This window comes from Urocitellus parryii, chromosome 1, assembly GCF_045843805.1.
Source record: "Urocitellus parryii isolate mUroPar1 chromosome 1, mUroPar1.hap1, whole genome shotgun sequence".
Taxonomy (NCBI): Eukaryota; Metazoa; Chordata; class Mammalia; order Rodentia; family Sciuridae; genus Urocitellus; species Urocitellus parryii.
In genome coordinates, this window is record NC_135531.1 from 159,356,489 (window position 1) to 159,425,650 (window position 69,162).

At 59.1% G+C, this 69,162-nt stretch overlaps 1 protein-coding gene and 1 long non-coding RNA gene across 2 annotated transcripts; both read left to right on the plus strand.

Annotated features, from left to right (window-relative positions):
- The first annotated feature begins 2,630 nt into the window (after positions 1-2,630).
- On the plus strand, positions 2,631-30,403 carry Neurl1b (neuralized E3 ubiquitin protein ligase 1B). The gene is made up of 5 exons (XM_026401329.2): positions 2,631-2,770; positions 17,742-18,287; positions 26,756-27,469; positions 29,440-29,562; positions 29,862-30,403. Exons 1-5 carry the CDS (start codon positions 2,740-2,742, stop codon positions 30,104-30,106), a joined length of 1,659 nt encoding a protein of 552 aa, XP_026257114.2. The 5' UTR covers positions 2,631-2,739; the 3' UTR covers positions 30,107-30,403.
- Positions 30,404-62,398: 31,995 nt separating this feature from the next.
- LOC113191552 (uncharacterized) lies at positions 62,399-64,961 on the plus strand. Its single transcript, XR_003301906.1, has 2 exons — positions 62,399-62,645; positions 62,834-64,961. It is a non-coding gene; the product is annotated as an uncharacterized LOC113191552 (long non-coding RNA).
- The last annotated feature ends 4,201 nt before the right edge of the window (positions 64,962-69,162 follow it).

Below are 69,162 nucleotides of genomic sequence, written 5' to 3' on the forward strand. Positions count from 1 at the left end.
AATCCACTCCATGGTTCCTGCACCCTGGGCACCGGGGATCATTGGACTGGGAGGAGGGTTTCCAGGAGGTGCATGCAGGAAGGTCCCACGGCAGCCACTTGGAAACCCACAGCTTCTGTTGCTTGCCTCCTGTGACGGGGACACCCCTGTCTCCCACGCCACCTGCCCCACCTTTGTGAGCAGCTGTCTTCCTTCTCAGGTGCGTAACTCAGAGCCAGAGTGAGTTCTAGAATGGTGAGTTCTAGGAGGATACCAGGCCCTCCTCTGTCCTAAAGACTATGGTGTGCTCATGCGTCACTGTACTGGGGCATCGCTCTTGATCACCCCAGAGCGCAGGCCGGGCACTGGCAGCGTGCAGGCAGGGTGCAGGGCGCAGGCAGGGCGCAGGGCGCGGGCAGGCTGCCATCCGCTCATACTCACTTCCTCGCCGTCACCCTCGTCCTCGTCCTTCCTGCTTCTCTCTCTGTTCCTTCCTTCTCTCTCCTCCCTTCTCTCTTGTCTCCTCCCAGCTCAGAGCAACGCACCTCTCCACCATCTGTTCAAATGAATGCTGGGGGTTCAGCCTGGGTGGGCCCAGGACCTCACAGGTGGGTGAGCCGTTCCCAGCACTGCCTGCCTGGCAAGGGGAGCAGAGCAGGGAAACAGCTGTGGCACCTGGGGTTAGAGAGGGACAAAGTGACGTGAGCAACCACCAGGCCTGTGCCCAAGAGGAGGCAAGCCAAAGGCGGAGGACAGTCCCAGTGGCCCCGAGAAAGTGGACAACAAACTGAATAATTTCCACTGGAAGCCGGGGAGGCCTGGCCAGAGCAGACTTGTCATGCAGAATTCACGACCTGAGCCAGACAGCCACACTCAATGGCTTTGATATAAAATGCTACCTTGGAAACATGGCTTTTGTCCAGCTTCGAGAAACAGTTTGGTTCAAGTTCTTCTCTATGTGGCTTTGACACCTGTGTCACCATCATGGAGAGACAGCTCTCTCCAGGGCTCAACTTACTCAGAGGGATCAAGAGTCTAAACACCGTCCTTTCCAATCCAAGTGCCAGGCACCCACTGGCCACCGGGTCTGCACCCGTGAGGACGGTCAGGGGCCTGGGTTGTGAGTGAGAACAGAGGCCTGCGCAGCATGGCCACTTATTGGGGTGCTCTAAAAGTGACCTTTAAAGGGCCCATGACAGCAGCCACCCACACCTCCCACCGCCAAGCTCAGGGAAATTCTTCTGAATTGCTGTCTGACTGCGGCCACCTCTGCAGCCCACACTCGCAAGGACTGCAGGTACAGGCCGCTAGTGTCCCTTCTCCAGCCAGAAATTTGGGGTTAAAAATTAAGTAACGGAGAGAGAGCACTTGTCATGCAAGAAATTAGTAACTCAAACACCGAGGCGCCCTTCAGTTCAGACCTGCGATGCGTCTGGGCGTGGCTTCCGGACGTGGAGGCTCTCAGCCCACCTGGAAAAGGGAGCGCTCTGCGACCTGTTCTGTGCTACAGGCAGAGGGCACCAGAGAAGCCAAAGCAGGGGACTCTCTCCTGCCCCGCCCCTTTATCCACACAGCCCCTGGCTGGCCGCACCTCCTACCTGCCCGACAGTCTCTCGGTCTCGCACTCCGTGTAGTGGAGGTAATAACACTTCCCAAGGTCTTCAGGGACGAGCGCGTGCAAACTAGAGTGAGGGGGGAAATTGTTCCATAATGGGGTCACCCTGGACAGGGGCCTCCGAGGCCGCAGGGTTTCCCTCTGGGAAGCGGAGCCCAGCAGCAGGGCTCCCAGGCCTCCTTCCCTCCCGTGCGCAGCACCGAGGGCCTCGCAAGGCCTGCGGGGTGAGTGGATGAGAAAGAGGAATCCTGTCGCCCCCTCTGCAGGAGCATCCCCGCCTCGTGTTCACTAGATGAAGCTTACATGTCCCCAGGCCCCCCCCCAGCACCCCAAACAACGCAGCCCCACGCTGCCTCTTGGTTTATATTCCTCCGCGCTTTGGCCACTGTATTAAGCCATCTTAATTGCTTGTCATTCCTGTCTTCACCACGGGGAGCCCTGTCCACTGTCTGTATCCATGGGCCCGCTTAGCGCCTGGCACATAGGACGTGCTCAGTAAATATTTTAATGAACGAGTGGCTTAGTCAGTTAATGAACAGGGGTTCCCTCCTCCCGATCGTTGGTCACCGCCTAGGGAGTAGGAAAGTCCCCAACCCCACTTGGCCAGCCTTCAAGCCCTTTGCACTAGCTCAGGCGACCTTCCCTGCGTGCACGTCCCCGCCGTCCCCACCCACCCAATTCCAGCACCGTGCTCCCGGGAGCCGAGCCTGGGCAGAGAAGGCCTTGGCACACAGTAGGCTCTTTCAGGCGCTGGAAAACACGGAGAAGGGCCCGCAGGCCCTAGAGCCTGGCGCCCGAGGCTCCCAGCTGCCCCGCGCGCCTTCCCGGCCTGGGCGGGCGCAGCGAGGGCGGGCGGCTCCGCGCGCCTCTCCCGCCGCCCGGTGCAAACTTTCAAAAAACGCGGCGGCTGCGGCCCCGCCTTGCGCGAGGGCGGCGGGGGTGGCGGGGGCGGGGCCGCGGGCCCGGGCCGGTGGCTCCGCCTCCTCCTCCTGCCGCCGCCGCCCTCCGGCGCCCGCCCAGCTGCCGCCACCGGCTCGCGGGTGCAGCGCGATGCCCCGGAGCTCGGCCCCGGCCCCGGCCCCCGACCCGCCGCGGGAGTAGCCCTCGCGGGAGCGCGCAGCCGCCGACCTCGCCCCGGAGCCGCGATGGGCAACACGGTGCACAGGACCTTGCCAGGTACGCCGGGAACCCGGCCCGGGAGGCGGGCGCCGGGCTTCTCCTCTCCCCTGGACACCCACTGGGTGACTCTCGGGGAGCCACCCCACGCCCCTCGGAGCCCTCGGCGCGCACCGGGCTGCGGTCTCCAGCGCCTCCCCGAGCCCGGCTCTGCGCGCGCGCCCAGAGGCTGGGCTTCGCGCTCCGGGAGAGCGGGTACAGCGTCCTGGTTACCTTGGGGACCCCCGTCCTCGTTCTCTCCGGCTTTGGCCAGATGCGCGAAAGGGCCGCCGTGGCTATGTCGCGCACCCCCTCGCCTTTGTTCCAGCCCGGAGGCGCGGATGAAGGAGCCTGGGGCGACCGGGGGTGGGGGGGTGAATCTGGAGCCGGGCTCGCCCCGGCTTCCGACGGTCAGAAGCCGCCGGTTGTGCAGAGACCGCAGCTGCCGAGAGTGGGGGAGGTGTGCGCTAGGGTCTCTCAGTTTGCAGGCTGCCAGCGCCCCCGCGCACATGCTGCCTCGCCTCGCGCTGCCTCGCCTCGGCCGCGCTCCCACGCGCACCGGGCTGCGCCCCCCTCTGGTGTCGGCTCAACTGGGGGCTCCTTAGCCCTATGGGAGTCGCTGCTGTAGAGCGCGTCGCCCCCTAATTCAAAGAGCCCTAGAATTTCCCAGACCAGAGTAAGGGGATTGGGAGGGGGCAATGGGGTGGGAGCATGGAATCAGAGGAGGCCTTACTGAAGAAAGCCTGGTGATCCTGGGGAACAGATCCGCGGCCCCACGGAAGCTCTGTGTCAGCACTTTGCATACCTTACCTGAGCACGGTATGCAAATAAACTTCACTAAAGAGAGATGTATCCTAATTTCACAAATGGGAAAAAAAATGAAGCTCAGAGGAGAGGAAATGACTCCACCAGGGTCACACAGGAGTGGGAGAATCTGGATGGAGCCCGGTTTATCCATCTGCCCTCCCCCATCCCTCTGTCTTCAGAAGTCTTGGCTGAAAGCTGGGCATTTATAGCATCCTTTGGATAAAAGGCAAGGCCTGTGTGGGCGCTGGAGGGCGCAGTTGGGTGGATTGCCTAGGCTGGCTGAGTGAAGAAGTCAGCCCTAGGTCAGATTTAGTGTGAGACTTTGCTCCCTCTACACTGACACCCCTTGTAGTCCTTTCTTTAGCGTTAGTTGCCGATATCAAAAAATAATCGTATGTCCCTTGGAGGGGACTGAAGTGGAGTTGAGCCCCCAGTCCCAGGCAAACTTATGCAGGAGGGGCTGACTCCTCCAACAGAGCAAGCCTTTGGGCAAATTTTGGGCAACTGCACTGGAACGTTCCAGTTCTTGGAGAAGTGGAGGCACCAGCTACTCAGTGGTGGAGGAAGGAACCCTGGCGGCTGGCTGGCTGTCTGGCCTGTTTCCTTTGCGCATGCTCCTCCGGGGAGGGGCGAGCCCCCACCTACACCCCATCGGCAGACAGGAGGGGTGCTCGCTGCAGGCACTGGAGGTCCTACCCACCAGCCCTGAGCAGAGGCACTGATCCCCCACCCCTTCATGCAGTTTCTTCAGAAATGTTGATGCTGTGCTAATGAATAAGCCATTTGCCACTCGTGGGTCAGTCTGGGGCAAGCAGTGGACAGACACACTGAGGGCACTACAGCTGTCCCCTGTGAAGTCAGCACCGCCCCTCCTGCCTGCACTGTGCCAGGTGTGCGAGATGGGGCAGGTGTGGTGCTCAAGCAGTGTCCAGTGTAGGAGAGTTCTGTGCTCCTGGGGGACTTAGACTTGCATCAAGTTTGAGAAGGGGACAGACCTGGAATTCCTGAGCCATGGAAGGTTGCAGGTGCCGAGAATATGAAGGGCTCTTTTTTGTTTTCGGATCCATAGCTAAACTCTTGCACACACCATGCTATTTTTGGTGCCTCTGTGCTCAGCCGGTGAGCCCTCCACACCTGGAATAGCCTTTCTTGTCACCTTCCTTGTCCTCAATCCAGCTGGGATGGGGGTGGATGGAGGTGGTCAGCTTTCCTGTCGGCCTGCAGCCCCACCCATTGCTCTTCCTCCTGGACACCTCAGGTCTCTGCAGTTCATGTGACCACACTGCACTAACTCCATGCTCTCCTGGATCCCAGGGGACAGAGCCCCTGCCTGGATCACCTCCTGGCCCTCTTGCCCATCCCAGAGCCTAGAGCCTGGCAGGGCTCGGAGGCTCGGGGGCGCTCGGCCGTTGCCGGTGTCTCCTGCTGTGGAAACGCTTGCTCAGTCTTGCCCTGGAGAAGCCTGTGCTTCGTTCTCAGGAAAAGGATACATGCGGGGGTTCCTTCTGTGGGACTTGAAATAGAGAGAGCTGGCATTGCTGAGCACCTGGACTCCATGCCAGCCTTCCTGCGTATTTGGCTTCATTCATTTGCACGCCAAGCACACGTCTCCTTAAGGCTCCTGCAGCCACCCATCTCTCTTCTGGAACATTCTCCCCGCAGACCTGAAGGCGGCTTCCATTGCTCTCTGCAGGTCTCTGTACCAACGCACATCCTGCCACCGTGCTGGCCTGCCGCTCCCCACCCCCTTTACTCAGCTTTGAGTTTCTTAGTGTGTGTCACCAAGTGACAGCTCTCTGTGTGGTGGCTGGCTGCTTATTTTCCATCTCCCCAGGTAGATTTTGGACTGTTTTGTCCACTGCTGTGTGCTGGAGGTCAGGGCCAGGACTTAGTAGGTGTTCAGTCAATAGATGTTGAATGAACAAATGACTTTCATTCTCCCAACTGCCCTGCAATGTGGGGGTCTATCATCCCCATTTCATGGGTGAGAAATCAAGGCTGAGAGAAAGTTACCTGTCCAAGCCCACACAGCTCTCCAGTTGGCAGAGCCAGAATTGAAACCCAGGTTTATTTAGCTCCAAAGTCCTGCCTTCTTCTCCAGCACACAGTCTCTTCCCAGCCCGTGGTTTAGATAACATTTATTGGGTGTCCCACCATGCACGCAGTGTTCTGCCTGCACAATAAGGAAACGCCAAAGCAAGGGAAGTCCCTTTGTGATGGATGTCAGGGAAGCCCCGTAGCAGCCTTTGCAAAGTGCATCTGCATATTCCTAAGGAGTGTGCAGGGGTCCACATGGGCCCCCCGGATCTGCTGAGCTCTTAGAGTTCCCACTATTGCAAAGTGAGGTGCCACTGTCCCCCAATCCATGGATGAGGAGTCCGAGGCACCGAGCTAGGACCACGGCCCCAGATCACAGGCAGTGGCAACGCTAGAACTGAGAAGACAGAGCTCTGTGGTCAGAACGCGGGGCCTCTCCTCCCGCCCCTGTAGCCTCCACCTGGGGTCTCCAGGGGAATCAGAGGTGTAAGCCAGTGCGGGGTGCGGGGTGGGGAGACCTTTCCCTTCCTCTCCCACCGGCACCTTCCCACTCCTTTCCCGCGCCTTGGGGTACATGGATCCTTCTGATTGGGGAAGAGCTAGATTCAAACTGTGAGTTGGGTTTAATCATTAAGTATGTCCTCCAGGCCAGGCCAGGCCAGGCCCTCCCAGCGGCAGCTCAGTGGCAGGCGCCCTGGCGGCCCGGGGTGAGGGTGTTGCTCTGCTCTGTGCTGGCCCTGCGCAGCCCGGCCCTGCCCACTGTCCATGCCATCCTCACAGCAACCCTTTGGAGGGACTATATTTGTCCCCCTTCTGCAGGGTGGCCAAGTAGGGACGGGGGTCCTCGCGGAGCAAAGTATCCCTGGCTTCTAGTCCAGACAGAGAGGGGCCGCACTGCCCCTCAGCTGGGCACACGCACCTCCCCGATGCCCCTCGCCAGCCCTTCCTCTGGGCCAGGAACCATGTGTCTTTCTATCTGAGCAGGGGTGACACTCCCAAGGCCTAGCAGCCACTTGTCCACTGGGGCTGGCCTTCCTCTTGCAGTGGCCTTGGTCACTCCTTACAGCCAAGGAGGGGGTTGCACAGACGACCAGCCCGCGGCTCCCTGTCCCTCTTTGCCCTTCTCTCTCCCAGCGCCCATCTGCAGGTCCTTGGCCTCCTGGCGCCCACCAGCTCCCTCCCCCTGTCCTCAGCAGTTACAGCTGAGCCAGCCTCTCCCAGGGACCCAGTGACCTGGTCCCTCCAACAGCCCAAAACCTACCTGGCTGTTGACACATGGTCAGGGGCCTGAACAGTTAAGGCTCCTGGTGGCCCTGGGGCCCAGGGGTGGGGGGGACATGGTGTCAGTGGGAGCAGGAGGAGGGGGTGGGGTCCATCCAATGTGACGGCCTTGCAGAGGGGCCTGGAGCCGCAGGAAGGAGCCTTCCCCACCCCCCCACCCCCGCCCACCCCGTGTGGGGTCAGGGCAGGCTCCCTGGGGAACATGTCTGGAGGGAAGTCCTGCTGTGTATCCACCTGCCCCAGCCAGGTCTTCTCCTTCTGCCTGCTCTGGGGTCCTCTGTGGTTTGTCCTCCTGTGGCTACCGATCCCTTGGGCACATGTGCCAGGCGCTGGGCTGAGGCAGGAGTGCCTGGGCGGCTGCTGGCCATCCCCTGGAAGAAGACAATGCACTCTCGGGACGGGGCACACACGTGGGCCACATCCCTGGGGACACAGGCCCTGCTCCCTGTCCAAGGGCACCCAGGGCCCCAGGCACAGCTGGGTCACCAGCACGCCTCCCACTGCGGTCGCAACCAGCTTTAGAAACGTGTCCCCCGTGACGCAGAAGAGAAGCGCTGGGGCCTCACGGGCCTTTCCCCTCCACCAGCGTGGACCGTCTCTCCTGGGTGCCCGGCGGGTGCCCAGGTTGGGGACCCGGGGACTGGACAGCAGGTCGGGCCCGAATGCGGCTGCTGGGCCAGGCTGTGCCTGGGCTCAGACCTCAGCTGTGCCCCGGCCTGGGCGGGACCCCCTGTGCCCCATATAGCGGGAAGCGAAGGTGGTCCCTGCAGTCGGTGGCCGTGAGCTTGAATAGCACAGAGCTGGAGCCTTCAGGGGACAGGCAGGACAGGGCTGTCACACCTTGTGACCCCTGGTGAAGAGAGACCTCAGTCCTTCCCGGGGGCCCTGGGCACGGCTGGCTGCAGGGGTCCTTTGGCCTTGCCCCCCCCCCACTGTAAATTTCAAACCTGGGGCTGAACTGGGAGGCTGCCCCGGCACCTGCGCTGACAGCAGCACCCATGGGTCGCTTGGGCCCCTCCTGGACACCTGGTCTCCACCCAGAAGACTCTGCCTGACGGGTGCTGACCAAACCTCCAGGCCAGCCCTGCTCCTAGTTGGAAGGACCAGCAGGGACACAGCAGCTGCAGCAGGTGGGGGCGGAGCAGGGGCTCCAGGGAGCTCTGGGAAGATCAGGGAGGGCTTCCTGGAAGAGGCGGCCCTGCCAGCCGAGCTCAGGGAGCAGAGGCGTTTGCTCGGAGGCTGGACGGGGAGGCTGCTCCCCCATGGAGGAGGTTCTGAGCAAAGGCCAGTGGGAGAAGACGGGACGTTGTGGGGTGCTGCAGACTACTGGGGTCCCAGTACACATGGGTGACGGGGCCGGGAGGCCAGCCTGCAGCCACAGTGGATTCCCGGGCCAGGGCCACACTCCCGCTCAGCCGCACGCCCTGCTTGCTGGCGGGCGTAGGATTCTCCTCCCGGCTCCACCATCTGGGCTGCTGCCCGTGGCCAGGCAGAGGCAGCGCTGTCCCTCTTTTGGACCACAGGGCTTTCTGTAGGGGCTGTGCTCTCCAAGGGCTTAAAGCAAAGCCGAGAATGGAGCATGTGGCCAGAGCTGAAGGCAGAGCGGAGGCCAGGGCCAGGCCTTGCCCGCAGGTGACGAGCGCTGCTCCCCTGGGCTGCAGGCCCACGGGCCCCACCCAGCCCTGCCTCGGGCGCCCCATTTAGTTATCAGGATGAGCCTTCCAGAGGTGATCGCAGATGAAGAGGCTCAGAGTGGCCAGGTGGCCAGGAAGGGGCAGAGCTGAACAGGATCCCAGCCCCCTGGCTCCAGCCACCTCCTGCCGTCACCAGGACTCTGCCCGCGGGGCCTCGGGCTCCTCTTGCTCCTTCTCAGCCTGGAGGGAGCCCCTTCCCTGTGCTGAAGAGGAATCCCTGCCGTCCACTGCAGCGCAGGTGCAGGTCTGTGAGGAAGAGTGATGTGGCCTCTGTGAGTCTTGCCCGGAGGACAAGAGGGGACCTGAGCTCTCTACCGTTTCCTCCTGCCAGGCTGAGACTCTCCTCTGGGAACTGGCCACCCAGCCCCTGGCAGAGGTCACCGTGGACCTGTTGTCCTGTCCCCAGCTCCAGGCAGCCCCCTGTCATCGGCCAGGCGGGGGCTGGGCCAGGTCCTCTACACCGAGGCTGCCCTGCAGTGGGTAGCGTCCTGCCTCTCGGGCATCATCACCCCCCCAGGCTGGGGTCCCCGGTTTCCTGGGCCTGTTCTCAGCCCTGCCCCTTAGTAGTCAGACAGGTGACCTGACCTCAGCTCTGCAGAACTGGGACAGTGATGGTCCCCTCTCCGCTGCTCAGTGTCTGGCAGAGAGCATGGGTTCACGGGGCACCTGTGACGAGTGTGCCCTCCTGCACCCAAGCCCAGGACCAGGCGCTTCTGGGGGACACAGACACTTGTACAGGCCTCTGTGCCAGACACAGCTCTAGGCAGGTACACACATGTCACCCTCAGGACAGGCTCTCTGAGGTGGCTGCTTATCATCAGGCCATCTAACTGGTGAAAGAGCAAAATACAGAGAGGGAAAGGAACTTACCCCGGGGCACACAGCTCAAGCAGCGCAGGGAGGGGAGCCTGCGGAGGCTGGTGTGCCCCATGGGAGGCGCGTCCCGAAGCCCTCGCGGTGTTGAGTAAAAATCTTTGGGCATGGCAAATCCTGGAGGGTTGATTTTCAGTTTGCTCCCTGGTTCTGTGCTTGGTGTATCACATGACCCCTGTGGGCACGAGTGGTGGGGACACTTCAGGTGACCCAGGGGCTCGCTGTGGGGTTCTCCCAGGTGGCTGTCCAGACCACCCACCTCTGCCCGGGCAGGCCAGGAGGACGTGATGTCCCGAGGGCTTCCTGGTCAGCAGAGGGAGGGCCGGAACGTCACCCTCAAGGGAGCCTGGGGACAGCTGGAGGCCGGGAGCTGCTCGCAGACTGGGGACAGGTGCCGCGGGCCGTGGGCAGGACCAGCGTGGGCCTCGCGTGGAGGCAGACTCCAGTTCAGCCAAAGAAGAACCGTCTGGCTGTGGGGGCTGCTGGGGTGAAAGGCGGGGCGTGCAATGGCGGGAGCGACAGGGGCCAGTGGACTGGGCTTGCAGGGGCCACGCAGAGGCCCAGGAGTGGTCAGTGCCTCCTGTGAGCTGTATGGGGAGCCCTCGCCCTGGGGTCTTGTGGGAGAATCCTCTGTCCCTGGCTTTTGCGGCCTTCCCGCCTCCCGCCTGGTGAGGGGTTGTGTCCACCTCGGATGGGGACACTGGGCACAGAATAGCGGGCCACTGGCCTCCACCAGCTCTGGCTTCTCCCGACCTCCTGGCCTCCTCAGCAGTGACTGAGTGGGGTTTGGAGTGGCCACAGGGAGGGCAGCCCAGCCCACCGCTGCCCACCCCACTCCTCCTCGCATTCCTGTTCCTGGACCTCGGTGGCCCAGTCGGTGACCCAGGGCCCACTCCCGCCTGGTCCTGGGGGTGGGGGACTCTCCAGTGAGGGGGCCACTGTGGAGCGGTGGGGAGCACCTGGTGGGACGCGCACAGTGGGTCCTCCTCGCACCCTTGGCTGTGCGCTTGTCTGGACCCAGCGACCCTCTGCCCCAGGTCTGGGTGGACACCATGGTGGGCACCCGCACGCCCCTTGTCCCCAGAGCTGGTCTGTTGGGAACTTCCCACTGCAGAGCAGGGGCCTTCCGTCCTCAGAAGAGCTTCCTGCCCTGAGGGTTCCGGCCGGTCAAGGGCAGGAGCCGCCCAGTGAGTCTCCAGGCGTCCAGATGTGGTGCCCAGTCCAGCCGCAGAGGCAGGGCACCGGGCTTCTGTGCTCAGCACCACAGTGCTCACCCCGTCCCGCCTCCCATCCGGTGGGTCAGGACGCTGAGGCCAGGGGACCAGGGCCTTGCCGGGATCACAGAGCAGTCACAGGCCAGGCCTTTGGCGGGAGTCCCAGGAGAGGCAGAGGACAGCAGTGGCCGGCGAGGCAGTGCTGGGCTCAAACCTCAGCCCCTCCATCTCCAGGCTGTGTGACCCTGGGCCAGCCACCCTCCCTCTCTGAGCCTCCGTTCTCTCATCCTGAGGATGGATGGTGGACTTCCCTGCATCACGGGACAGTCTGAGTCCAGCACAGGTGGGGACTGTATGAGTGGCTGTCACCCTTCTCCCTTAGAGGCAAGGAATCTGTCTCCCAGGATTGATGGGGACAGGGATTGGGGGCAGGCCTTAGGACCAAGTAGTCCTGCTGGCCGCCCCTCGAGCCCCTGAGGTAGGTCACTCACAGGGCTGCCTGCCGACCAGGGAAGCAGTCCTGGTGCTGCCAGGCCACGTGGCTTTGGGGTCCCCGATGTCTGCCCGCACCTTGGCCCTGGGCCAGCCCTCCTACTCTCGGGGCCTGAGGTCCCCTTGTGCAAAACGGGTCACAGGCCCCAGGGCCACCCTGAGCGGGGCCGGGAGGTCAGGCTCTCGCAGTCTGCGGCTCCAGCTCCTGTGGCTCACCTCTTGGGTGGCAGGCAGACGTCTCCGTGGGCGGCCCGCTGGCCCCCATCCACACCCACCGCTCCTTGTGGCATTTGGAGGAAGCCCAGCATGGGGGAGGGGAGGGGAGAGTCATCCGAGTCACTTCCCAGGGGACTCAGAGCCATGTGCCACAGAGGAGACCACATTAGCTGACCTACTGTGTGCCTGGCCCTCATTCTGTCCCGTCCCTACTAGGTGGCCTTTCACGCTCTCCCCTAAGTAGCCATGTCCATCCCAGCCCCAGGAGCAAGGCTGGGGACATCTCAAGTGCCAGCTCCCCTGCTTCCTGCTGTGCAGCCTCGGGCAGCTGTCAAGGCCTCTCTGATCCTCGCTTCTTCGTGGGCAGCATGTGGGGTGGCAGTCAGGAGTGCTGACTGCTGTTCTCGAGCTGCTGGACAGGCCTGGGGACAGGGGCGGGGGCGGGCCATCGCCCCGAGGTCTGCTTCCCCCGTGCTCCCTCCACTTCTTGTTCAGGCTTCAGGGACGCTGGGCACCGGGGACTCCATCCCCCATGATCAGTCACCCGCTTTCCTTTTTTAGACGCTCCGCTTATTGTTCATCCCCAGTTCCGCCAACGGTGGCCTTTGAGCTGCTCTAGACAAGCTGATGGATGACGTCCTGCGCCGCCCCCACCAGCTTCCTTCCCACCAGCCAGGCACCCGCCCTGCTGGACAGAAGGTGGCCAAGGCCACCAGGCTGGGTGGGTGGACGTGAAAGGGAGCCCGGGGACCCGCCAGCATCTTCTGCGGCCGCTGAGCTCCGGTGACTGTTTCCTTGGCTTCAGGAGAAGGCGTGGCTGTTGCAGGGCATCCCCCTCCCCCTCCCCCTCCAGCGCCACGTTCCACCCCCGGCTCTGCCCGGGCTGCAGGCTCTCACCTGGGCACAGGCCCTGAGCATTGGGGCCTGGGCACTGCGAGGCAGGGGGTCCCCAGGCACAGAGGGGACTAGCCAGCCTGGTGCAGCAGCTCATCAGAGGCAGCTGCCAGGGTCCCCTGGGGGAGAAGCGGGTGCCAAGGGCAGGACCAGGGCAGGACCGTGCCAGCTGTTGGAGATGACGTTTTAAACCTGGAACGCCCCGCTCCCCCCGTCCTGCTGGATCATCTTGACAGCGGGAAGAGAGGAACGCCCAGGGTTTGAATCTCGTCCTTCAGAGAGCTGGATCCACAGGGCTTCTTCCCAGCACTAAGCCCTCAGAGCTGAGTCCCCAGAGCTTCTTGAGGACTTTAACCTCCTCAACCTGGTCTTTAAGACCCTTTGGGATGCCGCCCCCGATTCAGCTCCCCGTCCCCTGGTCCCTCTGCTCTGTCCTCTGTGCACTCCGTCCCACGCCCGGCCCTTCTTCCTCAATCTGTGGCTCCTCTGGCCCCTGTGCAGTCCATGTATGTGTCTGTCCCCAATGCCCTCCCTCAGCTCTAGGGGTGAGGACCCCGTGCAACATGTTGGCACCTGCCCCCTGCAGCAGGCACACCCCTGCACAGGGCGCCATGAGTGTCAGAGGCAGGAACAGGGACATTCCCACGGCTGCCCACAGCACCAGGGCCCAGCCTGGGTTCCTTGACAGAGAAGAGACCTCAGCCAGGCCCCGAAGAGGGCCCAGCTGGCCTGGGAATCCCGGCCCTGGCTGAGCCTCGTTGGGGGCAGTTTGGAGGGGCGACAGGGGACCCCAGCCCCTGCCCTGCCAGGCTGCCTCTCAGGCCTGGTCCTCAGGGATCTCCTCCCGCCGGCCACGGCACGTGTGACCTCCGTTGACCTCCCGCGGGCCTCCTGTGACAGCCGTTGACAGGCCTTGTTTGCCAAGCCCGGGGAGGGACAGTGGCGGTTCCAGTGGGGCTGGCCCTCGTCCATCCAGGGTGCTGGTGACCTGGCCTCTGGGGCAGAGAACAAAGTCCCCGCGAGCTGTCTGTCCCTGTCACCGTGCCCGCTGGCGGAGGTGAGGGCGGGCTGGCCGGCTTCAAACCCACCAATGAGCAGCTCCTCCCGCTACCCAAGGCTCCCCGTTCTGGCCCTGGGGTGGCGGGAAGCCTGGCCAGTCTACAGGACGCCACGCGCCCCACTCCACACACACGCAAACTGCTGCCCACAGTGCAGTGTCACTTTGCACTTGGGCTTGGACAGGTGTCCCGGAGCCGGAGACTGTCGGCCAAGGTCGGCAGCCCAAGGATGGAAGTCCCTGGGCTCCAGGAAGCCCCTGAAGTGTGTAGTTGCTGTCTGGGGTGGGCACGATTCTGGCTTTCATGCTCCTGACGGGTCCAGCAGCCTCCAGGCCACCTTAACCCCGAGGTCACACACAGCAGGGGAGCAGGACATGGGAGCAGGGACGGTGCTGCCCGCAGGGCCTTGGAGAGCGAATGTGGGAGAAGCCCCTGCAAGACGGTCCCCCAGAGGGAGGCCTCGCCACCGCGCACAGGAGGAGCTCAGCAGAGCCCGGCAGGGACAGAGGGACCCTCTCCCAGGCGCCGGTTCCCTTTCTGGGGGATCTTCCGGGGGATCCTGCCTCACCCAGGAGCACGGCTGCCCCGTGCCAGCTCACGGGACACATCCCAGTTGTGGCCAGAGAAGCCAAGGCTGCTGCTTCTGCCATCCTGGCAGCAAATGCCACCTCCCTGGGCTCTTTTTAGATCAAAGGAAAGGCGGGCTGGAGGGACGAGGGTGGCAATTGGCCCACAATGCCATTCAGAGGCCGCTGGGATGACCTAAAATAGGCCTTACCCTTGGACAGCATCGGAGCAGCCCAGGGTTGGGAGGGGCCTCCTGGCTGAGGTCAAGGCCTCGGGGCCAAGGTCAAAAGCCCCCACTAGAGAAACCTTTCAGAATTTGTCTCCCCAGGGTCCACAGCTAGGCATCTGTGACCCAGGAACAAACCTTTCCTAGTCAGAGGGGGTTAGAGGAAGGGACCGGAGATTTAATGAGCATTTAGTAAGTGCGGCACACTTTGCATCTGACGGGTTTGCCCCGTGTCACCCTCCCAGTGATCTTGCAGGGTGGAGATGACCTTCATTAGTTTTCTAGGTCGGCTTGAGGCCCAGAGAACTTAAGCATGAACCTTGAGATCACACAGTGGGTAAACAACACCCCAAACTGCAGCCTGGGTCCGTCTGACTTCAAGTCCTCTCCAATTGAAATCCAGCAACAAAACACAAGAGAGGTGGGGGCGGGGGCTCGGCCACTGCTCGGACATTGGCCATCGATCGCCGACTGTGCGCCAGGCCTCCCGGGGTGGTCCTGTGCTCTGTCGCCCCTGCCAGCAGCCTGAGATGGGTCTGAGGTCACACTCCATTCACAGATGACGGAGAAGCAGCTTTGGGAGGGCAAGTGGCTTCTTGGGGCCCTCAGACAACTCAGCATCCCAGCCCAGAACCCCAGCAGTTCTGGTGGCCAGTCTCCAGAAGGACCTGCCAGGGCTGACCCAGTGGCCTCCTCCCTGACATCCACAGCCACGTCCCACCCACCCCACCCCTGCCACTCATCTGGAGCCAGGGGACCGTCCCTTTGACTAAGTGCAGGCACCCACCTAGGTGGCTGCAGCAGCATAGGCAACAGAGAGCTGACCTGGGGCTGTCCCCTCTGCTGACCCAAGGTGTGGCTGCAGAGGTCTCTGCTGGGCCTGGCCCAGGGGACCCTTCCCTGGCTTGTTCTCGCAGTCCCCGCTCCCGATTCCTGGCTGGAGGTGGGGCTCTTACTCTAAGGCAGGACGAGGGTGGCCCAGATGGGGACTAATGGACCTGCCAAGAGGGGCAGCATGTCTTGAAGGCAGCAGAGACTTGGAGGTTCTCGTTAGTTTTTCCAGAGAAACTAAAACCAGTGAACTTGCTCTGGACGTTCAAGGTTAGAAGATGCAACTTTCCCAGGGTCGGGACAGAGTCGGCCGAACCGTGCAGCCCTGGTCGAGTGTGGGTGAGGGAAGATGGGTTGGCAGGGTGTTCTCTCCCCTGACTTTCTATCGTGGGGTGTCCCAATGATTGTGGCAACTTAAGTGATGAAGTTCAGGCTTCCTGGGGACACCCCTGTCCCTGGGTGATCCGCTGGCCCTGAGTCCACCCCCACGATTCTCTGTTCCTTATAGGAGCCTCTTTCCCTGGACCCAGCTGAGAGCGGGAGTGGGTGAGCCCCCCAGGGGTGGCCTGTGGCTTAGGGGGTAGAGCCCCGGGTGGGGGATGGAGCACTTCCCCGTCCCCCGAGGCTGGGCCCTGGATGCCTCAAGGCTCATCCCCACAGATGGCCGGGGCTGCAGGGAACGGCCCCCCAGGACCAGGTGGGTGGTGCATCCCACCCCGCTGGGGCCGAGGTCACCTGTCTGCTGAGAGGACTCTGCAGGGGCCCCTCCAGCTGCTGGGGAGAGAGCTCTGCGGGGAGGACGAGCTGGAGAGCTGACGGAGGAGGGAGGGAGACCGCCCTGCACAGGTCACCGCTGCCCTGGGGCTGAGGGCTTTGATCTGTGCTTGTGATGGAGGTGTCCCTGGAGCACTTGGCAGCCGGAGGGGACCTTGGCCTACTGGCACCAGAGGAGGCCAAGCCCAGAAGTTGAGGCTTCTGCAAGGCCATGGGGTGTGGAGGACGCGGTTCTGGCGGTCAAGACTGCCCCTGGGGTGCCCTACGCGGGCGGTCTGCTTGCCTGGGCTTTGTACCCTGGACAGCATCTCCCGCCAGCCGCTGCGCTTCTCCTGTGGCTCTGGAAGTGGCCTGCGGCTGACTCTGGGGCTCCTCCCTGGGGCCTCTGCTCACAAGCCCCCAAGAGAGGCCTCCCGAGACCCTGGGGAACGCCACCCGGCCCGCTCCCGGGCTGCCTCTCTGTGCTGTGTCCACCAGGCAGGGCACTCTGTCCCATTGGAGTGGGGGCTGGACTTGGGCTGCAGTGTCCGGCACACACTGGCCCTTGCTTCTGTCTGTTAAATGGCTGACAATCCTGGAGCTCTTTCTAATGTGGGTCCTTGGCTTTGGCCCTTGGCCTCCTTGTCTCTGGATAGTGGCTCTGTGTGGACAGGGTCTCCAGCTTCCCACCTCAGCCCCTGGCTTCCTTCTCCCTGGGCCCATTGTCCCCATCCCTCCCTCCCACCAGCCTCAGGACTAACTGAACCCGAGGTTCCTTCAGCACAGTGCTGGCCATGGCTGGGCGTGGGAGGAGCGGTCCCCAGGGGCTTCTCCTTCTTGGGGGCTGCCACTCTCCCACTGCCTGTTTTGGGCTCCCTGCAACCTGGGAGAACTTGCCCCGACTGGTCTCCCTGCTGTAGGGGGAGGGCAGCAGAGATGGACCGCCCACCTGCCACTCCCAGGAACCACCCCTGGGAGGAGGAGCAGGGGGATGACCACACCCACTCAGTCCAGGTCACCTGGTTTCTGGAACAGTGGCCAGATGGCTTGAAAGGAGGCCACCCGGGTCTCCCTTCAAAGCAGGGTTCCTTAGAAAGAAGTCCCAGAGGCACACGTTCCAGAAACCCAACTTGCTCACTGTGCCTCCATTTTCTGTGGGTAAGGAGAGGGAAAGTCCCAGAATCCTGGCAAGGATTTACTTTGGAACTTGTGACACTGTCAGGTCATTAGTCCTAGTGCACAAAGTGTATACTTCATGCCAAGTCATATTTAGGGACTTCATCCACATCATCTTTCAACAGCGTGCGAATTAATTAATACCGCCCCCCTCCTTTTGGTACCAGGGATCGAACCCAGGGATGCCTAACTGAGCCATGTCCCCAGCTCTTTTTACATTTTATTTTGAGATAGGGTCACACTAAGTTGTTTAGGGCCTTGCTAAGCTGTGAGGCTGGCCTTGAACTTATGATCCTTCTTCCTTAGCCTCCTGAGCCCCTGGGATTACAGGCATGGATTACTGCACCAGGCAGTAATGCCCCTTTTATGGATGAGGAAACAAGCTAGAGCAGTGTTAGGGTGATCCCTGTGTCACCCAGGAAGTGCCAGAGCGCTGGGTGTCCAGGGTGTCTTAGGATTCACTACAGGACACACGCTTTCTAAGCCAGGCCTGACTTGCTTTTGAACAAAAATTGCCCAGAGAAAAGCTGCCAAATACCCTCCTCCGGGTCCTGTTGCCCTTAGAAGAGACCCTGGGAGAAAGCTTCTAGATCAGTGGAGAAGTCACTCTGCTCTGGGGACTAACTGGTGTGGCCAGGGTGCGCCAAACAGTTCTAGTGCCACATGCACACGCGCGTGCGTACACACACACGCACACACCAACCATACAGGGAGGTTTGCTCGCCTTGTGAAACCGCAAGGTGACTGCTGAGGGTGGTGGCTCTTGGGTCCAGTCTGTCACCCTCTAAAGTTCATCAACCACCTTCTAATACACAATTTTAAAGGAAACTGCCTGGGAGACAGAGCGTAACCTCCTGTCCTGTCTCTCCGCAGACCCCAGCCCTCCGGCGCGCATGCTGGCCACCCGGCCGTGCTGTGGCCCCGGCCCCGAGCGGCGCGCGGTCCTGGGCGAGGCACCGCGCTTCCACGCGCAGGCCAAGGGCAAGAACGTGCGGCTGGACGGTCACTCGCGACGGGCTACACGGCGCAACAGCTTCTGCAATGGCGTCACCTTCACGCAGCGGCCCATCCGGCTGTACGAGCAGGTGCGGCTGCGCTTGGTGGCCGTGCGCCCAGGCTGGAGCGGCGCGCTGCGCTTCGGCTTCACGGCGCACGACCCGTCGCTCATGAGCGTGCAGGACATCCCCAAGTACGCCTGCCCAGACCTGGTCACGCGGCCCGGCTACTGGGCCAAGGCGCTGCCCGAGAACCTGGCGCTGCGCGACACTGTGCTGGCCTACTGGGCCGACCGCCACGGCCGCGTCTTCTACAGCGTCAACGACGGCGAGCCGGTGCTATTCCACTGCGGTGTGGCCGTGGGCGGCCCGCTCTGGGCGCTCATCGACGTCTATGGCATCACCGACGAGGTGCAGCTGCTCGGTAGGTGGCGCCCGAGAAGGGGACGCCGGCGGGACGCGGGTTGGACGGGCGCCTCCTTTCAGCTCATTCACTCTCCCCAGCCGCATCCCACTGACCCGTGAGGCTTGGGGAGAGCTCAGTCGCGAGGGTGGGGGTTCAAGGTCCGTGCCCCGCGCCTGGCCAGGTCCCTCCCCTGCCTCCTCTCCGTGACCTGCTGGCGTACTCCTCATCTATACCCATCCATCGGTTCCCATCCCTTCAGCCCTTGGTTCCTGTTCCCTGGCGCATTCCTCACGCACCCAGCGGACGCACTTCCGCCCCAGGAGCTCTAGGTCCATCCACGCTGGCAGGCATGAGTCCTCGGATGCACCCAGGCCCACGGGTCACACTACCGGCCTGCGGGTCACATAACAGGAAAGTAACCATTTGTAAGTGTCCAATTGAGTGGCCTTCAATTAGCAAGCATTGTTTTACTTCCAAAACATCTGATTACTCCAAAGAGACAGCCATAACCAGGAGGCAGCCACTCCCTGATCCCTCTGGCAGCCCCTGACAGTCTCCCCTTGGCCCCTGAACCTGTAGGCTGCTCTGGAACCTGGCAGCCTTGATCTCTGGGGAGGTGCCAGAGAGCAGGTATGGGGGGTCTGGACTCAGCCCTCTGTTTCACTTCCCTGTGACACAGTGCAGAGACACATCTAAAGGCGGCTGGGTTTGGAAGATTTGTCCTTGAGCCCAGAAGTCCCCACCTGCCCTGAGTGAGCCCCTTCCTCCCCAGGGGCAGCCGCTGTTTCTGTCTGTCACCATGGATTAGTCTTGCCTGTTACTGAACTCGGTGTAAGTGGAACCCACAGTCTGGGGGGCACTTATCTCAGCGTAGTATTTTTAAGATCCATCCTGCAGTTGCTGTGTGTATCCGTAGTTTGTTCCTTTTCGTGGCTGCGAAGAACCCATAGTGCAGAATACGCTGTTTGCATATCTGAATGCTGGGGCTGTGTCCGGTTGTCCAGCATGTACCTTGAGGGAAAACCTCCTTGCCCGCCATCCCCACCCTTGGGCACAGAGGGAAGACCCATGCACCCAGCCTCAGACCCCCTGTTTCCCCCAAAAGAAAGAGGGCCACAGAACTTCGGAGTAGTTCAGAGCAGGCAGGGCCTGGGGAGTCTCGGAGGCCTCTGTTCTAGTCCTGGCTCCCCCCTGGGAGCTTTGTGAACTTGGCCAAGTGACTGGAGCTCTCTGTACCTTAGTTTTTTTCTTCTAACATGGGTTCATGACGATACTGCCTTGGGGATTGTTGGCAGGATTACATGAGATGACACATGAAGGGGTATAGCCCTACATCTAGCATCTTGGAAGCCCTCAAAAAATAACAGCTAAGGGAAAAAAAAAAGAGAGAGAGAGAAAAATCCGGGCCCAGTGGCCACGCCTGTAGTCCAGCAGCTGGGGAGGCTGAGGCAAGAGGATTGTAATTTCAAAGCCAGCCTTAGCAATTTAGCAAGACCCTAAGCAACTTACCAAGGCCCTGACTCTAGAAAAAAATACAAAAAGGCCTGGGAATGTGGCTCAGTGGTTAAGTGCCCTTGAGTTCAATCCCTGATTCCAAAAAGAAAAGAATTAACAGCTAAGTAAGAACTCACAGCCCTTGTATGGCTTAGCATCTCCAAAACAAACTGGATGTAGCCTTTGAGGACTTAATGAGACTGAATACACCTGGGAAGCGCATGGACTGTCCCCAAAGCCTGGGGATGTAGCTCAGTGGAAAATTGTGTGCCTAGCATGCTCAAGGCCCAGGTGCAGTGCGGCACCCCCACCCCCACTGTAAACCTTTGTAGAACCCCACAGTGTCCTGTGTCCCTTGGAAGAAAGAGAGGGGCAGAGTCCACATGTCTGTAGCGTGGCATGCATGGGCCTTGGTTTCCTTATCTGCAGGGTGTCCCTGAGCTGCCCTAATTAATGGGAAAAACCTGGCACAGGTGCTGCAGGACAATGATCCCAAAAATAAGTAATAAGGGGAGTTGAAATCAGAAGGAATTCCGTCTCTGGGTCAGGGGATCATGGGTGACTTTCACTTCCTTACATTTAACAGATACCTTTAAAAAAAGGGGGGTCATAATGCTTTTACAATCAGAAAGGGCAATAAAATTATTTTCCTCTCCAAAGATTATAAAAGATGATTTAGGGAAAGCTTCTGGCATGTGATTGAGGCTCATAAATGTTTCCTTCCCAGGGGAAAAGCAGGTCACCATGGGTCACACCTGGGTGAAGGCATGAGGCCCGCCCTTCTCATTACAGTGATTTGAAATCAGGGGAAGTTATAATAAAAATCAGAAGTGCCGGGTGCAGTGGCGCACACCTGTGATCCCAGTGGCTTGGGAGGCTGAGGCAGGAGGATCATGAGTTCAAAGCCAGCCTCAGCTAAGCAACTCGGTGAGACCCTGTCTATAAATATAATACAAAATAGGGCTGGGGACGTGGCTGAGTTGTCCAGTGCCCCTGAGTTCAATCCCCGGTACCCTCCCTCACCAAAAAAATTAACAAATGAGAAGAAAGCTAGGCGGGCACCAAGTCCCCCCTGCTGGCAGGTGCCATCAGGCACCAGATGGAGAACCTCAGAAATCGCCCACTTCCTGGGGGAACTTGGCTTCCCAGGGTGGTGTCTGGGCATCAGATGGGCCCACACAGGGCAGGCAGTGTCCAGAGTACCACGGGCTCCTGTGCTTCACAAGGAGCCAGGAGTGGTGTGTTCCTTTAGAGGGTCTCCCTGTGAAAGCCCTGGATGCTCCCCACCCCCTCTCAGCCCCTGCTGGATAAAGCCTGAAAACCAAGACCCAAAAATGGCATCTGGGTATAGTTGTCAAATTTAGCAAATAAAAATACGGAACACCCAGTTAAATTTGAATTTAACATAAACAATGAAAAATTTTTAGTACAAGTATGTCCTGTGCAGTTCTTAGAACATGCTCGAGGCCGGGGGGCGGGGGGAGGGGGTGTTTATCTGAAATTCCAGCATTCCGGGCACCACCTGGCATCCCTTCTCTGGGAACCCTTCTCATGGAGTCGGGGGGCACTTAAATTGCCCCAGAATTGAACCAAATCAAGTCTCAGAAATCCTGTGATCCCTGCTTGAGGAAGCTGCTGCCCTGCCCAGTGTCCTCCCCCCCCCAGCCCAGTGTCCTCCTGCCCAGGTCCAGCTGTGGCAGCTGCATTTTGGGCCCAGCCCTGGGCACCCTGTCGAGGTGAAAGCCCCAGGGTTCTGAAGAAGAAACTGAGCAGGGCCACCGTAGGAGCCAGGGGTGCCTGTGTTCAGTGATCTCAGCCTGCGCTGCACCTCGGGACCCCTGGGGAGCTCTGAGTGCCCTTTCCTAGGCTGCACCCAGACCAAGTAAGTCAGAACTCAGGGGGAGGCTTCCTGGCATCTGGATCTCCTGAGGCCCCTCAGGGTCCCCGAGGTACAGCCAGGATTATGACCCCAAGGAGCCCCTTGCCCGTGCACCCTCCCCTCGGCACTACCGAGTTCCTCGGACTCCTCGTCCAGGACACGGCATGGCCATCGCACCCTGCAAGCTGGCGATCCCATTGCCCAGACGTGGGACTCCTTCTATCTCCCCCATTACACAGTCACGTGGCCATCTTCCTGTGGCTTCTGTGGCCCCTGTGCCAGGCACTTCCCATCAATTAGCTCACCTCGGAACGACTTGCAGAGAAGGAACTGAGGCTCATGTTTGCTAGTCTGTGTCCCCGCAGACTCCCCCCAAAGGGCACAGGGTTGGCTGAACAGCAAGGGTGGGACCTCACCTCAGCCTTCCTATCACCGTCGGCACAGGTGACCTATGCCCACTTCTTGGGAGCTCCTGAGCCTCCTGGGCCTCTGGTTTCCTCCCACCTGCGTGCAGTCTCGCCCTGCCTGTCCTCCGTGCATGGAGAGCCCCAGGATTCTAGCCTAGGGCCACTGTCTTGCTTTTCCTTTCTCCGGTGGTCTAACACACATGCACACGGAAACAACATGCACATAGACCTGAGGCAGCTGGCATGAGGCAGGGGTGTGTCTCCTCGCCTGCCCTCTCTCCAGGCCACCTGAACTGTCGGCAGGCCTTGAGAGCCACTGAAGCCCTCAGTTCCCCGTTAGTCTGTTTTTCGTTTCCACACCCAAACACCTGAGGCTGGGTGCTTTGTAATGAAAAGAGGCTTATTTGTCTCATAGTTTGGGAGACTGAAATCTAAGATTGGGTGGCCTCCTTGATTTGGTCTGACGAGGGCCTCATGGCAGGTGACATCCACAATGATGGGAGCCTGTGCAGAAAAGATCACCTGATGAGACAGGAAGCCAGAGGTCCTCGGGGGTCAAGCTGGCTCTTTATAACAACCCACTCTCTCAGGAACTGAATCCCTCTGCAAGATCAAGGGCAGCGCCCTCCGTGATCTCCCACTAATCCCCACCCTCAGAAGTCCCACTGCCTCTTAATACTGCCACTTGGAGACCGAGTATCCAACACAGGAATCCTTGGGGGGCAAACCATGTGCAGCCTATGGCCACTTCCAAGTGCACACCCCAACCAGAGCCACAGCCCACCCTCCACCTGCCCTGCCCTTCCCAGCAGCCCTGAGCGAGCTCTGGACCCCACACCTGCCCTGTCACCAGCCAGTGGCACTGCCCACTTGATGGGCCAGTCCCAGCACCTCATGCCCACTCTGCCAGCCATTCTCACCTTTCTGCACCAGGGCATGACCTGAATGAGAGGCCGGCAAGGCACGGCCAGGTCCCCTGGTCTGCAGCTCAGCCTCCCTCTCCGTCTTCACAGAGGGGGATTCTCTGGGGACGTGAATTCTGCGGTCCTTCCAGCCCAGACACACTTGACTAAGAGGCGGGAGGGGAGGAAGAGGAGCCGGTTCATCCCAGGCCCTCGGCCAGGCCCCAGAGGATGCCCAGCAGAGTGCGTCAGGGCCTGTCCCAGCCCCTTGGCCTCCCGGCTCCTGGCCTGGGCACGGCGGCCCTGTGTGGTGCTCATGGGTGCCCATGAGAGGATGGGCCGCCTGTGAGACCCTCTCAGGGGCCTCCCCAAGGAGGCTGGTTGGCCTGAGGCTGAGCCCAGGCTCTGGGCAGCTCTAAGCTGAGGGGAGCCAGCCACATGGTAGTGCGGGGCCTGGCTTTGGAGTCCCGCAGCCTGGGGTGGCGTCCCATTTCTGTCACCCCTTGGCTGTGAGACCTTGAGTAACTCTCCACCTTTCAGAGCCTCGTTGCCCTTCTCTGTGAAGTGGAGGTGAGGATGGTGAGGGGGTCATCCGAGTGTGTGGTTGCCTGTCTTAGGAGCTGGAGAAAATGTGTGTGTGTGTCCACCTGCTCCAGAGGGCCTGGAGGGGGCCTCAGGTTGCAGGCTGGAGAGCCGCTGGACATCCCCGGGGCTGGCGGGTTCTCCATAATGAACCTTCAAAAGGCAAATCTGACGTGCCAGCCCTCGGCCAGCACTGTGTGTCTTGGGCCACGTCAACAGGGACAGTGCCTATGGGCACAGGGCTGTGTGTGTGGACATGAAATGAGGGATGCAGCCTTCTCCAAGGGCCACAGTGTACCAGGTCCTGCCTTGGCACTGTCACATAGGTGGTGACCCAGCCTCACAAACACCAGGCTCCCGGGACCTCAGGCTCTGCCTGTGCTGTTCCTGGTGTGCTTGGCCACGCTTGACCACCTCCGCCGTGGGCTCCAGGTGGCCGCCCTTCCCGCTGTCAGAGAGGCCCCCTCCCAGGCCCCACTCCTGAGCTAGTCCCCCGTGCACAGCCTCAGAGAACCCAGCCCTGTCGCTCCCTGGCTGTGGCCTTGAGTGACCCACTGCACCTCTCAAGAGTTGTTCCCCTTTGAAGTGTGCCCAACTTCCAGAGCCACGTGGGATGGTGGCTTTTGGTGACACTTCGTCAGTTTTCTGCAAGACAGACTCACTGGAGGTTGCCTTTCCTGCTGCATGGGCCCTCCATGGACACAGGAGCCCATCTGCTGGCTCACCTCTGTCCACCCAGTGGCCAGCAGCACCTGGCATGTGGCCAGTGCTTCGGTGTTTGTTGAACCAGTGGAGGAAGGACGGTCAGAACTCCCCGTGTCCTGAGCACCCGGCACCACGCCCTGTGTTAAGGAGAGTGGTCCCAACACATTGGGGTCAGGGAGGTGACCACTGCTACTCCATTATAGCTAAGGAAGCTGAGGGGGAGTGACAGACAGGAAGGGCCACGGCAGGACTCGAACCCGAGTCTGCCGGAGACATGGGCCGTGCTGAGGGAGGCTGCTCTGGAGCCCTGGCTCCTGTCGGGGTCACAGGGGCAAGAAGGGGTGTGGAGGGGGAGCAGAGGCAGAGAGGTAGCAAGAGCAGGGCCCAGGCGGAGCAGGGGACAATGTGAGGGGGCGGGAGTTCCTGGGAGAGGGCCCTAAGAGGCTCCCAGAAACAGCCCCTCTCTAAAATGGCTTTTCAAAAAGGGTGCTTTTTTTTTTTTTTTTTTTTTTTTTTTTAAAGAGAGAGTGAGAGAGGGGAGAGAGAGAGAGAGAATTTTTTAATATTTATTTTTTAGTTCTCGGTGGACACAACATCTTTGTTGGTATGTGGTGCTGAGGATCGAACCCGGGCCGCACGCATGCCAGACAAGCACGCTACGGCTTGAGCCACATCCCCAGCCCCAGGGTGCTTGTTTTAATCTTTAGTACTTTTTTTTTTTCCTGATTAGAAAATCAATATCTATCTGAGAAAACCAGAAAAGCCTAAAGAAGGAAATTTCCATGCAGAGAGGCAACCCGGGTTGGGTTTCCTTCCTGTACCGACTTCCCCTCTGCACCCTCCACAGAATCCAATCCAACCGTGCATTCAGTCTTGACCCCTTTGGTCACTTTGTGTTACGTCACAGGCGTTTTCCTACTTTGTTAATTGAAAACTTTAACAAAGTAATAATGTTAATTGAAAACTTTAACAAAATATTGGTGTTTTCTGATAAAAATCTGCCTTAGACATGTTTATGGTAGGAAAAAAATGGTTAAGATAGAAAAATCTAAAGAAAGCTCCTACGTAATCTCACCATTGCCACTGACCTCCTCTTACCCTTCTTCCCTGAACTTGGCTTCCTATGCACATTCGTTAAAATGACACGACACAGACAGACTTCAAGAGAACTAGACGGACTTCCTCCCCCAGGATTCTGGCACCCTCTAAGTCAGGGGGCACAGTGAGCCCAGGCAGGAGCCCACAGTGGGGAAAGGGCCACCCTGGGGCCCCAGGGCAGCAGGGATCTCACCAGACCACTGCCACCATGCCTGGTTAGCCACCTCCTGATTTTCTGAAAGAAGCTGTGGACCCCCGTTAAGTGGAAGGCGTGTGGGGCAACCATCAGACCCCCCCACCAGGGCCTGGGGTGTCCGGAGCTTGTCAGACCATGTTCATTGTTGAGGTTTTGTTGTATGTTGGAAAACTGAAGAGGAAGAAGTTCTTTTTCCATGATGCAAACTGCAGAATGGGATCATGGAACAAAATCTCTGCTGGAGGGGTGGGTGTCAAAAGTATTAGAAAACACCTTTTATGTATCATGGTTAGCAATGTCACGAAAAGGTCTTCAAAATTTATTCAGTGTCATTTCTTTCCCAGATGCCAATGTCATTCTGTGGGACAGGCAGTGTCTTCTACAGACCTCACTCAGTAAACTATTGTTATAGGAGCTTCTCCCCAGGCAGCGGCAGCCCTGACAACTGGTAGACAGGCTGGCAGAGACCCTAGCCCAGGGACACCCATTCTATTAGGGAGTCATAAAATACAGATGCAGTTGAGCCTACTGTAGAGACCTGTATTACCTAGATGGTAATATTTTTATTTTGCTTTTCACTTAACATAACGTGTCCAGAACATTTTTTCACACCATTAAAAATTTATTCGAAAATATTTGTTTAAAAACCTTTTATGGAAGGAGTCCATCTCTTGGGAAGACCTTACTCATTCCAGTTTGGGAGACTGGCCCAGCGCCTTCGCTCAGGCAGCACGGATGGCAGAGCCTAGTCCTGGAGCCAGGCGCGGGAGAGGGGGGCCACTGCCCTCCTGGGCTGCCCAACCCTCTGCCTCAGAAGGGCTGTGAGGACTCAAGGAGATAACAAGTGAAAGGGGCTCAGACTAGCACCTGTCGCGTGTCGCATGCGAGGGTTGCAAATAAGGGGGCTGCTCTGTTCATTGGGACTGTGTTCTGGTGGAGGCAGTCAATGGAACGCCCAGATGTATGGAAAGCTCTGGGGGGAGAAGGGAGATGCGAAGGAAGGGGAGGAAAGGGAGGGAGAGAAAGGAAGAGGAGAGGGGGACATGAGGAGGGGTGACCCAGGAAAGAGGAGGGGGCAGGGGGAAGAGGAAGGAGAGATGGGAGGGAGGGAGGGAAGGGGCAGGGTGGGGAGAGGGCGGGATGCCCTGCAGAGGTGGCAGCTCCTCCCTCACCCGGGCTGCAGGACGGGAGAGGGTCCTCACCACCCTCCTGTGTCCCCGCAGAGAGCGCCTTCGCAGACACGCTGACTCCGGCGCGCCTGGGCCAAGCCCGCTTCAGCGCCTGCCTGCCGCCCAGCAGCCACGACGCGGCCAACTTCGACAACAACGAGCTGGAGAACAGCCAGGTGGTGGCCAAGCTGGGCCACCTGGCGCTGGGCCGCGCCCCGGGCCCGCCCGCCGACGCCGTGGCCGCCATCCCCTGCGGGCCCCGCGACCGCCCGCGGCCCGCATCGTCGCCGGCGCTGCTGGAGGCCGACCTGCGCTTCCACGCGACGCGCGGGCCCGACGTGAGCCTCTCGGCCGACCGCAAGGTGGCCTGCGCGCCGCGGCCCGACGGTGGCCGCACGCTGGTCTTCTCGGAGCGCCCGCTGCGGCCGGGCGAGAGCCTGCTGGTGGAGGTGGGCCGGCCAGGGCTGGCGGCGCCCGGCGCGCTGGCCTTCGGCATCACCTCATGCGACCCGGGCGCGCTGCGGCCCGCGGAGCTGCCCGCCGACCCCGACGCGCTGCTGGACCGCAAGGAGTACTGGGTGGTGGCGCGCGCCGGGCCCGTGCCCAGCGGCGGCGACGCGCTCAGCTTCACGCTGCGGCCCGGGGGCGACGTGCTGCTGGGCATCAACGGGCGACCGCGCGGCCGCCTGCTGTGCGTGGACACTACGCAGCCGCTCTGGGCCTTCTTCGCCGTGCGCGGAGGCGCTGCCGGCCAGCTGCGCCTGCTCGGTGAGTGCCCCCGCGGCGTCCCTGCGCGCCGCTGCCCTGGACCGTGTCCTGAACCAGCCAGCTGGACAGGTGACGGCCCTGCACTGAGCAGGCTGTATGCAGTCAGTAAATGGCCAGCACGGTTTTTATTGAGGCTGTCGACTTACTATTTGGGGATCTTTTAAAAACATGAAGAATTCCTTTTTTGTTTGTTTTTGGGTTTTTTTTTGGAACCAGGGATTGAACTCAGGGGCACTCGCCCACTGAGCCACATCCCCAACCCTATTTTGTATTTTATTTAGAGACAGGGTCTCACTGAGTTGCTTAGCTCCTCACTTTTGCTGAGGCTGGCTTTGAACTCAAGATCCTCCTGCCTCAGCCTCCTGAGTTGCTGGGATGACAGGCATGTGCCACCGCGCCTGGCTTACATGCAGCATATTAATGTAGGGGGGAAAGTCATTTCAATGACATGGAAAAGGGAACAAGAACGACACTGTCCACAGAGAGTGGGTGGAGGCTTGACCAATCTTGTTTCTAGGTGGGTCTTGCCTTGCTCATGCAGTGCATAGACTCGAAGAACCATCAAGCTGGGGCAGGCCCCTGGCTGCAGAAGGACACTCGCAGAACACAGGAGGCACACCACACCTGGGAGGGGCTCCCAGACACGGGGGCAGCCATCCACATTAGTGTGCTGCAGCAGGGGGCACCTGCCAGCTTGGCAGAGTGGGGTGGTGGTCAGGGAAGGCTGCCCAGAGAGCAGAGCTTCACTCTCAGGTCCAAGCTTGGCAGAAGCCGTGGACAGCTCCCGATTCTCCCAGTGACCCTGTGAAATTGGTATCACGGTCCCCATCTACAGACCAGAGAGTTGGAGTCCAGGGAAGTTAAATGACGGGCCCAGAGTCACATAGCTGATCAGCCATGAAGATGGTGGGCCAATTTCCAACTCTCATGAGCCTCCTTTCCTTCTGTGTGGGGAGCTGTGCCTGTGGCAGGGTTGCCATGCGGCGAGAGGCAGTGCCAGCAGGGGTCCACACAGACCCTTAGCTCTTGCAGTAGTAACGCTGGCGTGGGGATGAGGGTGGGGGTAGGCTGCTTGTTGGGGTGATTATTAGGTCTTTTGTTTATTTTTTGAGGAGCATCAGACATCGTCCCAGCCTGAGATGTGTTGCCCAAGTTCCTGCTTAGACTTGCAAAAGCTGAGCCTTGAACCCTCACCCATTCCAGGACCTCCCAAGCAATCAGCAGGAGCCCTGAGTGGTCAGGCAGAGAGAATAGAAGGGAAGGGACTCCCAGCAGCCAGGGACTTGTCCCTGATCCCTATCTTAGTGCAACTCTAGCACTGCATTATCTAAACTCTCCTCTTCAAGAGAGGGAAGGGGCAGCTCTCTGCATCCTAAGAAATGGCCTATTATCTAAATCAGCAGCAGGTATGGGAGGAAAACTCTTCCATGTTGACCACACTAGCAGTCAGGGATCTTGTAACTGAAGTGACAAACCCCATTACAAGTATCCTAAGCAAAAAGGGAAATTTGTGGGCACACATAGCTCAGAAGTCAGGGAGTATGTTAGGTGGATTCAGGAACAGCTGGATCTAGGTGTTGAACCGATGTCATCAGAATCCCCTCCTAGTGTCAGATCCTTGCCTCAGGGTGGGCCCTACAGTGCCCACTTACCTCTCCATGGAACGAGCTCTTCTTTCCTATCAGGTGGGCCCCAGAGCCTGCCTTGATTTCCAAGTCCTTCCCTGAAGCACCACTTGGATCAAGGGCAGAAGCTCCTTTTGCCCTGACCTGGATGTGTGCCAGGGTGTCAGTGCCCAGAGGACACCCAGGGCTGTTTCTGAAACAGAAGGCAGGGAGCCAGGTGCCCTCACACCTGTGGCCCCTGGACTGCAGCAGGGCCCTGGGAGTAGTCCTCATCCTGTGAGACAGGGCAGAGGAGAAGTGTCGGGTGTGTCCTGTGGCCCCTCATGCAGTCTCTTTGGGTCTCAGGTACCCTGCAGTCCAGCCCTGCCACCATGACGCCCTCAGGGTCCTTCAGCGGCTCCCAGGATGACAGTGATTCAGACGTGACCTTCAGTGTCAACCAGTCATCCTCATCAGAGTCGTCCCTGGGTAAGGATGTGCAGACCCCAGCAGGGCTGGGGGTGGGGGCACCTGGCTCCCTGGGCCTCCCCCACCCACTCTCACCCTGGCTGCGCTTCCCGGAGAGGGTCAGGCTGCACAGATGCAGCACCCGCGGGTGCTGCCGGCTGCACCTCCTCTTGAGGCTTGGGGGGTGGAAGGGAAGGAAAGGTGCCCAACCCCCCTGCCCACCAAGGTGGGCTTCCAGGGGCTCCCGCGGCTCTGCGGCTTGCCTGGCAGAGCCAGCCTAAGAGCCACATGGGTGACGAGTCCTCTTCTCCCCTTGGCAGTGACCGCCCCCAGCTCCCCACTGAGTCCCCCGGTGTCCCCAGGGCTCTCCCCGCCCGAGCCGGCAGGCAGCAGGAACAGCGAGTGCACTGTGTGCTTCGATGGCGAGGTGGACACGGTCATCTACACGTGCGGACACATGTGCCTGTGCCATGGCTGTGGCCTGCGGCTCAAGAGGCAGCCCCGGGCCTGCTGCCCCATCTGCCGGAGGCCCATCAAAGACGTCATCAAGATCTACAGGCCGTAGTGGCCAGCGAGCCCTGGCCAGAGCAGTCACCATCCTGCAGCCCCACTGGGCTGGGCAGCCACCTGGGCCACCGAGGAGTCTGAGGGCAGCAGCCCTCCCTCACCTGCACTCCCCAGTGGTGGGCAGGATGCGGAGTCCTGGGGTCCGAGCCCAGCTTCTAGCTCAGAAGGTCTTTGCCCCCAAAGGCCGTCCAAGAGCAAGCTCAGGAACTGCCTGGCAGGTCCCCAGTCCCCTGGACCTTTCAGCTGGGACACGCGCCCTCTGACTGTGCAGTGCTTCTTTCTGGGGGTGGATGGACGGCTGTGCGAGGGGGAGGGAGGGAGGGATGGGAGCAGGCGGTGTCCTGGGCGGGGCCGGCTGGGGTGCTTATTTAACGCTAAGGGATGTGCAATCTGGAGCTCAGATTTTAGCAAGGCTGACACCTTCCGCTCTCTGGGGATGTGACGCAGCCACCTTTGAATGTAAGAGGCCTGAACAGAGAACTGCAAGGACGTGCTGAGGAGAGAGCCGTTTGCCTGGGAGGCAAAAATAACTCATTGTTTACAGCAGAAGCCGAAGCAGCTCCCCAGCTGGTGGGTGGCGTTCCCGGGGCTCCTCTTGGAGGCACATCTGGGGGGTTGCGGCAGGGTGCTCGGGCTGTGGCATCCTCTCACGCTGGCACCTGACTCCCTGGCAAGATGTTTCGGCCTTTCGAGGGCCCTCCCTTCTCCAGGGAGACAGGGCGGCTCTGTGTGGGAGGGGAGGGGAGAGGAGGGCCTCTGAGGTGGGCCACTCACTTGGCCTTGGAAATGTCACCCTCCATATTCCCTGGGCTGACGTTTACGGGGCCGGGGGCATTCCCAGGGGGCAGGAGCAGGAGGAACCAGGGCTTTGTGGCTGGTGCTTGTCTCGATTTCCAGCTGATCTTCTCCTGCTGGTTGCCAGGTGTCGAGGGTCGTGTCCACTAATAACGGAGACATCAGCTGGAATCCCAGGCCCTGGGACGCCCCACCCTCAGGCCAGCCTGCTGGTGGTTCCTGGGGCCTTGGCCCTGCCCACCCCTCGCCCGGGCCCAGCTCTGCAGACACCCAGACCTCACTGGGGCCCAGGGCTGGCTCAGGCCACCCCTGTCTTCTTTCTTGTCCCTGGGCCACTCCACTCAGCCCCTGTTTCTGTGTCCCTAACTGGAAGTGCAGCACCGGACACTCTAGGGAAGCCTGCACAGGTTCTAGAAAGCTGAGTCCCTTGCAACGAGCAGTGTGTGTCTTCCTCTCAACTCCTGATCTGTCTGGACGTGCCAAGAGGGGAGGAGAGAACGTGCCGGGAGCTTGTGAGCTCACGAAGCCTCTGTTCCCGGGAGCCGGGTGGGCCAGCGCGGGAGGTCAGGTTCCCTGAGACCAGTCCATGGCCTGGGTCCTCGAGGTCTGGGTCAACTGCTGCCTCCGGGTGGGCGTGGCCGTGGGTTTCTGACGTGATCCCGCCCCCCTGCCGGCCAGGCCGGGCGCTGGCTCTGCCTGGTGAGTCCGGGAAGCGCCCACATCTGGATTCTGCAGCAGCATCTCTGACAGCTCTGGAAGCCCAGGGGAGCCCCGGTAAGAGTTTGAGGATCCAGGCAGCCCTGGGGCCCGGCCCATGGCGTGGCAGGCACCTTGCGCTTCCCCTGTGCTGGGAGTGGGCCGAGCCTTGCGCCGGCCCTGTGGTCTCGTCACCAGGGACAGTGCTCTGCAGGCATCGTCCCCCTGACCAGGTTTGAGACTCAGTCACATACCCCAGTGGTCTGAGAAGCTGAGGGACCAGCCCTTGCCCTTCCCCGCTGCCCCCTGGCGTCCCAGCAGGGGTCACGTACACCTGCCACCAGGAACCCAGTGACAGGGAGCCTGGGCCCCAGGATGGGCCAGGTGTTCTCCTGGTGACCTGTTACCTGGGAGGAAGTGAGAGTGGCCTGCTGAACCTGCTCTGCAGCCACTATAAATAGCCTCCGTTTCCAAGGGCAGCAGAGGGTGTTCACGCTCTGGGAGGCAGACGCTTCCGGCTGTGCGCTAGAGGGCTGGCTCTGGTGCTTCCAAGGGACACACGTGGCCCCGCCGGGGTGTCTTGGGAAGGGGGCGGGAGGAAGAAGAACCACTTTTCTTTATTCACACCCACTATGTGCCTTGGCACTGGGCCAGAGAGGCACCTGCACGTGGTCACCCTGGGAAACATGAGCCCTGTGGTGTCACATCTGAGCCCCTGGTGGGCGCGCCACTAAGAACACACTGCCAATCTTCACTCAAGGTGCTGTGAACGCACAGCCCGCTCCTGCCCATCCAGCAGGCCTGGGGAAGCGTGCAGGGGGCCATGGTCCTGCGTCCCTGCCTGGCAGGTGAGAACTGGCATCCCGGGGAAAGGGGCCCACATGACAGAGGGGGCAGGGCTGGGCTTCTGGCCCAGGAGTGTCCTGGACACCGTCTGCAGAGGCTGGGCACCGGCAGCCCCTCTGTGCCCATGCCCAGAAGGGACCCATGTCCTCTCCTCAGGCTCCTGTGCTCACAGCCTGCCCCCTCCCAGGGGGACTGAGCTACCCAGGCGGTGGCTCCAGCCCTAGATCTTGGGTTACCTGGGAGAGGCCCAGGGCGGGGCCTTGTCCCATCAGCTTCCTGGGCTGTGTGATCCCATCCTAGCCACCCCAGCCTCCTGTTCTCCAGGCTCACCGCCCCCTGTGTGCCCTTCCGGACTGCACCATCCAGGGTTCTGGGGGCAGCGGGGGAGGCCAGCAGATACCTGTTTGTTGTGACCTTGCCCCTGCCTGCTTGGAGCCCCTGCACAGCCGGGCTGCTCCTGAGCAAAGCAGCCCCCCATTCTCCAGTGCATCCTGGAGGGGGTTCCTGGGCCTCAGCCACGAGGGGTGTCTGCTCCCTGCACCAGCCACCGCCCAGCTCCCAGCATTCCACCCTGCTCCCCAGCACAGGCTGTTGTGGACGTGGGGCTAAGAACTGGGACCAGAGAGAGGCTGTAAGGAGCTCTGGAGAAGGATGGGCCAGAGCCCAGCTTGTGTTCAGTGGCTCTGGTGTTGGGTCCTCTGCTGGCCATACTAGGTGCTCACCGAAGGGTGCAGAACAGGCAGAAGCCTAGTGATGAGGGTTCCTCAGCTCGTGCTCACATAGTCACTCAGCAAACGTCTGCCGAGTGCTCACAGATGTGGGATGCAGGGTGCTGGGGGAACGGGGCAGGGGAGGTGCCCACCTGATACCGGAGTAGAGCCCAGGGCGATGAGGCCTCAGGGAACCCCTGGGCTTTCTTGGCCGTCCTGCTGCCTCAGGTCCACTTAAGGGAACCCCCAGCAATCCCCTTGGAGCAGAGCTGCCTCATTGGAAATATGGGGCACCTGTGGTCATTGAGCTGCCGCCAAAATGGCCTTAGGCAGAGCCCCAAAGGCCCCACCCGCCAATGGCCACCTTGAGGTCCTGCCGGGGAGACCTGGGAGCTGCTCACTGCTGCTTTCTGGCCCCAGAAACCGTCCCAAGGCCCCAGAGAACCCTGAGTAGGTCATTCTAGACGAGAATGGGGTTGTGCGAGGCTGCGGTGAGGGAGTGGCACTGACCCCCCACTGCCCGGCCCTGTCCCAGCTCTGGCCTGGGGTTTCTGGCTCAGGAACACGCGACCTCTCGGCATTTCTTGGAAGTTGTCTCCCTGTCTCCTCCAAGTCCCTGACAACATGACTCGTGCAACAATCTGTCTGTGCCTTATGAAAGCGTCTGTGCACTTTTGATCCTTTTCTAAAGCAACTTTTAACAGTGGACAGGGGCCCAGCAGACATGACAGGATCCAGAAACCTGGGTTTGGTCACCAAGACCCGTTTACGTGGTCTTTGATAGCAGAGGGAGAGCGCCTCCACCCGCCCACTCCCCAACCTGTGTACAGACCTTTTTAAGCGTCTCTGTCTCTTTCTGATTCAATACTGTGACCTCTCCATACGGTCTACACTTTGGGGAACTGAAATAAAGTTTTAAAACTTGGGGGAGTGGGTTGGGAAGGGTTTGCACTGGTCTTTGTGTTTTTGTGTGTTGTGTGTTCTGATTTTTGTGTGTTTTTATGTTTTATATTAACATAATTTTCTTGTTTGAAAAACAAATACAACTTTGGCTTAAGAAAAAAAAAAGTGTCTTCAGAACTCAGTTCTAAAAACTGCACTCACATGTGGTGTTGGGGGTGGGGGCGGGACCCAGATCACTACCAGCCTTAAACTGTGCAGCCTTTAACCCCTTTGCCAAGTAAATCACTTGTGCTACAATAGTGCAAGGAAATAAGTTTAATCGGGGATAAGTTCTACGTGTAAAGATGTTCATTGCAGCATTATTTATAACGTAAAAAACTAAGAAACTCATGTTCAACAAGCATGGCAAATCCCCACCCCTCCTGAAACTCTTGGTCACAAGTGACAGAAAGCCAACAGCAAGGATAAAGGTGATATCAGACATAACTTAAAAATCTAGCAGCGGAGCCCACTTCGGGTGCAGGTGGATCAAGCATTTGAAATGCTGTCTCGGGACCAGCTCTCTGCCCTCTGCTCTGGCCCCATTCCTACAGGTTCCCAAGATGGTAGCCTGCAGGCCCAGCCCACTTCCTGCCATTGATCATTGCTACGGAGACCAATGGGGATCACAGGTCCCTTCCTGAACCAATTCCTGATGCCAGGGAAATAGGCATCAGGACGTTCACTCACCCACATCCAATAGCTGTCCCAGTCCCAGTTCTGAGGCCTGAAAGGGGACAGTCCTTCTCCAGCAAAGCTGGAGCCATGCAGGGTACGCCCCATCAGGGGACACAGCCGCACATGCGCAGGAAGGTGGAGGAAAGCACAGCCACCAGGCAGCATTGCCTAGCTCAAGTGGCCTGGGCGCGACCTGAGTGGCACTCCACCTGCTGTGCCCTGGTTTCTCACCTGCAGGGGAACCCTGGCCTCGCGGTGGGCGTGAGCCTTGTTGGGGTCAGGCTGGCCACAGGCTGGACACCAGCCAGCTGGGGTCTGTCCTGGACTCGTGTTCACGTCCAGGTGGGGAATCGGAAGGCAAGCTGCCCAGAAGGTCTGATCTCACGGCCGTGGAAACCAGCAGCAGCCCCAGATCCGACTGCATTAGAAATCCCAGCCGAAAAGCAGCAGGGTGTCCCCAGGGCTGCACCTGAGGGTGGCAGGTGAGTGACATCCCTGTGCTTTGCAAATGACTTTTCCACTTGTTCCTGGCGGGGAGGGGGGTCTCCCACTCCACAAAAAAAGTGCAGGGAAGAGCCCGGGGCTGGAGTCCGTCAGCTTTCCCAGGCCCGTGGCCTGGGAGTTCAGATCCAAATTTAGCCTGGCGGAGGGAGATAAGGGCCGGCTCAGGGACAGCGCGGGGCAGGCGGGGCTGACCAGCTTGGCCCGGCCTGGAGCAAGCTGGGCTTGGGGGCCGGCTTTGGGTGGAGGCTCATGGCGGTATCAGGAGTGGGGAGGGAGGAGGAAGGTGAACGAGCCACCGGCCTGTCCTCCTGGCCTGCTAGGAGAGCCCAGCCTGGTGACAGCGAGTGTTAGGAACAGTGCACAAGGGAAAGGAGCGGGAGCCGGGTCCCCACACTCTGGGGGTGCTCAGGGATCAGGGTCCTCCAAGGTGGAACTGGGCCTGGGCCGGGGGCTGCTCTAGGGCAAAGCCCAGTCACAGGGGAAAAGCTTGCCCTCGGGCTGGGGATGTGGCTCAAGCGGTAGCCTGCTCGCCTGGCATGCGTGCGGCCCGGGTTCGATCCTCAGCACCACATACCAACAAAGATGTTGTGTCTGCCGAGAACTAAAAAATAAAATATTGAAAATTCTCTCTCTCTCTCTCTCTCTCTCTCTCTCTCTCTCTCTCTCCTCTCTCTTTAAAAAAAATGCAATATGCACACTTAATTTAAAAAAAAAAAAAAAAAAAAGCTTGCCCTCCCCCACAAGACCTCCACTAGGGTGGGGTCTGTCCTGAAGCCAGGCTCCTTTCTCCTATCCTAGGTGTTCTTCCCTCCTGTCACCTGCTTCTTAATTAGGCCAAGGGACATTCGTAATGGATGACATTTAATAATCAGGACTTTTTTTAAATAAAGAAAAAAAATGGCCATATTAATCTAGGCCTTATGATTAATAAACAACTGAAACAACTCAAGAGAGGCCCAACTTAAGGGGGAAAAAAGAGGGGGCAGAATTTACTCACACACCCTCATAGTTGCTTCAGGAATGGCTGCATCCAGGTGTTCACGTGAGGTCATCATGCATCTGCCTGGTCTCTCAGTTCTGCTTTCCTCTAGGTTGACATTGCTCTTGGGCAGACTGTCCCTTTGTGGTGACGAAGATGGCCCCAGTGACTCTGAACTTACACCATGCCAGCTTTATAACCCTTTGAAGAAGTGTTTTAGTCAACTTCGGTGTCATGTGACCAAATACTTGACAAGAACTGCTCAGAGGAGGAGAAGTCTATTGGAGGCTGACGAAACAGAGGTCCTGGTGCAGGTGGCCAGTCCCACTGCCCTGGGCCCCGCATGAGGCTGCCGTCATGGTGGAAGGGCCCAGTGGAAGGGGGGTGCTCAGCTCATGGCAGGGCCTGGCAGCGGGGGGCAAGGAAGATCCCCCTTCCAAGGAATGGCCCCAGTGGCCCTCCTCCAGCCTCGCCCCACCTGCCTACAGTGACCACCGGTCAGTCCATGCAAGCTGGGCTGGACTGCACCCAGGCGTGTCACCTCTGAACGTTGCTGTGGTAACAGGGACTTCAGGGGACACCTCGCACCCCAACCAGAACAAGAAGGTCCAGGGAAAGTCCCCGGGCTGTCTTTCCTTTGACCTCCTGGATCCAAAACCCCGTCCCTGCACCAGTGTCTGTGACCTGCCCACACAGGTAGGAGTGGCCCTGGCCCTCAGGAGCCACCGCGTCTAGAAGGGAAGGCTGACCCCGAAACAGACGAGGGGGACCAGCGCAGGGGGCTGCTGGGACACATCCGCTCCGGGCAGCGGCTCTGGCTCTTCAGTGGGGGACTCCGCAGCCACCTCTCTCCTGGCCGGAGGTGCTCCCCACGGCCCAGCTGGCCACCTGACCTGGCCTGCTTGTCCCCCAATGTCGGGCACACAGAGTCAGTGCCCTGGTCCTCGCACCCCGGCCTCTGGGGAGTGTGCTGTGGGACTTCCTGCTGCCTGGTCGGGGTCCCGCAGGACCAGCTCTCCTCCACAGGACAAGGGGCAGGTGGCCCTACTGCCCACGAAGGACAGCACCTCCTGCCCGCTCCGCGCCTCTCTGAGGCACATCCCACTGTCACTGCCGTTTGTGGGCAAGGCCGGGACTTGGACAAATCAGCTGCTTCGTCCCACTCTATGGGGCCTCCCAGACACCGAAGGGACCGTCTGTCTGTCATCGTCGCCCAGAGTCTGGACCCATGGTCCCCAGGGCGAATGGGCCGGGGACATTGACAACTGTGATCTCACTGACCCCATGTCAACCCCCCAGTGGGTGTCACCGTCCCACATCACAGGTGAGGGAAGGGGACAGGAGGGCAGCAGCTGACCCACCACTCTGCTGGTGAGCTGAGGGCCGGGGTCCGGCTCCTCTGAGCACAGCGTCCAGGGGAGGGCAGGGAGGGGCAGGGAGGGGAACCGAAGAAGGCAGAAGGCAGTCGGGGCAGAGCCAGCACCCAGAAGGGCCCAGAAGAGCCGTCACTGGGCCCCGGCCTCGGCGACAGCCTGTCCAGCTACCGCCCCTGGAAGCCGGCTTTGGCTCCCGCACAGGGACGTGGAAACCAGATGTCCCCGGCATCTGCTGTGGGAACAGAAGCTGGCCTTGGCTGGGGCATGCCCAGGGAGAAGCCCCCAGAAGCCTGTAGGAGGCCGGTCACCACCGGGTGCCTTGGGGCCTGCCCTCAGCCCCCCCAACCCCCCAGGCCCACCCAGGTGTAAAACCTGCTCCCCAGACCCAGGGTCCAGATGCCCCCTGCCCTCCCAGCCACCTGGAAAGACCTGGGGACGGGAGGGATGGGGCATCAGGTGCCCAGGCCACGTGGCCCAGCAAGCATGCTCAACCTCCCCAGGGCCCCCAGAGCGCCTGGCACCAACTCTGTGCCTGGGCCCCTGGGTTTGTGTGGCCACAGGGAGGACCCGCTCTGATCCTCATTGCCTCACCTGTCAGGGGTCCTGTAAGACCACCCCCTCCCCAGGCCACAACGCCCTCGCAGCGGGAGAAGCTGCCTCCGAAGTCCCGCACCAAGTCTACACGGTGGATGAGACTTCTCCCCAGCTGAGACGGACAACCCAGGCCCAGGCCGCCTCTGCTGAGTGACCCTGGACGACTTGTTTGCTTTCTCTGAACCTCAGTTTCTGCATCTGTGAGGGAAGAGGGGTGTCAGCCCCTTGTGGATTTCATAGAGATGATCCCTGTCATTACACTGCTGTTATTCAGTAGGAGCTGAGCACAGCAGTCCCCCCTTACCCTCAGCTTCACTTTCTGTGATTTATTTTTGTTGTCCACGGTCAACACTGATCTGAAAAAGAAGTGGAAAATTCCAGAAATAAATAATTCCTAAGTTTTAAATTGCACGTCTGCCCCAGCCGGATAAAATCTCACAATGTCCTGGTCCAGCCCACTTGGAATGTGGATCAGACTTTGCCCAGTGTATCCACATTGTATATGTTACCTGCCTGGTAGTCACTTAGTAGCCATCTCAGTTATCTGATCAACTGTCACGGCATCACAGGGCTTGTGTTCAGGGGGCCCTTGTTTGATTTGCCCCAAATTGCAATATTAGTGATGGCACGGGGCACAAGCCACGGAGGGACAGGTGAACTCTGGTGCCTGTGGCGACACCACAGGTCAATTAGGAAAAGACAGTACATATGAGTCCAGTGCTATCCTCACTCAGAGGGTTGTGGAACACATCCCCACAGGGAAAGGGGACTTCTGTGGTGGCAGTTATTGTTTTCACCATAATTTTGTCCCTGAAACTCCATCTCCCCCCCCTTCTCCCACCTCATCCCTCCCAGCTCAGCCAGGGGCTGCCCCTGTCCTCCCAGAGCCCCCAGGGCCTCCCTTATCTGAGCCCTGAGGGCGTCTGTCCTGCCTCAGGACTGCCCCATGACATTCCTGCAACAGCAGCAGGACCTACCAAATGGCGGGTCTAGAGAGCCTCCTGCCCCCGCCCGTGCCCCCCACCACACCCCCAGGTGGCATGCCTGTGTCAGTGTGCTGCTGTCCACAGAGCCCACGGGAAGCGTCATCACAGGGCAGGGCCTGCCCTGGCCCCTTGTTTGTTTGGGCTTATGGTCAAGAATGCTGGCCCTGGGCCTGGGAGGCCGCCTGACCCCCACTCCAGAGGGACAGCCTCGCTCCCTCCACGCCACAGCCGCCTGCATTCCAGGAGTGGTGTGGGAAGGGCCAGGTCTCCCCGCCACAGGGCGCCACTGCAGCCTGCTGTCCACCGCGGAGGGATGGAGACAGGCCCAGGGGACAGCAGGACAGGACCTCCAGGAACCCCCAGGGGATGCCTCAGACCCCACCTATGTCTGCTGACACCTCTCTTCCCCTGGTGTCACCTCCCCTCCACAGGAGGGTCTTCTCCACAATGCTGCGGACCCCAGTCTCTCTCTGCCTGTCCCTGATGGGGGGTCCTGGGCTATCAGGTTTCGACTCCAGCCCTCCTCCCAGGCTGCCCTTGCTGCCTTTCTGCACTGGGGGGGCACTAACAGGGGTCCTGGAACTAAGGGAGCCTTCCAGGGGCTACACAGAGATGGGCTTGCAGCCCGGGCAGCTGCTGGACAGCCGAGTAGCCAGGCCTGGGTAGGTGCCCAGGCCATGAAGCTCAAGGGCAGAATCTTGGGGGAGCAGGGACAGTGGTTCCAGGGGATGGGGCTCCCAGGACTGCTGATTGGCAGCTCCTGACGGGCTTCCTCCCCAGCAGGGCTGAGTAACTGGGCGGGGGGCAAGGACCCCACCCTGCAGCCATGGAGCAGGGGGGCTGGACTCCTGGAGGTCAGGGAGGAGGCTGTCCAGACCCTCTGCAGGCTGAGGTTTGCACAGTTTCTTTCTAGAAGGTGGAGCATCATCGCCCTCTAGTGGCCATGATGGAAAGTGACTAACGATGGGACCCAGCCAGCACCAGGTCCAGGGTGCATCCTTCAGATGCCACCAGACAACCTGGGAAGCTGGGTGCTGCCTGTGGCCCTGTGAAGTGAGTGAGCTCGAGGGGAATGTGGGTCACCTGTGTTGGGGACCGCCTGGGCTCGCTGGGGCCCAAGTGGGTGACCCTTTCCTGGCCTCTGCAGCTCTGGCCAGGGGCACACGAAGGTGCAGCCTGCCCCTAAGTTGGGTCCTTGCCTCTGCTGCTGACCTCAGTGGTTCTGTGGAACCCACGCATCTGACCCAGTGTCAGGCACATCAGGAATAAGCCCAGAGGGGGAAAGTGACTAAAAAAGGACAAACCCTCAAACACAGGCAGAAATGGCACCCTGCTGCCAAACGGCACCTCTGGCCTTCAAAACAGAAAGGGCCTCCCCGACTCCTGAGGCATCCGTGGCTCAGCTGGCTTGGGACACCCGCCCCGGTGTGGGACAAGCTCTGCAGCCGCAATGGAGGGTGCTCCCCGCTGGCGTGTGGCTGGAGGACAGAGCCCCTGCACACCTGGCCTGGTGTGGCCAGGGTCGCACCCTCCCAGCCCCACTCCGAACTCTTCCTTAGCAACCTGGGATGGAGTCCCCCTGAGGGGAACACGGAGGACAGATTGCCCATGCTGTTCCCTCAATCAAACACTGAACTCATAAACTACAAAATAACGAACAAACGTGGGGCTAGGGGCGTAACTAGGGTAGAGAATGGCTACCTAGCATGCTCCAGGCCCTGGTCTGATCCCTAGCACCTTGGAAAACACACTGAGAAATAAATATACTCATAAAAACCCATGAATAGTGAATCATAGGGGGAAAAGCTGAAGGAATAGACCCAAATGTTGACAAAGATGGTCTGCATGGAGGATTGTGGAAGTGAATTAAGAGTGGTCTTAGAGGGCTCAGGGGTGGAGCATCTTGCTAAGTGTGTACAGGCCCTTGGTTTCTATCCCTAGTGGGGGAGGGGGCTGGCCAATGAATGGCAAATTCCCAATCTTCACAATTCAGCCTCTGCCTTCAAGAACATCTTGAAGGGGTGAGGAAGAAGGGCTTGAAAGAGAGATGGAGCAGCACATGCAAAGGCCCTGAGGTAGTGTCCTCCAACTTGGCTGACCCATCAGACCAATACCAAAGAAGTCTAAGAAGGGGCTAATTCAGAGAGGATGTTGAAATTCACCTTGAATATGAATATTTCTTTTAAATAGTTCCTTTTAACTTCCCTTCCTCTTACCTGTAGAGTTGAAAACACTTCAGCCCCAATCCACCTGCTAAGCCTCTCTCCACAACGGTTGCTTGCCTTCTTAAAATGTGAAACTGACCAGCTAATGCTGAGAATTTAGGTCAAATTAAACCACAAGGGAGAGTCTCCGAGAGCCATTCATCATCCCCAACTTGTCCGAGGTTGTGAATAAGAGGCAGGCTCTGTGAGCTTCCTGACCCCAGCAGCCAGTGGCCTCTCCTTGGATTCTCGAGCAAACAACAGCCAATCTGAGCGCTCTCACCGACTGCTCTGGCTACAGGGAAGACCCCACCTCCGCTGGAGAGAACAGCCCACCCCAACTTCATGGGTGAAATGAGGACAGGGTGCAAGGGACCTTCCCCTGCCCTGCAGAACAGCATGCCTTGGACATGTTGCTTGGTGGTCACAGCAACCTAGGGTGTCAAGGTCAAGGCCAGACTCCAGCACAGGACCCTTAAGCTCTGTAGCTTCATCCTTCAGTTCCCCCAGCTCCCTCCTCTCCTCTTGGTCCTCCTTGATTCCCACCCCCGCCCCTCACCTCCTGCCCCTCTCCGCCCCGCCCCTCTCCGCCCCACCACCTCACGCCCGGCCTCCTCACCACCCCTCGCCCCTCACTTCTAGCTTCTCTCTGCCCCGCTCCTCTCTACCCCACCCCTCACTGCCCCGCCTCTTCACCTCCTGCTCCTCACCACCACGCCCCTCTATGCCCCGCCCCCTCACATTCCCGCCCCTCTCTGCCCCGCCCCTCACCGCCCCTCCCCTCTCTGCCCCGCCTCCTCACCGTCTGGCCCCTCTCTGCCCCGCCTCCTGTCCTCCCGCCCCTCACCGCCCCTCCCCTCTCTGCCCCGCCTCCTCACCTCCTACTCCTCACCGCCACGCCCCCTCTCTGCCCCGCCCCTCTCTGCCCCGCCTCCTCACCGCCCCTCCCCTCTCTGCCCCGCCTCCTGTCCTCCCGCCCCTCACTGCCCCGCCCCTCTCCGCCCCGCAGCCTGTGCAGTTGCCCCCACACATGTGGAAGGCTCCTGTATGGTAAGTATTGACTAAATCTCCTTGACCCCTGGCATTGACCTCCCTTACCTGGAATCCCTCCCTCCCTGGAAGGAAGGACTAGCGGAACTGATTCCTGGGACCCCTCTGGACTACCCAGGGGGGTAGTGGGTCTGGAGAGTGGGCTCCTGGTCCTACACCCACTCCCCATCAACACCTGGGTATTGTACTAGCCCCTAGAACTTGGCCATGACCCTGGCCGAAAGGGAGGGAACCTAACGGAATGGAGTCCCCAAAACGGAAATTAAGTTGCTGGGAAAGACCCCCTGGCAGGCGCCACCCCACTGTGGGGCTGGGCTCATCTGTGGTCATTTAACTACTGTCCTTTTCAGTAAGCTCCTCAAGGGGCAAGGACACCATCAGTTCACAGCTAAGTGCCTGTGCTTAGCAGACTCCCACCAAGGGTCCCCGGCTTAAACAGGGGACTCCGTGGGAGACGAAGACTTGGGAAGGTGTCCAAAGAGGGGGACGCTTTGTCCACCGGCCGGGCAGTAGTGATTCCTGAGTGCTTTCCAAGCCCTTCCGGCCTCTGTCTGACGTCTTTGCCTGCTGACTGTCCGTTCTGCTTCTCTCTCCACCCTTTGTCAGGTTCTGGGGAAGAAAGTCAGAGGGCGGTGCTCAAATGCCGGTGGGTTGGGGCCGTGGGTTGGGGCCGGGGAAGGGTTTTGCTGGATCTGGACGGCTCCATGGTGGGAGAGGGAGGCGGCACGTTAGACCTTTTCATGGCGACTGAACACAGGTGACACATTGTGCTGTCTCTGCATTGCTTGATTTTGTTCTTGGCCTTGTTCCTGATTCCTAGGGCTTTTCTCAGACTGGACCATGTGGACCACAGCTTTATACAGTCACATCCTCAGGAAACCATGACAGACACTTCCTGCCTCTTTCTCCTCACCCCTCCTGAATCCAGACAAGCAAGAGATGCCCCTTTTGCCTGGCATGCACGGCCCTTCAATTGGTATGCCTGTGCCAGCACTCAGTCAAGGAGCAGTACTGAGTCCCCATGTCTCAATGCAGAAGGCACTTACCTGCATAATACAGTCAGCCAAAGGGACCCTGTACACACCCTGAAAGAAAAGGGAACTCCCTGAAAGAAAAGGGAAGCCAGAATTCGGCTGGGTTTTAAAACAACAGAAGTCCAGCCTGGCATCACTCAGTCGTCTTTAGATTAAGTGGTCTGCCCCCAGGAACAAAGTAAATCCTCTATAAGAAAAAGCATAGGACTGGAGTCTCAGTGCCCACTGTTCAATAATCAATAGCCACAGAGTCAGGCGTGGCAGTGCTGCCTATAATCCTAGCAGCTTGGGAGGCTGAAGCAGGAGGGTCACATGTTCAAGGCCAGCCTCAGCAATTTAGTGAGGGCTTAAGCAAAATAATATGAGACCCTGTCTCAAAATTTTAAAAAATTTAAAAAGGGACTGAGGATGTGGCTCAGAGGTTAAGTGCCCCTGGGACCAACTCTGGTACCAAATAAACAATAACCGAGAACTGAGCAATTAAAAGAAGAGAAACTAGCACACACACTGGCAAGAGATCACCACATTGCATTCCAAGACAGACTGGATAGAACCGTGATAACTGTAATTAATATGTTTAAGAAATTAATTGCTATGATAGAAAATTTCATGTGGGACTTGGAGGCTATTATTAAATGGAAAAGCAGAACTGAAAAATAAAAGTGAACTTGAGAACTGATGGGTTTAAAAAGAGATTAAATACAGTTGAAGGGAGAATTGGTAAGCTACCAAATAAGTCAAAATAAAACCCCAAAGTAAAGCCTGGAGAGACGGAAGGCTGGTGAACACAGGATGGAGTGTTAGCGACCAGGTGACACCTGCCAAGGTCTATTGCACTGTCTTCATCTGCTCCAGATGCCATAAAAATTCTCCAGGCTGGGGCTCAAGCAACTGGGATTGACTTCTCGTGGTTCTGGAGGCTGAAGTCTAAAGTCAAGGAGAGCAGGTGTGTTTCTTTGGTGACCTCCCTGCTTGGCTTGCTGATGGCCCCCTTCTAGCTATGTCCTCATGTGACCTGTTTTCTGTGCGTGTGCATTGGTGGGGTCCCTCATTGTGTGTGAAAATTTCCTCTTATAAAGACACCAGTCGTGATGGATTAGGAACACGCCTGGGACCTCGCTAAATCACCCCTTTAAAAGTCCCATCTCCAAACACAGTTGCAGTCCGAGGTCCTGCGGCTCAGGGCTTCAGCACGTGCATTTATGTGTACACAGTTCAATCCATAAAACAGGCACAAGATCTGGTATCAAAAAGGAAAGAAGAAAGAGAAAATACTGGAAATACTATTTAAAGAGAATTAAATTCAATGAAATTTTATGAACCTTACGAAAGACTTCAAGCTAGAGTTTTAAGAAATACCCAGCAAGATAAAGACAAATAAAAACTCACCTAGGCACAGCCCAGGGAAGTAACTGAACACTAAAGACAAAGAGCATCAAGTATGAGCCCCAGGGACAGGGCAGACAACCCCTTTCAAAGGACAATGAGGTCTAGAGCTAACTTCTCATGGTAATGGTGGAGACAATGGAATAAGATCTTAAAAGAGGTGAAATTTAAAAAAAAAAAAAAATCCCTAAGGTGGAATTTGATACGCTGTGAAAATATTCTTAAAAAGTGAAGACAAGCCGTTGTTTGGGCAGAGCACCTTCTCTCTTGGGTAGCTTCTAATGAGCCTGTCTTCTCGGGGCTGACCTTGACCTAGGACTCCCAGGCCTGCCCCCAGAGATTCCTCCACAAGCTTCTGATCCACTTGAGACTGAGAATAATAACTTCAGCCCTCTCCAAAGGACTAAGCGTAGCCAAAGCATGTCCTACGTGATCCCAACGTGTCTCCAGGGCATATGCCTACGGTCGGCACCCAGAAGGCACTTAAGGACCAGGTGGTTGGGTCAAAAGAGGGTTACCTTCCACAGATGGGGCTCCCGGCCCTCCTCGCCTTTGCGCGCTGACCACCAGAGGGCGCTGTAACCTGAGAAATCACACAACTGATTTCCCGGGACCACGGCAGATTCAGTACAGCCACCCCTCATTCCCAGGGCATAAGGTACCTCTTAAGTCCCCCCAATGAATGCCTGAAAATGTGGCTAGCACCAAGCCCTATCTACACTATCTTTTTTCCTAACCATATATCCCCATTTGTAGTGCCTTTTGCATATTAACTAAGTACTTAACAGTGGCTATGACTTTGAAAGTCTGAGTTGCCACAGGAAAACCACCGTGTGTCCACTCAGAGCCATTGGACAACTTCTCCACTTCACCGGTAGATCTTATTACTGTGGATCTTAGCAACCTCAGCATACAGGTTTTTTCTTATTATTAAATTGGGAACATTCAACTTTTCACCAAAGGAAGCACTTTATGGCTGTTCTTTAGCATATCTAGTGGCCAGCATTACTGCTCTTGTGCTCTGGGGCATTATTAAGCCAGATAAGGGTTACTGAACACAAGCACTGATACCACAATAGTCAATCTGATCATCAAAATGGCTACTAAATGGAGAACGGGTGGGTAACATATACAAAGTAGATACATTGGACAAAATGATGACATCCCAGCCATACTCAGAAGGGTGCACAACTTAAAACTTATAAATTATTTATTTCTGGAATTTTCCATGTAATGTTTTCTGACCATGATTGACTGCTGGTAAGTGTAATCATGGAAAATAAGACTACTGGAGCTGGGGTGGGGTGCTCCCAAATAGAGGGATGGGGCTGGGTGCCTGGGCTCTCCTGCCAGGAGTGAACACTGCAGGCAGCCAGGGACATAGCCCTGGTTTGAGCCCTCTCCTGTGGCTTCCCAGCTATGACCAATGCACCTTGCCCCTCAGGAGGATGGCAAAAGTCCATGCTGCCCCCATGGGAACTGGAGCCCAAGAGTCTAGGGAAGGAACAGATTATTTGTTCAACAAACATTCGTGGAAGGAGCCAGACTGAAAAGGGACTTCTGAATGAGAAAGAAAAACAAATTCTGGTCCCTTGCCCTCTTTTGCCCTTCAACTCTTACAATTCTGAGAGGAGGGTAGGCACTGCTGTTCTCCATGTTTGCAGATAAGGGAACCGGCGCAGCTGTAGCTAGAGGAGCTAGATGACCCCTTTCCCACCCCCTGGTCCCCCTTGGGCACCTCTGCTCCTGGCTTCCTCAGGCCTCGGGCTTGCCTGCTCTGGGGTCCCACCCAGACCTTCCAGCTCAGAGACTCGAGTCTGGATCCCCAGATCTGCCTCTTGCAGTGTATTCCATGGCGTTCAGGTTACTATCCGCCTGAGAACCCCAGTCTTTCCTGGGGTGGAGGGAGCCACCTGCTGGCAGGAGACCCCAGGGGAGCGGCATGAGAAATCAGGCTGCTCCCTGGGAGAGGTGAGGCTGCATCCCTGGTGGGCAGGGACCCGTGGGTAGGAAAAACCCATGGATGTCTTGCAGTCCCTGTGTCCACTCGGAGCCGTTGGACAGTCCCAAGGCAGCAGGGGCCTGGAGGGAGCTCATACCTGCCCAGGAAGACCACCAACAGTGCAGATGTCCAGGCCCCTCCCCACACCTCCAGGGATGGGCCTGGAAGCTACCATCTGCACAGATCCGCGGCCTCTGCTCTAGAGCTCTGGGCATGCAAGTCTGCAGAGCAGCCAGGCCTGGGCAGGAAATATCCTGCCTCTTGTGATTCTGTGACTTGTCACACACCTGTCCCCTCTTTGACCCTGAGATTGCCCCCATACAGAAGGAAGTACTGAGGGGAAAAGTGAGAGTGCTCTTGGGGGTCAGAAGTGGCTCTGGACAGTAAAGGGGAAGTCAGGCTGGAGAGGGGAGGGAGCCCAGGTCAAGGGCATGGATCCTCAGGGGGTGGACTTGGTCCCTAGGACAAAGGGCAGCAGTGGAAGAGGTTACCCAGGACAGAGACCATCAGGCTTGGCCTCTCCATGCTGAGCCTGAGGGGCTGAGCTGACAGGAGCTGCGTCCCCTGGTGAAGCTCCCTGTGTCCAAACCACTGCCCTGCCCACACCCACAGCTGTGGCACTTTAGCCTAGTATCAGCCTGCCAGCCTCCCAGGGTCCTCACTGTCAAAGGAAAATGAGGGGATTGCTACTGAGGGTTGACGAAGAGGACCCAAGTGAAGCCCGGCTGGAGGGACTGTCCACAGTAGCCATGATGGTCCATCAGTGAGTGGTCAATGGAGCCTCGCCACCTGGGCAGTGCAATGGCTTGTGGAGACCAAAAGCAGTGTGGGGGGAGGGGCAGGCGCAGCAGACCCCTCCCCTCCCCTCCCCTGCTGCCCATGGCACCTGCTGGGAAGGACGTCTGGGAGCCTGTCCACCCATCCATCCCTGTGCCCTCGGCCAGGCCAGCCCACTTGACCCAGCTTCCTGTTTGGGATGCCAGGGCAGGAGGGAGGAAACGGGCCTCGCCCTGGGGCTGGAGCCGGAATGCGGCCTGCTGACGCCACACTGTGTCCTAGTTCTGGGGAAGTCGGACGGGAGGGGCTTCCTGCTGCGCCTTTGATCCCAGGCCTGTGCAGGGGAGCTAGCGCCCCCCAGTCCAGCAACCCGAGCTTTCCCTACTGGATGCCACTGCATGAGGCTCAGGGTCCTCCTCCAGCACAGCCGTTTGGCCTGGGCAGGGAGCTGGCCTCCAAGCCTCAGTTTCCTCTTCCCTAAGGTGGCGAAAGGAATGAGCAGGAAACCCTGGCCTTCTCCAGGTGCATGAAGCTCCTACTGTGTGCTGTTCCTCGCGGACAATCAGAGGGTGGTTCTTGCCTTCAAGAAGGATGCAAGCCCTCTGCCTGGAGCCTGCCTGGGGAGGCTGGCTCCTGTCCCCGGCTGGTGGACAGACAGGTGTGGAGCCTTTTCGGGGGTGACTGGGAGCAGGTTCCTGGCACTGGGGCTGTGACTCAGCTGAAGCCTGCGCCCAGGCACTTCCTGGCCCCGTCACTCAGTTTCCCCAACTCTGCAAGGCACCGCTCCATGGCGCCTGTCTCGCGGCCTGGAGGAGGCGGGGGCCCGGCTGCCTGCTATCTGCGGGGTCCTTCACGGGGGGCTACGTGGGCTCTGGGCTCATCGTCCATGCTCTCCCTGGATTCTCGGCTGAGCTGGAGAGGTCCAGGCTGTGACTGGTCCCGTTTACAGAGGTCAAGGAGTTGCCCGCGGTCATGGAGCCAGAGAGTGGCCGAGCAGCAAGAGCGCTGTCCTGCTGACCGCCGCCCTCCATGGACGCTCCTCCTGGTGGCAGGGCCTTGGCCCTAGACAGGCCATCACTGCAGGGCACGTTCCTGGGGTCTGTCCCACAGAGGGTCCCTGCCCCCTGCCCCAGGCAGAGGGTGATGCTGGCTGTGGAAACCTGGGCACAGGCCCACCTTCCCTTCTTCAGGGGTCCCCTGTGTCCCCTGGGAGCCAGGTCTAGATTAGGCTCCCCCTCACACACTCCCTGGAAGGCGGGTCCAGGTTGTCCCCCTGCTAGGAGCTTGGACCAGCTTCCCCAGCTTGGACCATGGCCGAGGGTGTGCGTGTGGGAGAGACCAGAAGATGTCCCAAGGAGGGCAAGGCCTGGGGACAGCAGGGGGGCCTGGAGTGTCTGTGGTGGCCTTCCTGGAGTCTGCTGGGGCCTCCCCTCTCTCCTCCCACCCTCCCCTTCCCTCTCTCTTCCCCCAGGAGACTGCTGGGCCCCACTTGGGTCCAGAGAGACTGGCTAGAAGCCTGACCTGGCTGTCCCCTAGCAGTCCCCTAGCCATGGGACATGGGCCACGCCTCTCTTTCTCTGAGCCTCGGCTTCCTTGTCCACCAATCCAGACGCGTGAGCATCATGCAGCCACATTTTGGGGTGGCTGGAGATGAAGGCAGCGTGTCTGTAGAGGCCCCGTCCTGACATTAACTGCCATTGAATAGGTCATGGCTGTTGCTATCCGGTCCATTTATGTGCAAATGTCCAGCCCACAGGAGGGGCCTGTGGTGTCTTCCCCAGGAGCACGGCAGGGGGCAGCAGAGCCCCTCCTTGGCCGCCAGGTGCTGGCTCTTCTGGGTAGGCAGAGCTTCACCCCGTGGGTGAGCCTGGACTTGAGGGTCGAGCCCTGGAGGACTTCAGACCTGCCATCCGTCAGCACTTGTGTCCTGAGCACCCAGCTGTGTCCCCACCACTGGGAAGAGGCAGAGGCGGAGGCATGGGTCTCCCTCCTGCCAGCCCTCTTGGCCCCCCAGGGCTCTTAGCTCCTTCCTTTTCCACCCTTCCTTTCCCCCTCCTTCCTCTCAGCCCCATGCAGTGCACACCTGCTGTGCCCCGTGGCCCACGCTAGGAACCCGAGGCAGGGAACAACACCACAACTGTGCCCTCTGGAACCTCCCGACTCAAGCAGAGAAGATAATAAGATAATAAGCAAATGAATAAAAGAGAGAAGAAAGAGCCCGTTGGATCCTGGCAGCCCAGACCAATCAGATCAGTGGGTGAGGAGGGGGCAGGGTGTGGGCAGCAGAGGAGCCGCTGGGGCCAAGGTCCTTGTGCCACCTGACACGGTGGTGGGGAGGTGGGAGAGCGGCACAGACTGCAGGTCAGCTCACCTGCAGCAAGACTACAGCCAACATTAACTGAGCACTTACTACGCTGCAGGCACCTGGACTGTCCTGTTTTACAGATGAGAAAATTGAGGGGACACAGCCCATGTGGGGGCTTTGGGGTCCTGGGAGGCCCCAGGGCTACTGGGGTGAAGAAAGGAAGGAGACAGAACAAGAAAAAGCCACACTTCTGTGGCCTGTCGGCGTGCTGGCACCCCCCTGGGTCACTGGGTGTTATTTAATGTGAATCATCCTCATCGCTGAGAGGACTTCAGAAGGAATGGAATCGGGGTCTCACAGGGAGGTGACCTGCCCGAGGTCATAGTCAGCAAGTGGCAGACCTGAGACGGAACCCAGTCTCCCAAGTTGGCAGGTGTGTCCCTGTGCCCCAAAGCCTGGAGTCCCCCGGGGCCTGCGGGTCCCTGCTGCAGCTCCCGAGGAACCCTGAGCCCACCCACCAGGAGGCCCAGCTGGCATCTCACCAGGCCCTGCCCACTGCCCCACTCCCAGGAACCCAGTCACCTCTCCCTGGTGGCTCGACCCCATTTCCTTCCCTCATGATGCTGTGACAACCTGAGGTTACTGTTTACTTGGGTGGGTTGTCTCCCCCACCAGAGTGCACCCCAGCCCCAGAGAACCCCAGCCTCAGGCCTCAGCCCGAGCCCCACAGCCCGCACACGCCACCCTGACAGGTCATTCATCCTCCTGTCCCCGAGCCTGGCCCTGGGCATGGTGCAGAGGAAGGGCTCAGTGAAGGTGGACAGATGGAGGGACAGGTGATGGGCAGATGAAGGATGGACGGATAGATGAAAGACTGTTGGCCTGAGCTTGTGCTGGCCCTGTGACCCACAGGAAGGTCAGAGAAGAGACAGCAGTGGGGGCCCAGGCAGTGGGTCCTCCTGTGGGGGGCATCCGGGGCAAGGGCCGTGTCAGGGCCAAGGACAGGCCGTCAGCCATTCTGGCCACACCCCATCACATGTACAGAGCCAGGATGGGGGGACCCCAGGGCGCGACCCCGGGAGCATCTCCTGGACAGAGCAGGGACAGGCTGGAATCCTCGGGGCTGGAGCAGGGGACGGAGCTCACCAAGGGTTGGCCTGGGCAGGCAGCTATGGGACCCGTGCCCAGGCAGGGCCCTGGACAAGGCTGCTGGCCCTCTCTGGGACACCACAATGGGCTACAGCGGGGCCCTCAAGCCTCTGGGACTTTGCCTGCGGTGCTTCCAGAAGACACACCATCAGCCAGAAATGGCAGAGCTGGGCTAGGGACCTGGAGGGAGGTGACTCAGGGCCCTGGTCTTTGCTTCGTGTGACGGGCAGTGCCTCTTTCTTAGAATCAGGCTCACAGGTGACTCCGGGCGGAGGTAGGGGGTCAAATGCCTCTGGAGGGAGGGTGGGGTTGAAGGACCAGACCCGCTGCAGGCGCCAGGCCTGTGCCTCTGAGCTGGCCGCCAGCCCCTGGTGGGACATTCCCAAGCGCAGTCTGACATGCCAGGCTGTTCCTGGGTGCTTCGGCCGCTTCCCGTGGTTCAGGGTCCCAGGCCAGACCTGGACTTGGCCCCCCTCCCTTCACCTATGACACTTACCCACCTCTCCAGTCCTGCGTCCCTCAGCCCCCTGCCCAGCCCCTCGCCCTCTGCCACCTGACATGCGCAGCTTTTCCTGGACAGACCACCTCCTCCCTAAGGTCCCTGTGAAGCCAGATTTAAAATTAGGTAGTCAGTGTAGTTAGGTAAATCGGGTCTAATACCATATCGAGTGAAATCTAAAATGGAGGCCATGCTGATAATGATTCTGGGAAATGCAGGACAACTCATGAAATGGAAAGGCCCTAGGCCAAAGTCCACCCCAAAGGAATGTTAATGGAACCCAGGAAACAACCCCCAACAGATTTGGAGTAGCCCATCCCAAAGAAGTGATAATGAAGTCCTTCCTGCCCAGATTACTTCTTTGGCCCACCTGTGTCCCACCCCTCGGGCCTTCCCATTCCATCACTGAAAGAACTATAAAAAGGGGAAACAACCGCACTTCCACGGATTCCACCTCTTGGGTCCCCTTCTTCCTCGGGAGAAGTCTCTTCTGCTGTCCTTCAATAAACTTCTAATCTCTACCCTGACCTTGCCTCGGCGTGCTTCTTTGGTGTTATTCTTCAACATTGGGGAAGCAAGGACTCGTCACCGGCCAACAGCGGTAACACCTGCTCCGCCACACGCTGCGTGCGTGGGGTCACCTTCCCAGGACACTGCTCCCATGCTTCCCCTGCTGGACTGAAGGCCTGACTCTGGCCCGACAGCCTCGGGTGGTGGGGCAGCCCCAGCCTGGCCGCTCCCATCACAAGCTGAGCCGGCCACCGGGTGACCCCTCCAGGAGGACTGGCAGGGGCTTGCGCACGGGCACCCAGCTGGAGGAGGGTGGGGGTGCCTGCTGGGGGAGCCTGGGCTGAACTCCAGAGTCCCAGGTGGAGAAGATGTGGGAGCAGCCAGCCTCAGAAGCAGCTAATGAGGGCTGCTAGACCCACGTCCTGTCCACCCACCCCAAGTCCACACCAGCCTGCGCTGCCAAGGCGGCCATGGCCCGTCCCTCCCAGCGGCCAACATTGCAACACCATTCAGGAATCCATGGGCAGTTGTTCTGATTGGACGGTCTGGGTCACATGACTGGGAGGACAGCATTGAAGGCGGGTTGCACCCAGCAGAGCTCGACCTTGGCCTTGAGAGGGGCGGTTTCAAGGCAGCCCCCAGGCAGGCAGCTGCAAAGAAGAGGGGTGACTTCCAAGACCTGTGTCCAGACTCTGCCCTGCTCTGAGCAGCGTGGCCTCGCGGCCTCACGTGGGCCTCCACTCTTGCCTTACGCCACCAGAGGCTCACGTGGACTTGGACCCTCACAGCACAACAGCACACCAGGCACCTGAGCCGTCCCAGACCCACCTGAGACCCTGCCAGCTCCTTTCCTCTCTGGGCCTCAGTATTTCCCCTCACAAAAGGGGTGTGACCAAAATCACTGATTCCAGAGTTTCGCATCTCAACTGTGCAAACTGAGGCACTACATAGACTTTCCTGGGCCTCAGTCCCTCACCTGTATAACAGATCATAAAGTTTCCACCCCATAGAATCATTGCAAAAACTCCAACAAGTCAAATGGGTATAAAACACGTGGCTCGAGGCTGGCACAAAGTAAAGCTTATTGAGTTTGTTAAATAGAAGCAGAGTGTGGTTACCCCCCACCTCAGCCATCTAACTGTGGCAATTTGATGATTTTTGCGAAATCTGGAGAACATTCGTTCCAAAACGTAATCCCTGTTGTTCATTGGTTCAGTGACTAAACAGATCCTGGAAGGAAATGTTAGACTCGCCATCCCGAGTGGAAAACCGGAGTCACTTCCTATGGGGAGAAGGTCGTCACCAAGATGAACACAGCCAATCTTCACCGTGCGTGGGGCACTCTGCCAAGCAGCCGCCAGCGTCAACTCGCTCGTCCCCACAGCAACCCTGTAAGAGGGACACCATTCTATCACCGTCACGTATGTGGGGAAACTGAGGCAGAGCTGTCGGAAGTCACTTGACGGGTCCCAGATGGAAAGCAGCAGTCCCCAAGACACAGCTGGAGCAGAAGAACGCACAAAAGAAGTCCCCAGGGAGACGGACACTGGAGCACCCGCGAGGGCTGAGCTCTGGCTCCGTCTGCTGCGACGACCTGGGACCTCTGTCACCCGGCATCAGGGAGCCCTCCGGCCCCCCAACCCCGCTTCCTCAATATCTCTGTCCCAGGGGAGCAGGGCAATCTGGGAAGTGGACAGTCCCGAGGCCGACGCAGGACACACAGGGACGCCGCGAGCTTCAGTACGGGCAGAACCTAAGGAGGTGGCCAGAGAAGGCCAGGGGTGCAGCGGGGTCACCAGGGCCAGCTGGAGCAGCCTGAGTGCCGAGGGGCACGGAGCTTGGCCACCTGAGTGGATCAGAGCACAGGGCGTCACACAGGACCTGCAGAGAATGAAGGCAGGGAGAGGAAGGAAGGAGGAGCCGGAGGAGGGGGGAGCCCGGGAGAAGCTCCTCCTGCCCAAGGGAGAGAAGACCTGGGTCTGTCCCACGGCCACCGACCGCAGGCAAAGCCAGCCTCTGTCCTCCGGGATGCGGGGTGGCAGTTGGCGTCTTCAAGGAGACACGGATTGGAAAGTCCTTTGCTGTTGTTGTTGTTTATCAGAAAAATCTTTTTTTAATTGTCTGCAGCACCTCAGTCTGGTCTCGGGGAAGCAACCTGACCAACGTCCCCAAGGCTGTGCCACTAACCAGGCAGCTGTGCCACCAACCAGGCAGCTGTGCCCTGCAGAGGTGTCAAGGTCACGCCACAGGAAGGGGCAGAGGACGCAGCTCTCGGATCACAGAGAAAAGAAAGTAGCGCTGAGGAGCCGCTCGATCCTGGGTGGGGCCCTGGGGGCAAGAGGAAGGCTGCTGAGGGGCAACCAGCGCCCACACAGGCCACCCAGCATCGGGACTGCGTCACCAGCTGGGACGGCTGCTCAGGGGTTCCGCTGAAGAGCCACGGGGCCCACAGATGACTCTCAAAGGGCCATGCAGGAGTCCACGTGCAGGAAAGAACAGGGTCAACACAGGAACCGCTGGCCCGTTTAGGGCAGGGCTCCCAATCTGTCACCACTGACAACGGACCAGATCAATATTTGATTAAGGTCACCAGTTTTTATTAATTCTTTTAAAATTTGTTCTAATTGGTCATAAATGACAGTAGAACGCACTTTGACACCTCATACTTAAATGGAGCATGACTTCTCACTCTTCAGGTTGTACATGATCTAGATTCACATGGGTCGTGTAGTCACATATGCACATGGGTGATAATGTCCCCTTCATTATACTGTCCTTCCTTCCCCCCACCTCCTCCCTTCTGCTCTTCCCTAGCCACTCCCCTCCTTATTGTGAATTAGCGTCTACATGTCAGAGAAAACATTCAGCCTTTGGGTTTGGGGAATTGGTTTATTTCACTTAGCATGATACCCTCCAGCTCCATCCATTTACCGGCAAAGGCCATAATTCCATTCTTCTTTAAGGCTGAGTAGTATTCTGTTGTGTATATACACCACATTTTCTTTATCCATTCATCTGTTGAAGGGTATCTATGTTGGTTCTATGGTTCAGCTATTGTGAATTGAGTTGCTATAAACATTGATGTGGCTGCGTCACTGTAGTGTGCTGATTTTAAGTTCTTTGGGACAGCTGGGTCAAATGGTAGTTCCATTTCAAGTTTTCTGAGGAATCTCTATAATTAGCAGCATCCCAGCCTCTACCCACTGGAGGCCAGCAGCACCCCCAGTTCTAACACTCCAAGTGCCTCAGACACATCCCTGGGAGGCTCACAGCTTCTGCCTGGGAACCCCAGTCTGGGCAAAAACCGAGAGGTGGTGGGCTGGGCTGGGGCTCAGTGGTAGAGCACTTGCCTGGCATGTGTGAGGCACTGGGTTCGATTCTCAGCATCACATGTAAATAAATAAATTAATTAATTAAGGTCTATCAACAACTTAAAAAATATTTTTAAAAAAAGGAGCAGTGCCTAGTGAGCTATTGCAACTTTTGCAAGTTTTCCAAATGAAACATTCTCAACAATTGACCCCCTGCAGAGGAAGATGGCCTTGAGTGGTGAGGGCGTCCTCCAGCCGGACCTGAGGTCCACCTGAGCTGCAACCTTCAAGCTCCTGCAGGGCAGGTCCCTTTCCTGGCTCGGTTCCTCCACCAGAGGCTCAGCCCCACCATGAGCTTCAGTGCTGGGCAAGGGAACAACACAGCCATCTCCATCGGCGAACCTGCCACCGGCCTGGGCAGGTGTCCTGCTGGTGGGGCAGAGGTGAGGGCCGACGCAGGTGAGTAGGAGGGCAGGCAGGAAGGCAGGTGGGCGCCAGCTGACCCTCAGCAGCTCAGCAGTGGGGGAAAGAGCACAGTGTGGCCTGGCACCTGGGCACCCTTTAAATCTCAGGGCCAAGAAAGCTGAAGTCAGGCCAGGCCAGGCGGGGGGTCAGCATGGCTGGCAGAGGAACGGCCAGCACAAAGCCTTAGGACTAGACTTCACACCTGGCCCATCCTGGAGGCCGTGTGGCCCGAGCAAGGGGAGAGGAGTGGGAGAGCAGGCAAGCAGGGACAGGCCACAGGGACGGGCCACAGGGAAGGACCACAGGGACGGGGGTGGACTTGGCTTTGCCACCTCGACTGAGGCAGGAGCTGCTGCAGGGCCTGAGGATGGCTATCAGGAAAAGGCAGAGGTGGGCAGCTCCCGCGTGTGTCGGGAGAGCTGAGGTTCTGGACAGGAGGCCAATGGCAGAATGACATCACCCATCCCAGAAGCATCTGAAGGCAGAGCCGATGGCTTCCTGTGGCTCAGGTCTGGGTGCAAAAGAAGAGCCAGGGTGTCCACAGGTTCTGTTCCCGGCCTCCAGAAGGCTAGAGGTGTCAGCCCCACAGATAAGGAGACTCAGGCCAGGAAGAAGCAACCTGCCAAGGTCACACGCAGGCCACTGGCCCAGCTGGGGTCCAAACCTGGATCCCTGGCTGTGGAGCCTCTGAGCTCCCTCACCTGCCCCCCCCCCCCAGCCTGCCACAGTGCCCCAAGAGCAAGAGAGAGAGGCAGGGAGTCACCCCTGGACTTAGAACATGATGCCTACCAGGGCCAAGAGGAGGCCCAGCCTCGGGGCCCAGCCTCGGCTTACAGAGCACCCCACTGCCATGACAGCGAGCCCTGGGACCTCCCTGGGTCTCACTTTCCCAAGCGTAAAACAGAGGAAATACAGGAACTGCCACTGTTTACAAAGTAGGGCCTGGACTTGCTCCACGTTATCCTACCAACAACCCTACAAGGTGGGAGCTGTTATCCCACAGCTAAAAACCCACAGTGCTGGGATTTGAACCAGAATCAAATAGACACTGGGCCCTGGGTGCTAACAGCTGCTGTGCCCCACCCAGGCTGTCCAGAGAGGGCACGCAGTGGGCCTTCAGCCATGCACATCCCTTCTCCCTCCCTCCCTCCCCACCCATGGTCGAGTGCGGGGCCTCCGCCTGTTTGCCAGACTCCCAGGGAGGCTGGTGTTGTGCTGAGGTGCTGAGGCCCAGCTGCCTGTGGCTTGGAGGGCTTTGGCCTCCTCCAGCTGTCTCCCTCTGGGTCCCAGGGATGGGGACAGCACCTTTAGGCATGGCATGGAAACTCCCCTGCTCCCACACAGCTGCAGGTGCTGTTGCCATGGAGAGGGGCCACACACACATGGCCTCCATGGTATCTGGGCAACAGAGCTGGTGGGGCTCTGCCTCGCCCCAGCCCAGGCCCGGGCATGTTGTGGGCAGGTGGGGGTGGGGCCTGGGGATTCCGGGACTCCACGCAGCCTGGGAGAGCAGGGTGCCCAGCATACACACCTCTGCGCCTCCTCCCTGACTCTCCGAGGAGTGGCCACCAGTCTCAATCTGTGGCAGGAGGCTGCGTACCTCTGCAGGCCAAGCTAGGAGGAGAGGCAGGGCCAGGCCTGGCACCTCCAAGCTGCTGCCCTTTGCTGTCACTGGCCTCTGCGTACGCCCAGCATAAGGATTGTCCACTAGGCTCACGATCCCCATCCATAACTCCCAAACCTTGAAAACCCTGAGGTTCTCATAAATTTGTCCCCAAAGCTCATTTGGCAAGTCCCAGCCCCCTACTTACTAGCCCTGAGGTCGTGGCAAGTAATTTCAACCCTCCGAGCCTTGTCCTGACATCTGTAAACTGGGACGATACTGTCCACACCCACTGCCACGAGGTCCCCAGTGCCCCAGGAGGTCCTGATGCGCGCTCTCGAAGGCCTCCGCCCTACTGTGTCGCTTCCCTCCTCCACGACCTCCCATGGCTCCCTGTGGCCTCCTGAGTGAAGGCCAAAAGCCTCACAGGAAGCTCCTGACTGGTGTCTTTATTTTCTCCACTTTGACATATTTACACACGTGGGTGGAGCGGCCTCAGCATGTTCCTGGAGAAGCCCCTCACTGGTGCGCGGTGGTAAGTGGTTTGTCTCCCTTTCTCCAACCTAGGACACTCAGACTTCTGGAACCTCTGCCCTAGAGTGCCCTGAGGGCCTGGGACGTGGACTCCAGGCCCCGGCACTCTAGGGCTCCTGCGTGTGTGGGCATCGGGCAGGGCACTGAGATCCGGTGGTCTTACTCCACCCTCTCAGTGTCCGAAGCACAGCCGCAGTGTCACCTGGAGGCTGAGGATCCGAGGCTCCCAGCAGTTCGTAGGGTGAGGGTGGAGCCTGAACCGCGGACGGCTACCAGGGGCCACACACGGTCAGACAGCTCTCTCCGCTGTCTGCCAGGCTGGGGAGGTCCAGCTCCCAGGTCCACGGCAGGAGTCCAGGCACCGTCCCCCGCAGCTCTGGCCTGACTGAACACGGCGGCACCCCTCAGCCTGGGCCAGCAGGGGACGCTTCGGATGCTGCTGGGGTCTTTGGACTTTATCCAGACAGCAAGGGGAGCCATGCAAGGCTTCAAAGCTGAGAAGCAGGACAGTGAGATGGACGCCTCGAAAGAGAGGTGGACACCTTGGTCCTGGTGCACCTTCCAATCCCCGGTGGCACGCAGAGCCCAGCGCCCCAGCCCCAGAGTGCCCGCTCAGCCAGCCAGGGCGGACGAGGGGTTCTCACTTCAGACAGATTGCAGGTGGGGTGTGCGGGGACCACCCTCCGAGAACCGATTCTGTAGAACCTGGCAGTGGGGAGGGATCCAGGCTGCCCGGTCACCTAGTGCTCCATGCTGTTCCCCTCGCACACACGTGGCAGGACCCTGAGCCAATGAGGGGACGCCTCCCAAGCAGCCTCCAGCAGGGCCGGCTGATCCAGGCACTGCCCACTCCAGCCCCCAGGCAGGGGGACAGTGAGCCAGGCCCCACTAAGAGCAGGCTGCTCTGGCCCTCACCAGCTGAGGCCAACAGATGGGCACTGCCCGTTCCTGGCCTCCAAAGGTGGAAGAAGCAAACATCTGCCCGACTCCGAGTCCCTGGCAGGACTCGAGCAGGTGAGCTGACCCAGTAGTGCTGCTGATGGAGGGGGGCTCATGCCAGCCCAGGACCCCCGGCCCGAGGACTCCCAACCTGGCCTCGGGTCCTTCAAGTGGCTGCACGAGAGCGTCCAACCACTTCCCTCGAGGTCCCTGTCCTCCATTGGGGTCTTGTCCTCAGCAGCCCTTGGAGGTACCCAGCCTGGACGTGGCTCTTCTCTCTGAACCCACCAGATGGGACAGCACTGGGGGAACAAGGACCAGGGGCTGGACTTTTCCGTAGGCTTCAGACATTTGGTGACAGTCACGCTGGCCCAGGGAGTGCGAGGCTGGGAGGAGAAGGGGAGCAGGGCTGGGGTCAGGCACGGCTCCTCCTGGCCATCCAGATGTGACGGTGGAGAAGGGCAGCCGAGGCTGGCCCAGCAATGCCCGGTGGTCTAGACCTACTGACATTCAGGCCCCGTCCCTGTGGGCAGCAGGGGAGGCCGGGGGGTCTGGAAGTCCCGACCTTCGGCAGAGCAGACCAGGTCAGCCCCCCGCTCCGGGGCACTCGTGGGGAGCAGGGTCCAGCCCTTACGGGTGGCCTGCTGGCTCCATCTCTGGTTCCACCAGTGGGGTGGCCAGAGGAGGGCTGCTCCCAGAGAGGTGGTCCTGCAGCCACCAGAGGGCAGGTTCCTGGCCCCGGGCCCCTGGAAAGCACGTGGGCCGCAGATGGTTCTGCTGTGGCCTGCTGGGCCGCCCAGGCCTGGGTTTTCCCCCCTGGGTTTCGTGTTCTGACGGGAACCCGAGGATCTGGAGTGAGTTCACTGCAGCCCCAGCATTCCAGAGCAAGTTACCCCGGCTGGCGCTGCTCCTGGGACCTGCGAGTGCACACCCTCCCCAGCTGCCGAGCAGAGTCACAGGCCTGCGCCCTCAGGAATCTGCAGAACTTTCTAGAAGCTGACTTCCCTTCCAGTGAGAGGAAACAGTCTCTGGGGTTGATTCCAAATTCTGCTTCTTGGTTCCGCAGCACCTTCTCCACATTCTGTTCCAAAAGTCACCCCAGCTTCCTGCCCCACCAAGGGCTGCCTGTCCCTGAGCCAGCCAGACTAGACGTCCCCAGTTCTCCCAGGGCCGGGGTCACCTCTTCCCCTGCATCTCCTCCCAGCCGGATCTGACCTTTTGCTCCGTCCCCCTCCTCCCTGCAGGCCTCTCCCCTCCCTCCTTCCTGCTCCAAAGAGAAAGACCACGCTGTGTGTTTCACACGTAATCAATTTAGACGTTTCCAAAACCGGATCACGGTATGATTTCAGGTGGAAATGGCAGAGTCACCAAGGGGAGAAAAGGACAAAGAGGAGAGAGGAATGTGTGTCTATGGGCCTATGGGGTGGGTGTGTATGTGTGAGTGTGGGTGTCTGGGTGTGGGTGTGGGTGTGGGGTGGGAGGTGGGGCAGGCTGCTAAAGTGGTGACATTTGGGCAAAGACCTGCACGGGGAGCACTGGCCCTGGAGCACAGCACAGCAGTGCAAAGGCCCTGCGGAGGCTGAGCAGGGAGGCCTGGCCACACACACACCACACACACCCACACACCACACATACACGCACACCACACACGCACATCACACATACAATACACACATGCACACGCGCACACACACACACGCACACACACACACAGCACTGTGTGCAGGCCTCCCTTCTGTGTTTACCCATTTGCTGGATAAATATTGATGCACAGCCTGGCCGGGGGCTGCCGGGAAGCTGAGCCTCGGGGTGAACGTCCTGTCCCAGGGGTGTCCCAACTCTGGGTGACCGTGGACAAGTCTCCCCACACTCCTGGCTTCCGTTACTGCCTCGCTGTGATGGGGACGTGACTCCCTCTCTCCTAGAACTTTCCAGAGAGTCCCATGAGAACATTCCAGCACCCACCTTCTGAGTGTTATTCTTTCCCTTCCACCTTGGGGAACAGCTGCTGCTCCACCGCCCCGGGAAGAAACCCAGGGCTTCTGCTTCTCACACTGGCTGAGGCCTCGGGTGCCCGGGTTTTGCTTTTCTGAGAAGTCCTTTTGAGTCTCTGAAAGGCTAGGGAAGAAGGGCTGCCGAAGGTCGGGTGGTGGGTCTGGGCTGTCTTGCACCCCACCAGCACCCCACCCAGTGGAGGACGAGGGACAGCACGGATTCTCAGCCGTCACTGGACGCAGCAGATCCGGGGCCCTGATTTTGAGCCTTGCTCTGAGCTGAGGCTGCACCCCCTTTCCTCCCTGTGGTAATCCCCAGGTGGGAGCCAGGGCTCGACAGCCAGGCAGACCCTGACCTTGGACTCGGGCCCAGAACCCAGCGGCTTCCAGCAGCCCTCCTGCCAGCGACTGGCCAGGTGTGCCGGGTCCTGCAGAGAGCAGCTGTGCAGCCAGCTAGTGACCCAGAGGGGAGGAGAGCCAGGGAGGGAAGGTGGGGATGAAGACTCACCCTCATGCCAACTCATCAGGAGGATGGCAGTCCTGACCCCTAGAGGGGCAGGACCAGAGCAGGCCCAGCAGGTGGGCAGTTCCTGGGGGCTTCCTTTCTGTATCTTCTAAAGGTTCTCTGTTGAAGATGTCCTAACTACTATTAAAACCACAAGGAAAAAAAGCACCTTTTAAGAAAGAGGAGACATTTGTGGAAAAGAAGCTCAAAAAGAAATAGGGTATCAGTTTTCAGATGTAGAAAGTGTCAGATGTGACGCTGAAAAGCAAGAACAGCCTATAAGAGTTCCCCACAGACGGGACGGGGGTGCGGAGGGACTTGACTTAACGTACCGCGGAGCTGGGTGCCGGGGCCCACGCCTGTCGGCCCAGCAACTCAGGAGGCCGAGGCAGGGACGTCAGGTTCAGGGCCACCTCGGCAACCCAGTGAGACCCTGTTTCGAAATGAGGGCTGGAATGTAGCTCCGAGGTAGCGCGCCCCTGGTACCAGCCCCCACAAATATCTGTATATATCCTCGACGGTGGACAGCAGGCATCTGTCCCATCCAGAAGTCCCCTGTGGGGCAGGGGAGGCGTCCATGTCTCCCGTGTGGCCCCCTTCAGCTCTGGCCGGACTCTCTGCCACTCGCCTGTCTTCCAGTCTGGGACGAGGAGGCACTCGAAGGCCCAGGTAAAGTGTGACCTGCCCCGTGTCCCTCTGAGGACCTGGCCCACGGCAGGCATCCATAGTGCTTCAGGATAAACTGGGGAATATCTTTAAAAAGGAAGGTGCCACTAAAACCAAGCAGAGAGCTTCGGACACTTGAGGGCGGGGCGTGTCTTCTGTCAGGGGCGGGGCGAGGGGCTCCAGGGCAGCTGCGCGGGGACTACTTTCACCCCTCCCGGTGCTGCTGGACACCCTCTGGATGGCCAGTGGGAGTGGACACAGAGCACTTGTCTTGGTTCCTCTCAGAGCCCAAGGCCAGCGCAGGACCGTCGACCAGAGGCCACACGGTTGTATTCCAGGAAGCCCAGGTCCGGTCCCCAGTAGCAGACAGAATGGCAGAACAGGGGCGCCTGAGGACAGCCCTCCAGGGGATGAAGGTCCTGCAGCCGCGACTCCTCCTGCTGCAGCCCTGTCCTGGGCCCCGACTCCAGCACTCAGTGCTTGCTCTAGACCGAGTGGGTAAGGACCCTCTTGCCACATGTCCACTCTGAACCCCGGAATGAGCAAGCATTTGGGCTTGTTTCTAGTAGGTTCCAGACACAGCTGTGGGCTCCTGCTCAGGAAGTCCGCGGCTTCTGGCGCAGCTGGGCTGCCGTTTCAAATCCACTCCTGATTTTCACCTGGGGACTTTTTTTTTCCTTTTGAAGGCACGGGCAGGGTCCTCACCAGAGCCACAGAGAGGAGACAGCTCAAGTGCCATGGGTCCAAGTGGCGGAAGGGACGGGCCAACCTGCCGCAGAGCATGCTTTGTTATGAAGAGCAGCAAGGTGCCCATCCGTGCCACAACTCGGGGACCCTGAGACACAGCACAGGTGTCTCAGAGCACCACCAGGTGTGAGATGTCCAGGGCAGTCGCTCTGTGGACAGGGGGCAGACTCAGGGCCGGGTGCTGGGGCAGGCCTGTGCCCGCACTGGCTGGGGAGCTTCTTTTGGGGGTGATGAAAGGTCCTCAAACCAATCGATTGTGGGGCTACATGGAAAACCATTGCCTGGTGCCTTCACCTGAGTGACTTCATGTTCTGTGGAGTCCATTTCAACAAGGCCGCTGTCCCCAGCCAGAAAGAAGAGCATGTCCCCTCTCAACAGCCCAAGTGTCCTGAAGTGAATTTCACAGCCATGGGTCTGCTTGGGTTTCTGAGGGACATTTTTATGTTCAACAGCTTTGAGCTTGATCCTCAAGGTCCACTCTGCCCTCTGAAGGAAGCCTCCGCTTGCCTCCCACTGCCTGTCCCCACTGGAGTGACCCTATCTGTGACCCTCGGCCCTCCCTGCTCCACGCCCAGGCTTCCCCCTCCTGTGCCCACAGGCTCAGCTGCTGCCAGCTCCCGGATGCCAGAGCTGCCACCTGGGGCCCTGGCCACACTGGCCACAATGTTGTGATGTGTTTGGATGAGGAGTGGTTTGGTGCCAGCGTTGCCAGGCTCCGAGGGTGACTAATCCCATCTGCATTTTTGGTTTCAGCTGCCTGAGCTGTTCAGCTGAAGGACCTCAGAGAGGTCACCTCCTCCCAGGCATGAATGCCTGAGCTCAGGCCCATCCCGAAGGCCCCTCGGCCACTCCGGACACACAAGTATGTCCAGCAAGCCTCTGCTGGGCCCGGCTGTGTGCTGCCCGCCATCCCGAGGACACGGGTTCTTGCTTTAACAGAATAACAAAAACTTCGATGGGAAGGAAAGACGGAAAAGAGCCCGGGACAGAGGGGTGTCCCGATACCCCGGTGCTGTCAGACACCGGCCTCGGGCCACTGGGCCTCCATGTTGGGTGTCCATGGTTCCCTGTCCGTGGCCAACTAACTATGGGGCAAAAAAAATTTTTTAAATCACATCTGTACTAAACCTGCACAGACTGGCTTTTCTTGCCATCATTCCCTAAACGATTCCGTGTGACAACTGTTTACACAGCTCGGCCTGCACTGGGCACGGGAGGGGATGGGAGTGCACGGAGGACGTGCAGGTTCTAGGCAGAGACAGGCCTCTCACGGAAGGGGCTTGACACCCTGGGGACAACAGGGCACCACTGGACTTAGACAGGCTGCCCGCTGGGTGGCCGGGGTGGTGAGGAGGCAGCCTCTCTAGGAGGTGGCTGAGGAGAGCCCTGAAGAGGGAAGGACTCCCAGACCAGGTGCCCTCCTCTCGGCCACGGAGCAAGGACGCCAGCAAGACTGGGGCGGCAGCAGGCCGGTGTCCCAGGGCCTCTCTCGGGTGTCCCAGGGCCTCTCTGATTTCCAGGGGCTGCGGGAAGCCACGGAGGCTCACAGGAGAACAGGATCTGGCTTTCATTTCCTAAGGGCCACTCTGGCTGCGGGTGGGGAATGGACAGGTGTGGAGACCAGGATGGCTGGGGCAGGACAGCCTTCAGTCCTACCTGGGCCTAAGCCCTGAACTTGTTTCCTGTCCACAGGAGGCCAACAGGTCCAGGGGAGGCCCCTCATTCCAGGAGAGCCGGCGGCCATCTCAACACCTCTATTGCCCCCGAAATCTTCATTTAAATCAGTTGCTATTATTTCGACTTAAATAACTTACCTTTTAAAGGAAATTATATCACAGCCAAAGGTCATGGTTTGATGAACAAATTTTGCTTCTTTTTTCTAATCCACAATGTGAGTGACAACTGTTTACAAAGTTTTGAAATTAACATGTAAACATAATCTTAAGACTAAAAATGAATAGTGAAACTTTAAGTATAAAAGTTTACCAGGAACATGAGAGTAATGCATTAATTATTTTTTCCAATTCCTAGTAAATACTTGATTTAAAAAAAAAAAAAAAAGCATTTGATCTGGGCTGTGCCTGTGGCTCAGCAGTAGAGTGCTCGCCTAGCATGCGCAAGGCCCTGGGTTCGATCCTCAGCACCACATAAAAATAAATAAACAAAATAAAGGTATTGTGTACAACAAAAAAATAAATATTAAAAAAAAAAAAAGCATTTGATCCAAGTGCCAGTTTGAATCTCCTCCTGTGGTTTCAGGGACGAGCAATACAAGTTACTGACTTTGCTTCTTCACGGCTGTGTGACCTTATGCTGGTTATTTCACCTCTCTGAGCTTTAGTTTCCTTTCCAGGGAGGTGGGGATGGTGACAATCTGAACTTATTAAAAACCGAATGTGCAATGAGTGTTTAACCAGAGCCCACCGAGTCCTGGCCCAGCGGGCGTCGTGGGTCTGTGAATAACCACGTGGCGGTGAGTCCCACCAGGCTCCCGGGCACCTCTCTGGCTGGGCCCTGTGCAGGGCTGAGGTTCCAGACACAATCAGGAACAGCTCCTCCCCTACCTGCTGGTCCTCTAGCGGGGGACAGACACCCCTGGCCTGCTCACTGTGAAGAGGGCCATAGTGGGCAGAGGGCGGGCCAGAGGGAGGAGGGTGGTCTGCCCAGGGCAAACTGTAGGCGGCTTCTAGAGAAGGTGCTGCTCCGCTTTGGTTCTGAGGGGTACCCAGGAGTCTGCCAGGTGAACAGAGAGGGTTGGGATGCTCCAGGCAGAGGGAACCCACAGCAGTGGTACGGAGGCCTGAAGCAGGCCACCAGCAAGGGCTGCGGTGCAGGCAGGGGACCTGGAGGGCATGCTCCAGTGCCCCCAGCCCAGGCCTGGAAGGGGCCAGCAGTGGCTCGATGTGGGTCAAGCCCAGGCCCCAGGCCCCAGGCCCCAGGCCCCCAGGCCCCAGGCCCCAGGCCCCAGGCCCCCAGGCCCCAGGATACAGACCCCAGGCTCCAGGACCCAGACCACAGGCCCCAGGCTCCAGGACCCAGACCATAGGCCCCAGGCCTCAGACCCCCAGGCCCCCAGGCCCCAGGCCCCCAGGCTCCTGCCTCTGCATTCTTGTGAACCAAAAGTAGAGATGAAGGGCAGCAAGGACAACTCGGAGCAGGCTGCCCTGGGCTTGGAACCTCGACTCCCTGGGCCAGCGGGTCTGGTTCTCCTCCCCTGGGATGGGAGAAGGCCCCTGGGAGCTAGAGGAAGCACGGGCACCCTCGGGAGGCACTCATACCAGGCCCAGGCCCTGGTGCCCGCTGTCCCTGCCTCACCTCCACAGCCCTGTGGGGTGGGCCCTGCCACCCAGCGATGGCGGGAAGGAGACTCCCAGCAGTCTGCACGCCCGCCCAGCAGTAGCCGGACCTGCTGAGCCAGCCTGCCTGGCCCTGGCCCCACTGTGCCCCTGTCAACGCCCAGGCAGTTCCCAGGTGACCAGCTGGGCCTGGCCACCTTAGATGGGAGGCCACGGCAAGTGAGGTATGTGTGCCCTACTGGGCACAGATGGTGACCTGGGTGCTTGGGCCTCGCACAGGGTCCCCAGCAAGGAGCACTGAGCTGACCCCCAGCTGCTGCACAAGGGCTCGCTCAAGGTCACACAGTCAGAAGCAGGAGCTAAGCACAGGCCAGGCCCTGAGCTCCCCCCGCCTGCAGGGCACGGGTCCAGTCTGTGCTGAGCCTGTCCTAGGCCCCCACTAGCCCCTCTGCCTCCCACGCCCCTGACCATCGCCTAGCACCCCCTGAAGATCCTCATGGCTCAGCCTGGATCACTCCTGGCCCCTTGTGCTGTTCTCTCTGCCCAAATGCCCTCCCTTGACCCTGCTCAGCTACTCCCAGTGCTCTCCTGCCCACCCCATAAGGCCCAGCGTATTGCTGCCTCCTCCAGGAAGCCTGCCCTGACCCACAGCCCAAGGAGCTGTCTCATCCTCCTCCGTGAGCACAGGTACACAGGCGCAAGGTCTGAGAGCACAGGAAGGAGGAGACAGGCGGGCCTTGGCAGTTTCTGTCCACTGACAATTTCTTTAGTGAACACATAACAACTCGTCAATCAACTGCTTGCTTGCCGCATGCTCTCCAGGGCAGTGATGACTGTCAGGAGTAGAGTGTGGCACCTGATGGGGTTGCCAGGCATGGCCTCACAAAGCGTGTGCTAGGGCACTGTGATCCAGAATGGCTACAAAATCTGGGCCCCAGGACCAGCTCCGACACAGACATAGAGTCAGTACCTGCTCCTGGGGGACTTTTCTCATAGTGCCCGTGTGTGCCTGTGTGAGACCATGCACTGGAGCACTGTGGACGGGGAAGAGACCGGAGCAGCAGGTGGGCACTGCAGGCTCTCAAGGGTCCCAACCCCATCCCGGCTGCCCACCTTCTCACCATTGTCCCAAGGTAAAGTAGAGAAAAAAGAAAGCTCTGAAACAGTTTGGTTAGTGGCACAGCTGGGGACCCAGGCACAGACCACAGGAAATGACATTTGCCCAAGATTTCAGTTGGCCCAAGAAGCAGTGTGAAGGCCCCTCCATGGACGCAGCAGAGAGCTGCCTGCTCCTTACACCACGCTCTGTGGAGTTCTGGGGCACTGGGTCTCCTGCTGAACCCCGGGAGAGGCTGGCCAGACCCTCACTGGAGGCACACATGAGAAACCGGTCACTTCGGTTCCCTGGATGGAGATGGAGAAAAGACGGGAAGAAGACCCTGGAGTACTTTTGAATCTTTGGCCACAGACATGAGTCAACCTGCTGGGACGAAAGCATCCCATTTTAAACAAGAGCCATCCGGCGCTGGCGGCAGGAGGCAACACTAACTCGCCGCCTGACCTCTGGCAGGGCCCACTGCCCACGGCTGAAATGGAAGGGTCAGCCTAAAACAAGGGCTCAGGTCAGAGAGCATCCAGGGCAGGCCAAGGCCGGGCCCAGCAGGCCATGCAGAGCCTCCTGGGGCCAACCCACAGCGTGTTGCTCATCCCAGGTGGCACGTCAGCAGTGCCTAGTCACCTAGATGTGGACACACACTCTGTGTCCCGGCAACAGGAGCCTCATGTTGATGCCGTTTCTCAGGCAGCAGCTGCAGCAGGTCCCAGCTCAGGGGGCTCGTTTTAAACCCTGGGTCTGGCGGACAGGATGGCAGGTCACAGCCTGGCTGTTGCAAGATGCACACACTAAAAAAAGATGACCCTGAATGCCAGGAAGAGCCCAGAGCAGACACCTCTCCTCACTCCACACTGCCTCTGCCAGGGGCCCCGGAGCAGCAGGCAGCAGGCTCGGGGGCTAAGTCAACAGAGTCACCTGATCCCAGAGTCCCACCTGGAGGAGTTCACAGTCCGTCACCAGACCCTGGACAGGCCATTCTTGGGGCTCTATCCAGCTTCCTGATTATTTTATAGTGGCTTTCATTTGTTTGATTTGTCTCAATCAAAATCCTAAGAAGGTGCCCTCTGATAATTGGCTGAGGTGTCTCCAAGTCCCCTTCGCCCTCCAGACCCCCCCTTACTTATTCATGGACCGTTTCTCCCCCGCCCCCCCCATCTGTAGGAGACACCGGCTATTTAGCTACATTTACCCACATTGTGTCCCATATCTAAATTTTGCTGGCTACAGCACAGCCCCGTGGTGCCACTGGACACGTTCCTCTGTCCCCTAGACTCCTGTGAAATGTGGGTGGAACTTAGGGCTGGAGCAGGTTTGAGATCCTACAAGACTATTTCCTGAGTGGCGCCGTGTTCTTCCCTCTGGGGCTCAGATTGCCTACTTGGGTGTCTTTGAGGCCAGCAGCCAGAGCCACCCAAGGCCAAGTTCTGTTCCTTTATTAGAAGTGGCTCAAGGAGCCACGGATCCTGTTACCCCTTTTGCATTTTGAAGCAGGAATAATTCTGTAAGTGGAAACTCCCCTCATCCCCCCAGGAAAGGCATTGAACTGTGACTTTTCTGTTTGAGAGTTTAAATCCTTCTCGGAGCATTAATAGGTACTTTCTATATGGACAGCCTATTCTCAGAGCCTTTGTCTCCGCACCTGTAAAATGGACATGCTGGCCAGCGCCACCCAATCCCTGCCCAGGAACCCAGGGTTAGGGTTAGGGTTAGGGCCAGGGTTAGGGTCAGTGTCAGGGTCAGGGTCAGGGTTAGGGTCAGGGTCAGGATTAGGGCCAGGGTTAGGGTTAGGGTCAGGTCAGGGTTAGGGTTAGGGTTAGGGTCAGGTCAGGGTCAGGGATAGAGTTAGGGTCAGGTCAGG

Excerpts from the sequence above, each read along its gene's own strand:
- Neurl1b (XM_026401329.2), top strand. The coding sequence starts at position 2,740 with ATGGGCAACACGGTGCACAGGACCTTGCCAG. Across the intron at positions 2,771-17,741 it reads GGTGCACAGGACCTTGCCAG|ACCCCAGCCCTCCGGCGCGC; the intron begins GTACGCCGGGAA and ends GTCTCTCCGCAG. Across the intron at positions 27,470-29,439 it reads CGGCCAGCTGCGCCTGCTCG|GTACCCTGCAGTCCAGCCCT; the intron begins GTGAGTGCCCCC and ends TTTGGGTCTCAG.